Source organism: Leptodactylus fuscus, chromosome 3 (assembly GCF_031893055.1).
Source record: "Leptodactylus fuscus isolate aLepFus1 chromosome 3, aLepFus1.hap2, whole genome shotgun sequence".
Taxonomy (NCBI): domain Eukaryota; kingdom Metazoa; phylum Chordata; class Amphibia; order Anura; family Leptodactylidae; genus Leptodactylus; species Leptodactylus fuscus.
In genome coordinates, this window is record NC_134267.1 from 243,077,287 (window position 1) to 243,146,666 (window position 69,380).

At 48.8% G+C, this 69,380-nt stretch overlaps 4 protein-coding genes across 11 annotated transcripts; 2 read left to right on the forward strand and 2 right to left on the reverse strand.

The window, feature by feature from the left end:
• The first annotated feature begins 4,872 nt into the window (after positions 1–4,872).
• On the forward strand, positions 4,873–15,981 carry PREB (prolactin regulatory element binding). Of its 4 annotated transcripts, none has more exons than XM_075269390.1 (10): positions 4,873–4,960; positions 7,313–7,465; positions 7,543–7,729; positions 9,330–9,550; positions 9,995–10,075; positions 10,305–10,429; positions 10,521–10,694; positions 11,033–11,105; positions 14,045–14,204; positions 14,949–15,981. In XM_075269390.1, the coding sequence occupies exons 2-10, from the start codon at positions 7,331–7,333 to the stop codon at positions 15,041–15,043; spliced, it is 1,251 nt and encodes a 416-aa protein (XP_075125491.1). In that variant the 5' UTR covers positions 4,873–4,960; positions 7,313–7,330; the 3' UTR covers positions 15,044–15,981. The 4 variants fall into 4 exon arrangements, with proteins under 4 accessions (XP_075125491.1, XP_075125494.1, XP_075125492.1 ...); XM_075269393.1 differs by having other exon boundaries at positions 4,895–4,960; positions 7,316–7,465; XM_075269391.1 differs by having other exon boundaries at positions 4,904–4,976.
• Positions 15,982–17,208: 1,227 nt separating this feature from the next.
• Positions 17,209–25,174, reverse strand: ABHD1 (abhydrolase domain containing 1). The gene is made up of 10 exons (XM_075269397.1): positions 25,090–25,174; positions 24,714–24,832; positions 20,923–21,083; positions 20,598–20,780; positions 20,351–20,396; positions 20,159–20,271; positions 19,561–19,734; positions 19,415–19,463; positions 18,941–19,106; positions 17,209–18,209 (listed from the first exon to the last, which is right to left on the reverse strand). The coding sequence occupies exons 2-10, from the start codon at positions 24,816–24,818 to the stop codon at positions 18,010–18,012; spliced, it is 1,197 nt and encodes a 398-aa protein (XP_075125498.1). The 5' UTR covers positions 24,819–24,832; positions 25,090–25,174; the 3' UTR covers positions 17,209–18,009.
• Positions 24,904–39,986, forward strand: CGREF1 (cell growth regulator with EF-hand domain 1). Of its 2 annotated transcripts, none has more exons than XM_075269399.1 (6): positions 24,904–24,938; positions 35,533–35,619; positions 37,497–37,559; positions 38,019–38,089; positions 38,558–38,682; positions 39,030–39,986. In XM_075269399.1, the coding sequence occupies exons 2-6, from the start codon at positions 35,543–35,545 to the stop codon at positions 39,447–39,449; spliced, it is 756 nt and encodes a 251-aa protein (XP_075125500.1). In that variant the 5' UTR covers positions 24,904–24,938; positions 35,533–35,542; the 3' UTR covers positions 39,450–39,986. The 2 variants fall into 2 exon arrangements, with proteins under 2 accessions (XP_075125500.1, XP_075125499.1); XM_075269398.1 differs by lacking the exon at positions 24,904–24,938 and adding an exon at positions 33,884–34,057.
• A 6,877-nt stretch (positions 39,987–46,863) lies between these two features.
• KHK (ketohexokinase) lies at positions 46,864–68,952 on the reverse strand. 4 transcript variants are annotated; one of them, XM_075266860.1, is made up of 9 exons: positions 68,692–68,952; positions 67,972–68,088; positions 60,082–60,216; positions 57,585–57,719; positions 53,341–53,413; positions 52,863–53,009; positions 51,572–51,660; positions 51,072–51,229; positions 46,864–47,578 (listed from the first exon to the last, which is right to left on the reverse strand). In XM_075266860.1, exons 1-9 carry the CDS (start codon positions 68,781–68,783, stop codon positions 47,490–47,492), a joined length of 1,035 nt encoding a protein of 344 aa, XP_075122961.1. In that variant the 5' UTR covers positions 68,784–68,952; the 3' UTR covers positions 46,864–47,489. The 4 variants fall into 4 exon arrangements, with proteins under 4 accessions (XP_075122961.1, XP_075122962.1, XP_075122963.1 ...); XM_075266861.1 differs by lacking the exon at positions 60,082–60,216; XM_075266862.1 differs by lacking the exon at positions 57,585–57,719.
• Positions 68,953–69,380: the final 428 nt, after the last annotated feature.

The window sequence follows — 69,380 nt, forward strand, 5'->3', positions numbered from 1 at the left end:
AGGTCGCATGGTACACGACATATTTACTGATCTGATATGTCTTGTCACCGTTGGAATTTTGAAATTCACATTTTCTTGAGGCCTGTGGGCATGCGCAGTCGGCTCTGCCCAAGGCCTACAATTTTCACCACCTGCGCCGGAAGAAGACGTGTGAAGAGGACGTTCCTGAATAAGATGGAGGCGGCGCTGGAGAGTACTATCGCAGCATTGGGTACGCACCCTGTGCTGCGAGAGAACCCAATTGCATACCCACGAAAACCGAGATCTCTACGGAACGGTGGCGCGGAGAAGACATCTAAAGGTAGGAGACGAATAGCCTTTCTTAAGACTATTCCTACGTGTCAACCAGAAAAAAATGTGTTTTAATGATAGGATCCCTTTAATGGACACTGGACCTGAAGTAACCGCCATGTCCAGAGAGTTATATTACATCCACTTCTATGGAGAGCACGAGTGGGTGTCTTCATGGTGTCAGGTGACCGTGGCCAATCTATTGCCCCTTCCAGTAGTGTCCATGAGTTAGTGGACTACGGGCTGCGCTCCAAAGCTGTCACTGTACAGGGCTGTATAACATCTGTGGGTATTGGGATTCGGTTCCCACTCCAAAGGTCTGAGTGTCGTCCGGCTCAGAAGATCCTCTCTGGTATTCTGAGATCCTTTTATATGAAGAGCTCTCAAGTCCAGCAGGGCAGATTTTACCATTTGGAGAATCCTCTTGCATTCTGTCAGAGGTCACTTGCTTCGGTTTCCACCCTTGTTCAAATAATAAGCCACGATTAGGTGGTCTGTCTGAATCAGGACAGATTGGTGCTGGATCGATGGTTTGAAATGCAGAAGTGCCGGCCTGATAGCTTTCATCTCTCAAAAATTTGAAGAACGGAGCCCGGCCAATTTGCCCAATGGTACTTGCGCCCATGAAGTTTGAAGTTGAGCACTTCGACCTCTCATGGAGACATCTATGGTTACGATGACTGATTCCTGGAACTGGAAACTTTCTCCTGTGGCGTAGGCCGAGCCACCATTTCTGGTCTTCTCTCGTAGTTTGATCTTGACTTAATTTTGTTTGCTTCCTCTTCATATCTCCATTCCAATGACGGAGCGTATTGTGCTGGAGACCATGGCTGTGTGCCATAACCCAAGCTACTGCATCTATTGAGGCTCAGAAGAGTGATGACTACATTGATATGGTCTTGCAGGAAGCCGAGGGAGCGGCTATCAGCCAATCGTTGAGATATGGAAAGTCTTGACTTGCTTTCAACCATAGAGCTGCTGCCACTTTGGTGAAAACCCTTGGAGAAGTTAGGCCAAAAAGCAGTGCTGTGAATTGGTCAGTGACTATTCTCAAGAAATTTCTTGAAACTGGATTGATAGGAATGTGCAGCTACGGATCTTTCAAGTCCAAGGAGCTAGGACTTGGCCTTGGTGTAAGGCTGCTGTGACTGTTTCCATCCTGAAGTAAATTTTCTTCACCTATCAGTTCAGGGATCTGAGATCGCTGATCATTCTCCAGGAGCCACCGACCTCTGAACTGGAAACAATCCCATGACATTCTTCCTCTTCTGGGACTTCTTCTATGGCATTCGTTACCAAGAAGTCTTGTATAAGAGGAAAAACATGAAGTTGATGCCTTCTCCTCCTCTTATGCCTGCTTGTGTAAGAAAAAAATCCAAGATGGCGCACAGAGCATGCACGGTACACTCAGCCACTAAGGTGGGCAGAACGTACAGCACATGCTCCGTGCGCCATCTTGGTTTTCTATTTACATGAGCAGGCACAGTGCACCTACTTAATTAAGAAGGAAGTAAAGAAGAGGAGAAGGCGTCAACTAAAACCAAGAAGGGGGCGGGGATGCATGTCCAGGTGGATGACGCGGGCGTGCTCAGAGACGCCCCCTGTGCTCTGTGAAGACTAATTTGCATAAGAAGAAATCAGCTTTTTCGTGAAAACTTCGGCAACGTAACTGAAACAAAAGGCCTAACTACTAAACCTAATAATGGCGGCCTGTAGATCGGTTTAGTGAAAATTAAACAATACCGATGATAGTCGCCCGATATAGACCCTTCTGCATACTCCTCTTTACTACTATATACTCTTCTATGATACTTCTGTATACTCCTCTTTACTACTACAGTGTTGGCCAAAAATCTTGTCCCCCCTGCAGTTCTGTCAGATAATCCTCGTTGTCCCCCAGATAATGATTACACAGCACAAACTCTTTGGTAATATCTTCAGTTATTTTGCAATGAAAAAACACAAAAGAGAATGAAAAAAAAGTCACATCATTGATCATTTTACACAAAACTCCAAAACTGGTGCGGACAGAAGTATTGGCGCCCTCAGCCTAATACTTGGTAGCACAACCTTTAGACACAATAACTGCGCACAACCGCTTCCGCTAACCAGCAATGAGTTTCTTACAAGGCTCTGCTGGAATCTTAGACCCTTCTTCTTTGGCAAACTGCTCCAGGTCCCCCCTGAGATGTGAAGGGGGCCTTCTCCAAACTGCCACCAAGAGATCTCTCCTCCTCCCCCACAGGTGTTCTATGGGATTCAGGGCTGGACTCATTGCTGCCACTTTACAAGTCTCCAGGGCTTTCTCTCACCACCATTTTCTAGTGCTGACCTGAAGTGTGTTTTGGGTCCTTGTCCTGCTGGAAGAGCCCTGACCTCTGGGGGAGACCCCGCTTTCTCACACTGGGCCCTACATGATGCTGCACAATGTGTTGGTCGTCTTCAGACTTCATAATGCCATGTACACGGTCAAGCAGTCCAGTGCCAGAGGCAGCAAAGCAACCCCAAACCATCAGGGACCTCCGTCATGTCTGACTGTAGGGGGCGTCTTCTTCTCTTTGAAGGCCTCTTTCTTCCCTGTAATCTCTATGTTGAGGCCTTTTCCTACTTTTGTCTCCTCTGACCAGAGAACATTCTTCCAGAACAGTTTTGGCTTTCTCAGGTAAGTTTTGGCAAACTCCAGCCTGGCTTCTGTCTGTGGGTAAGAAGTGGGGTCTTCCTGGGTCTCCTACCATACAGTCCCTTCTCATTCAGACGCTGACGCTGGATAGTACGGGGTGACACTGTTGTGCCCTCGGACTGCAGGGCAGCTTGGACTTGTTTGGATGTTAGTCGCGGTTCTTTATCCGCCATCCGCACAATCTTGCGGTGAAATCTCAGGTCAATGTTTCTTCTCCGTCTACATCTAGGGAGGTTAGCCACAGTGCCATGGGCTTTACACTTCTGGATGACACTGCGCACGGTAGACACAGGAACATTCAGGGCTTTGGAGATGGACTTGTAGCCTTGAGATTGCTCAGGCTTCCTCACAATTTTGCTTCTCAAGTCCTCAGACAGTTCTTTGGTCTTCTTTCTTTTCTCCATGCACAATGTGGTCACACAAGGACACAGGACAGAGGTGGAGTCAACTGTAATCCATTTCAACTGGCTGCAAGTGTGATTTAGTTATTGCCACCACCTGTTAGGTGCCTCAGGTAAGTAACAGGTGCTTGTAATTACACAAATTACAGAAGCATCACATGATTTTTCAAACAGTGCCAATACTTCTGTCCACCCCCTTTTTTGTTTGGTGTGGAATTATATCCAATTTGGCTTTTTGACAATTCTTTTTGTGGTTTTCCATTGAAGACAAATTAAATGAAGAAAATACCAAAGAATTTGTGATTGCAATCATTATCTGGAAGAACACGAGGATTATCTGACAGAACTGCAGGGGGGCCAATACTTTAGGCCAACACTGTACACCTGTATAATACTCTTATATGACTATATACACCTGTATAATACTCTTATATACCTATATACACCTGTATAATACTCTTATATAACTATATACACCTGTATAATACTCCTATATCCTGTTATATACACCTGTATTATACTCCTATATACTGTGATATACACCTGTATTATACTCCTATATCCTGTTATATACACCTGTATTATACTCCTATATACTGTGATATACACCTGTATTATACTCCTATATACTGCTATATACACCTGTATTATACTCCTATATACTGTGATATACACCTGTATTATACTCCTATATACTGCTATATACACCTGTATTATACTCCTATATACTGTTATATACACCTGTATTATACTCCTATATACACCTGTATTATACTCCTATATACTGTTATATACACCTGTATTATACTCCTATATACTGCTATATACACCTGTATTATACTCCTATATACTGTTATATACACCTGTATTATACTCCTATATACTGTGATATACACCTGTATTATACTCCTATATACTGCTATATACACCTGTATTATACTCCTATATACACCTGTATTATACTCCTATATACTGTTATATACACCTGTATTATACTCCTATATACTGCTATATACACCTGTATTATACTCCTATATACTGTGATATACACCTGTATTATACTCCTATATACTGTTATATACACCTGTATTATACTCCTATATACTGCGATATACACCTGTATTATACTCCTATATACTGTGATATACACCTGTATTATACTCCTATACACTCACAGCTACCCTCCCCACCTCTCCTCCTCTTCTCTGGGGCTGCCCCTTCTGTTTTCCCCTTCAGTCCCTCTGTATATTAGAGATTACAGGGGTCTGTCACGATATGTTCTGTAATACCACTGCCGCCATGTTTCCGTAGTACATCCCCCATGATGTTGATGACGTGGACTCCGGTAACATGGCGCTACAGTGCAGACATCCTGCAGATCGCTGACGTGTCAGTGTAAACGTTTGGTGGGCGTGGCTAAGCAAATTGTTGCTGAGTAGTAGACTAACGAGAGGAGATTATTGCGCAGGCGCTTTGCTCATGTTTCGCTCCTACTGAGCATGCGTGTTGGTTCAGCCGTGCAGTTCCTGTGTCCGGTGTTAGAGTCTGCAGATCCGTGTACGATGGAGCGTGTGATGTAACCGGATCGGTGAGAGGAGGAGCTAGTGAGAGCACGGGGGCGAACCGGGGTAGGGGAGGGCAACGTATTGGCTGTATGTCACCGAGGGGAGGCTCCTACTGCAGGTGCTGGGGGTAGTGTCATGTTATAGGGGCTCATCGGCTGGTCTGTGGGGTGTATTGGGGGGGGGGAGGCTCCTTCTGCAGGTGTTGGGGGTAGTGATATATTAGGGGGGTCCTCTGTCACCTCTATGGGGTGTATTTGGGGGGGGGGGGAGGCTCCTTCTGCAGGTGTTGGGGGTAGTGATATATTAGGGGGGTCCTCTGTCACCTCTATGGGGTGTATTTGGGGGGGGGGGAGGCTCCTTCTGCAGGTGTTGGGGGTAGTGATATATTAGGGGGGTCCTCTGTCACCTCTATGGGGTGTATTTGGGGGGGAGGCTCCTTCTGTAGGTGTTGGGGGTAGTGATATATTAGGGGGTCCTCGGTCACCTCTATGGGGTGTATTTGGGGGTGGGAGGCTCCTTCTGCAGGTGTTGGGGGTAGTGATATATTAGGGGGTCCTCGGTCACCTCTATGGGGTGTATTTGCGGGGGGGGGAGGCTCCTTCTGCAGGTGTTGGGGTTAGTGATATATTAGGGGGGTCCTCAGTCACCTCTATGGGGTGTATTTGGGGGTGGAGGCTCCTTTAGCAGGTGTGGGGGGTTAGTGATATATTAGGGGGGTCCTCAGTCACCTCTGTGGGGTGTATTTGGGGGGGGAGGCTCCTTCAGCAGGTGTTGGGGGTTAGTGATATATTAGGGGGGTCCTCGGTCACTTCTATGGGGTGTATTTGGGGGGGAGACTCCTTCTGCAGGTGTGGGGGGTTAGTGATATATTAGGGGGGTCCTCGGTCACTTCTATGGGGTGTATTTGGGGGGGGAGGCTCCTTCTGCAGGTGTGGGGAGTTAGTGATATATTAGGGGGGTCCTCGGTCACCTCTGTGGGGTGTATTTGGGGGGGTGGGAGGCTCCTTCAGCAGGTGTTGGGGGTTAGTGATATATTAGGGGGGTCCTCGGTCACTTCTATGGGGTGTATTTGGGGGGGGAGGCTCCTTCTGCAGGTGTTGGGGGTTAGTGTTTTATTAGGGGGGTCCTCAGTCACCTCTATATTTGGGGGGGAGACTCCTTCTGCAGGTGTTGGGATTAGTTATATATTAGGGGGTCCTCGGTCACCTCTATGGGGTGTATTTGGGGGGGAGGCTCCTTCTGCAGGTGTGGGGAGTTAGTGATATATTAGGGGGGTCCTCAGTCACCTCTATGGGGTGTATTTGGGGGGGTGGGAGGCTCCTTCTGCAGGTGTTGGGGGTTAGTGTTTTATCAGGGGGGTCCTCAGTCACCTCTATATTTGGGGGTGGGAGGCTCCTTCTGCAGGTGTGGGGGGTTAGTGATATATTAGGGGGGTCCTCGGTCACTTCTATGGGGTGTATTTGGGGAGGTGGGAGACTCCTTCTGCTGGTGTTGGGATTAGTTATATATTAGGGGGTCCTCGGTCACCTCTATGGGGTGTATTTGGGGGGGAGGCTCCTTCTGCAGGTGTTGGGGGTTAATGATATATTAGGGGGTCCTCGGTCACCTCTATGGGGTGTATTTGGGGGGGTGGGAGGCTCCTTCTGCAGGTGTTGGGGGTTAGTGTTATATTAGGGGGGTCCTCGGTCACCTCTATATTTGGGGGTGGGAGGCTCCTTCTGCAGGTGTGAGGGGTTAGTGATATATTAGGGGGGTCCTCGGTCACCTCTGTGGGGTATATTTGGGGGGGAGGCTCCTTCTGCAGGTGTTGGGGGTAGTGATATATTAGGGGGGTCCTCAGTCACCTCTGTGGGGTGTATTTGGGGGGTGGGAGGCTCCTTCTGCAGGTGTGGGGGGTTAGTGATATATTAGGGGGGTCCTCGGTCACCTCTATGGGGTGTATTTGGAGGGGGGAGGCTCCTTCTGCAGGTGTTGGGGGTAGTGATATATTAGGGGGGTCCTCAGTCACCTCTGTGGGGTGTATTTGGGGGGGGAGGCTCCTTCTGCAGGTGTTGGGGGTAGTGATATATTAGGGGGGTCCTCTGTCACCTCTATGGGGTGTATTTGGGGGGGAGGCTCCTTCTGCAGGTGTTGGGGGTAGTGATATATTAGGGGGGTCCTCAGTCACCTCTATGGGGTGTATTTGGGGGGGGAGGCTCCTTCTGCAGGTGTTGGGGGTAGTGATATATTAGGGGGGTCCTCAGTCACCTCTGTGGGGTTTTGGGCTGATTTGTCTCCGCTCAGCCATTCTTGTATTTGTTTCGCTCTCAGGATCTGTACGTAATCGCCGCTGTCCGCCATCTTGCCGCCGTTTACCGTAGTGTTGTGTTTTACAGTAGAGAACCTCTGTGAGGATGGGAAGACGCCGGCACCCCGACCTCTACAGCGCCCCCTTCCCCCTCTACACTGTGCGCTTTCACCGGGACACAGGGACGGTAGTTACTGGTGGTGGGGGCGGAGCCTCTAAGACTGGCATCAAGAATGCGCTGGTAAGTGTGCACTGCCCCGCCCCTGGTACAGTAAAGCCCCGCCCCTATCTGTACTGACATCACTGTTCTCCTCCCAGCACTTCCTGCGACTGGAGCGGATCTCTGGTCAGATCGCCGCCTCACTACTCCACGCCCATGACACTGAGACCAGGGCCACCATGAGCCTGGCGGTCACCGGGGACACCCTCGCTGCCGGCCAGGATGCCTCCTGCCATATCATCCGCTACCAGCAACACCAGAAGGATGGGCACAATGACGAGACAGGTGACTAACCCCCTGCTAATGAGTGTTACCCCCGCACCACCTCCTGCCCTCCACGTCACCTGCCCCGGCCCATCCCCTGCCCTCCACGTCACCTGCCCCTGGCCACCTCCTGCCTTCCACGTCACCTGCCCCTGGCCATCCCTTGCCCTCCACGTCACCTGCCCCTGGCCATCCCCTGCCCTCCACGTCACCTGCCCCGGGCCATCCCCTGTTCTCCACTTCACTTGCTCCGGCCCATCCTCTGCCCTCCACGTCACCTACCACGGCCATCCCTGCCCTCCACGTCACTTGCCCCGGCCCATCTCCTGACCTCCACGTCACTTGCCCCGGGACATCCCCTGTTCTCCACATTACTTGCCCCGGCCCATCCCACTGCCCCGGCCCATTCCCTGCCCTCCACTTCACCTACCATGGCCCATCCCCTGCCCTCCACGTCACCTCTCCCTGGCCACCTCCTGCCTTCCACATCACCTGCCCCAGCCCATCCCCTGTCCCTGGCCACCTCCTCTCCTCCACGTCACCTGCCCCGGCCCATCCCCTGCCCTCCACGTCACCTCTCCCTGGCCACCTCCTGCCTTCCACGTCACCTGCCCCGGGCCATCCCCTGTTCTCCACTTCACTTGCTCTGGCCCATCCTCTGCCCTCCACGTCACCTACCACGGCCCATCCCTGCCCTCCACGTCACTTGCCCCAGTCCATCCCCTGTTCTCCACATTACTTGCCCCGGCCCATCCCACTGCCCCGGCCCATTCCCTGCCCTCCACTTCACCTACCATGGCCCATCCCCTGCCCTCCACGTCACCTCTCCCTGGCCACCTCCTGCCTTCCACATCACCTGCCCCAGCCCATCCCCTGTCCCTGGCCACCTCCTGCCCTCCACGTCACCTGCCCCGGCCCATCCCCTGCCCTCCACGTCACCTCTCCCTGGCCACCTCCTGCCTTCCACGTCACCTGCCCCGGGCCATCCCCTGTTCTCCACTTCACTTGCTCTGGCCCATCCTCTGCCCTCCACGTCACCTACCACGGCCCATCCCTGCCCTCCACGTCACTTGCCCCGGTCCATCCCCTGACCTCCACGTCACTTGCCCCGGGACATCCCCTGTTCTTTACGTTACTTGCCCCGGCCCATCCCACTGCCCCGGCCCATCCCCTGCCCTCCACGTCACCTGCCCTGTGCCACCTCCTGCCTTCCACATCACCTGCCCCGGCCAATCCCCTGTCCCTGGCCACTTCCTGCCTTCCACGTCACCTTCTCCGGGCCATCCCCTGCCCTCCACGTCACTTGCTCCGGCCCATCCTCTGCCCTCCACGTCACCTACCACGGCCCATCCCTGCCCTCCACATCACTTGCCCCGGCCCATCCCACTGCCCCGGCCCATCCCCTGCCCTCCACGTCACCTGCCCTGTGCCACCTCCTGCCTTCCACATCACCTGCCCCGGCCAATCCCCTGTCCCTGGCCACTTCCTGCCTTCCACGTCACCTACCACGGCCCATCACCTGCCCTGTGTCATCCCCTCCACGTTTGTTAGTTCCCTCAGTTGTTACTGGTGTAGTCCGGAGTAGGGGACTATTATTTTTTCCTCTATTTTCTGATCTTAGGTAACAATGATCGGGGATCAAGGAAGAGGAAACCGTCTAAGACGACCTCAGAAGGCTCAGAGGGAGGGACCAAGAATGAGACCCCAGAGATCTCCCTGCAGCCGGTGACCGTGGTACAGACCGACTTCAGTTCTGATAATCTACAGAAGGCTGTGTGCTTTAATGTGGACTCTACCAAGCTGCTGACAGGGGGAGCTGACGGGTGTGTGCGAGTGTGGGAGGTAGGTACTCCATCATATTGGGGGGCGGGGGATCTCCCCACTTGTCTGCTGAGTCCAAAGTGTAACAGAGTACCTGGACGGGGAGGAGAGAGGTGCCTGAAGGAGGCCAGGAGGTGTCTAGAGGGGGATCTTAGGACATAGGTGGTTTGGGAGAACAGAGGTGGGGGGTGGGGGCAGAGGTGCCTGGAAGAGACCAAAGGGTCTGGGGACTAAGGGGAGTGCTAGTTACTTACTCCCTTCTACATCTGCATACCTGGTCCACTTCTGCTTGCGTGTGTATGGGCAGGCTGGGTGGAATAGCTGTCTGCCAGTCAATGATGGTGGTGGGGCGGAGAAGGGGCCGGGCCGTGCCTTCATTCTTTTAATAAGTGGGGCCCCTGCAGGGTCCCCAGGGTAGGTGGAGTTCTCGCTTCTCGCTCCCATCTCTTCTTCCCTTTCTTGTAGTTTCCGGCTATGAAGAAGATTTACGATTTCAAAGGGCATGAAGGAGAAATCGAGGACATCACTGTCAGCCCTGACAATAAGGTAATGGGGCAGATGGGGGCGCTACTCATCTAGGAGTGGGGGCGGTATCTGTATGAAAGGGATTTGGGGCTGTGCTCATCATCTAAATAGGAAATTATGGGAGGGGGGTCATCATGTAGGAGTGAGATTAGGGCGAGCAGGTGGTGGAGGTCATGGGCGCTCATCAACTAGGAATGTTGGTGGTCACTGGTTTTAGGGATGGTCATTGATGGTCATGTGTCCGCTGCAGGTGGTCACGGTCGGGCAGGATTTCCGCTGCTGTGTCTGGGAGTCCGACCAACTTTTGTCTGAGCTGAGCTGGAATGAAAATCTGCCCAACATCCCGGACAAAATGTATAGATACCGCGCCTGCAGGTGAGATAGGAGGCGGCTGCTCGGTGGAGGGGGAGGGTAGATGTCTCTTGTCGGCGGAGTCACTATATGAGCCATGACTGTATATCTCCAGGTTCGGGAAGGTTCTGGATCAGAAGAAAAGTCTCCGTCTCTACACAGTGCAGATCCCTCATAAAAGAGAGCGCCGTCCCCCTCCGTGTTATGTCACCAAGTGGGACGGACTAAGCTTCCTGCCGCTCCTCACAGAGCCGTGTGGTAATGAGGTCATCTCCTGCCTGGCAGTAAGGTGAGGACCCCACATGTTGTACTGATGGCCCCTCCCCTGCACAACTTGTCATTTCCTGTTGATGGCCCCTCCCCTGCATAGCTTGTCATTTCCTCTTGATGGCCCCTCCCCTGCACAGCTTGTCACTTTCTGTTGATGGCCCCTCCCCTGCATAGCTTGTCATTTCCTCTTGATGGCCCCTCCCCTGCACAGCTTGTCACTTTCTGTTGATGGCTCCTCCCCTGCACAGCTTGTCATTTCCTGTTGATGCCCCTCCCCCACACATCCTGTCTCTTACTGTTACTGATGGCCCCTCCCCCATGTGATATTTCTCACTATTCCCCATTTTGTCGTTGCAGTGATTGCGGCACGTTCCTGGGTCTTGGCTCCGTCACTGGATCTGTCGCCATCTACATTTCTTTTTCTCTTCAGGTTTGTGCTGCCGTGCTGTAGTGGGACATTGGGGGCCCCTGGGGGGGGTCAGGTTTGATGTTCCTGTCTTTCCAGAGTTCCTCCACTGGGGGCATTATTGCACATAAAGCTACATAATTTCGACTTATAATTTACTAACTTGGTGGGATAACTTAAGGAGGACCCTTCACCAGCTCCTTTAATAGGTGCCGCTCCACTGATTCCTTCACAGTTAGATTTTTATCTCTAGCCCCCGCCATTCCTGAGTAATCCCTGTTAGTTTCAGTAAGTAGGGCTGTCTGTCAGGTGGGCGGTCTCTGTATTTCTGTTGTAGCTCAGAACCGCCCACCTGACAGTACAGAACATAGTTGTGCTGACGCTAGCAGAAAGGATTACTCAGTAATGGTGGGGACTAGAGAGAAAATGCCAGCTGGGCCAAAATCAGTGGAGAGGAGCCTATTAAGTAGTGGAGGTGAGAGCGCCTCTTTAATTTAATGTTGTGTTATCTGCCAGGCATAAGTGGATCATCTTCTTCCTCCTCACTTCTTCTTTCATCCTTTTTCTCTTACTTCTCCACGTTCTTTCTCCTTTTTCCTTCCATCTGCTCGTCTTCCTCTTCCGTCTGCTCATCCTCCTCTTCCGTCTGCTCATCCTCCTCTTCCGTCTGCTCATCCTCCTCTTCCGTCTGCTCATCCTCCTCTTCCGTCTGCTCATCCTCCTCTTCCGTCTGCTCATCCTCCTCTTCCGTCTGCTCATCCTCCTCTTCCGTATGCTCATCCTCCTCTTCCGTATCCTCCTCTTCCGTCTTCTCTTCCGTCTGCTCTTCCGTCTCCTCTCCCTCCTCTTCTGTCTGCTCCTCTCCCGTCTGCTCGTCCTCCTCTTCCGTCTGCTCGTCCTCCTCTTCCGTCTGCTCGTCCTCCCCTTCTTCCGTCTGCTCGTCCTCCCCTTCTTCCGTCTGCTCGTCCTCCCCTTCTTCCGTCTGCTCGTCCTCCCCTTCTTCCGTCTGCTCGTCCTCCCCTTCTTCCGTCTGCTCGTCCTCCCCTTCTTCCGTCTGCTCGTCCTCCCCTTCTTCCGTCTGCTCGTCCTCCCCTTCTTCCGTCTGCTCGTCCTCCCCTTCTTCCGTCTGCTCGTCCTCCCCTTCTTCCGTCTGCTCGTCCTCCCCTTCTTCCGTCTGCTCGTCCTCCCCTTCTTCCGTCTGCTCGTCCTCCCCTTCTTCCGTCTGCTCGTCCTCCCCTTCTTCCGTCTGCTCGTCCTCCCCTTCTTCCGTCTGCTCGTCCTCCCCTTCTTCCGTCTGCTCGTCCTCCCCTTCTTCCGTCTGCTCGTCCTCCCCTTCTTCCGTCTGCTCGTCCTCCCCTTCTTCCGTCTGCTCGTCCTCCCCTTCTTCCGTCTGCTCGTCCTCCCCTTCTTCCGTCTGCTCGTCCTCCCCTTCTTCCGTCTGCTCGTCCTCCCCTTCTTCCGTCTGCTCGTCCTCCCCTTCTTCCGTCTGCTCGTCCTCCCCTTCTTCCGTCTGCTCGTCCTCCCCTTCTTCCGTCTGCTCGTCCTCCCCTTCTTCCGTCTGCTCGTCCTCCCCTTCTTCCGTCTGCTCGTCCTCCCCTTCTTCCGTCTGCTCGTCCTCCCCTTCTTCCGTCTGCTCGTCCTCCCCTTCTTCCGTCTGCTCGTCCTCCCCTTCTTCCGTCTGCTCGTCCTCCCCTTCTTCCGTCTGCTCGTCCTCCTCTTCCGTCTCCTCTTCCGTCTGCTCGTCCTCCTCTTCCGTCTCCTCTTCCGTCTGCTCGTCCTCCTCTTCCGTCTCCTCTTCCGTCTGCTCGTCCTCCTCTTCCGTCTCCTCTTCCGTCTGCTCGTCCTCCTCTTCCGTCTCCTCTTCCGTCTGCTCGTCCTCCTCTTCCGTCTCCTCTTCCGTCTGCTCGTCCTCCTCTTCCGTCTCCTCTTCCGTCTGCTCGTCCTCCTCTTCCGTCTCCTCTTCCGTCTGCTCGTCCTCCTCTTCCGTCTCCTCTTCCGTCTGCTCGTCCTCCTCTTCCGTCTCCTCTTCCGTCTGCTCGTCCTCCTCTTCCGTCTCCTCTTCCGTCTGCTCGTCCTCCTCTTCCGTCTCCTCTTCCGTCTGCTCGTCCTCCTCTTCCGTCTCCTCTTCCGTCTGCTCGTCCTCCTCTTCCGTCTCCTCTTCCGTCTGCTCGTCCTCCTCTTCCGTCTCCTCTTCCGTCTGCTCGTCCTCCTCTTCCGTCTGCTCGTCCTCCTCTTCCGTCTGCTCGTCCTCCTCTTCCGTCTGCTCGTCCTCCTCTTCCGTCTGCTCGTCCTCCTCTTCCGTCTGCTCGTCCTCCTCTTCCGTCTGCTCGTCCTCCTCTTCCGTCTGCTCGTCCTCCTCTTCCGTCTGCTCTTCCGTCTCCTCTCCCTCCTCTTCTGTCTGCTCCTCTTCCGTCTGCTCCTCTTCCATCTGCTCATCCTCCTCTTCTGTCTGCTCCTCTTCCGTCTGCTCGTCCTCCTCTCCCTCCTCTTCCGTCTCCTCCTCTTCCGTCTCCTCCTCTTCCGTCTGCTCGTCCTCCCCTTCTTCCGTCTGCTCGTCCTCCCCTTCTTCCGTCTGCTCGTCCTCCCCTTCTTCCGTCTGCTCGTCCTCCCCTTCTTCCGTCTGCTCGTCCTCCCCTTCTTCCGTCTGCTCGTCCTCCCCTTCTTCCGTCTGCTCGTCCTCCCCTTCTTCCGTCTGCTCGTCCTCCCCTTCTTCCGTCTGCTCGTCCTCCCCTTCTTCCGTCTGCTCGTCCTCCCCTTCTTCCGTCTGCTCGTCCTCCTCTCCCCCTTCTTCCGTCTGCTCGTCCTCCTCTCCCTCCTCTTCCGTCTGCTCGTCCTCCTCTCCCTCCTCTTCCGTCTGCTCGTCCTCCTCTCCCTCCTCTTCCGTCTGCTCGTCCTCCTCTCCCTCCTCTTCCGTCTGCTCGTCCTCCTCCTCCTCATCCTCTCTTTGATCTTTCTCTCTACAGAAGTTGTACTACGTGCAGGAAGCTCACGGCATTGTGGTCACAGACTTGGCTTTCTTTCCGGATACGAAGCAAGGACTGGCTCTACGCGGTGATAACGAGGCGGCCATGCTGAGCGTGGCAGTGGACAGCCGCTGTAAACTACACGTGCTGCCCCACAGACGTAGGTGTCCTCTCACCAGCTGTATGAAGAGTCTTGGGGGATCTTGAGGGCTGTAGGAGGTCACCGGGCTATAATAACAATGATCCAGAATACGGGACTCAGTTTCGCTGTTACCGGGTCATTGTATGTGGCTCGTAGATTCAGCTCTGGGGTAGATACAATGTTATAGGCTCCTCGAGTCTTCTAGAAACTTCGTGGCCATTTTCCAGATCTCTGCTTGCTGTGAGTGAATGGAAACCTCCTTCTCTACATCTAGAGACAGAAAAGATTTCTAACCTCGTCCTGCGCACACAGATGAGGACTTGTTACCGTGTATCGCCACCACTCCCCTGTCCCTGACACCTGGTTTATTACAAAGAGGATACATTGTAGCAAACCCTCAGCTGTGTGAGCAGGACAGGAGGAGGTTTCTGTTTCGAGTGCGTTCACACCACCATTTAGTCTGTTCTGTTCCATCATGGAACAAGAAGAAGGGACAATAAAAATGGTTCATCTAATGTGGGACAGGAACAGATCCTGAGGGACCCCATTGACTATAATGAAGTCCTTCGAGTCACTGTTGTGTTTTTCCTGATTTTCTGAAATTTTGGACAAAATCCAGAGTCTGGCAGTCTCTGGGCCAAACGGACACCAGCGAAGTGAGAATATGGCCTTATATAACTGTGATGAAGCTTTATAAGCAGAAGTGTATGGTGATGTAGTCAGTGACTCCTCTTCTGACCTCCCCTTTGTTTTCCCTTTAAGGCACCTACCCCGTATGGCTGCTGTTCCTTCTGTGCGCGCTGATGGTGGTCGGAGCCATCCTTCTGCTCCAATACACATTTCCAGACTTCTTCTAGAGGCTTCGGTAGAGATCCTGTGACAGAACAAGACCTGGAACCCCGGTTGTGTTGAGGGCAGGGAGGTCTCCATGATGTGGTGACTCCTCGCTGGTCACACACTTATCTACGTGTGACTTGGATAAGATCCTTTCACGTTTTGCTCGTCGCCCTCCTCCACATTCCACGTCTTCTGCTCCCTGGAGATTTGTAGACATTGAACTGATGATGAAATGTGACGGTCGACTGTGAAGAGCCGACTTTTTATCTGGCCGGTGGTGGACTTGTCGGCAGTGATGTCACCTTCTGTAAACTCATGAGCTCTGGTCCATGGTGGTGGTTGTCCTATCTATGGACCATACAGGCCTATGTCAGCAACCTCTGTACGACGAGCCAACCCTGCACGTTATCTGGTCCATGGTGGTGGTTGCCCTGTCTATGGACCACACTGAGAGCGAGATTGTCTACTATGACTTGTAGAAGCCGCACAGGCCCTGCCATAATGGAGAAGACTCTGCAAGTGTGGCAATCACTTACGCTGCTAAATCCTGAGCCCGAGATCCACCAATAAAGGGGGATTTTATACCTAATGTTTTGTCAGTTCTTGGGAGTCTCCTGTTATCTGGTCACACCATGGGCCGTATCGATGAAGGCGCCTCGCCTGAAGGCTACAACACAGATATACTGGTGGTGCCTCGACTGACTTCTAGCCGTGCCCCATTGACTGAAGCATGGTGGTCTGTATAGGAATCTGGACTATAGAGATTTTATCAAATTTTATGAAGTTTATTATTAATATTCTCCACAATCCACATTCTCCCCGAGCAGCAGGAAGAAACAACCATCTCAACGTGACCAAAGATCCACCACAACCCAATAACCCGACAGCCGCCTTTACGCAGTGACTTCTTCCCTCCAGAGCGGCTCCCGGCCTATGAATAAACCTCTGGACACGGCGACTTCTTTCTTGTATTTTATCTTATTTGCAATCTCTGAGTGTCCCGATAAGCCGAGACCTTGGACTGATAGAAGTGACCGATGCGAAGCTCTCAGACCTCAATGTGCAGTGATAGAGAGGGGTCCGTGCACAGATGCGATAAAGTGGTTATTGTAGGTACATAGCTGGAGATGTCAGACTGGTGGTGACATGATGGTGCCAGGCACGGGCTCAGGGCTGTGACACCCGACACCCCCACCGATCAGCTGTTGGGTGAAGAACAAGTGCTGTGACCTCTTCACTGCTGATGAAGAACAGCTCTGCCCCATTGTCCTTGAAATGTATTGAGCTGCTGCGGGCCATGTGACAAATATAAGTGACATCACTGGCTGGTGAAGCGGAAGCAACACACGCTGCTGAGAGGTGGGGGTGCCAGTGGTGGGCAACCATCTCATATTGATGACCTACCCTACGTAGAAGTCATATATATTGTGCCATTTATGCCCCATTTCCTCCTTTGTCACATGGTCGACTGATTGTCTCACTTTGACATCAGGAAATATGAAACTTTTTTTTTAATATTGCCCACTCTATTCCTCTGCATATCTGGGTACTTAAGGAACTTTGATGGAGTCTTTACAGGTCCTTATAGGGATCCTATCATTAAAACTCAATTTTTTGTCCCTAATACTTAGGTATAACCTTAAGAAAGGTTATTCTTCTACTAGCTTTAGATGTCTTCTCTGAGCTGCCGTTCGGTATAAATCCCGGTTTTCATCAGTAGGCAAATGAGTTCTCTCGCAGCACTAGGGGCGTCCCCACTGCTGCAAGAGAACTCTCCAGCGCCGCCTGCATCTTCTTCAGGAACGGGTCTTCTTCCGGCGCTGGCTTCAAACTTCTAGGCCTCGGGTAGCTGACTGTGTATGCCTACCGGCCACAAGAAAATGGGCGCTTACAATACTGTGTAAGCGGCCATTTTCTTGTGGCCGGTGGGCATGCGTGGTCGGCTTTGCCCGAGGCCTAGAAGTTTGGAGCCAGCGCCGAAAGAAGACCCTAAAGAAGATGGAGGCGGTGCTGGAGAGTTCTCTCCCAGCATTGGGAACGCCCCCAGTGTTGCGAGAGAACTCATTTGCCTACTGATGAAAACCGGGATTTATACCGAATGGCAGCTTGGAGAAGAGATCTAAAGGTAGGAGAAGGATAACCTTTCTTAAGGTTATTCTAAAATTGAGTTTTATTGATCGTATCCCTTTAAGCAGCAGCAGTTACACATACACCTCTGCACTACTACACGTGACGCTTATAAGGAGCCTTTAAGATGTACTCCTCACATACTTGACATTCACGCAATTCACGTACATGGATCATACCCCTTCTCTAAGTGATTTTATAATTGTAATATTTCCTGATGCGAGAAAGACAAAACTGTCCTAAAATGTTCTTTATTGTATGGCCGTACAGTCTAAGGATATAAATAGTCCTGAGTTAATGGAGTAGTCTAGGGATAGAAAACGATATGTCTTCTTCCAGAAACAGCATCACACCTGCCTAAAGGTTGGTTGTGGTATTGCAGTTCCGCCTCAGTCGAGTGGCAATACCGTACACCACCTATGGACAGGTAGGGTGCAGTGTTGGAAGAAGACAGCCATCTTTTTCTATTTTTATTCCAAGTGATTTGTCGCTGGTCATGGAAACTTGAAGGCCTCCTGCTCATGGAGGAACATCCACCAGAATTTCTGGCCTGCCATTACACCACCGCAGACCGGCTTTCATGAGGTAGTCCCGGATATTCAGATAGATTTATTACGTAAGGCCTCTGTAGGTTTTAGTCCATGTTCTCTTCTGATTCAGAAGACTGGTTGGCTCAGGGTACAAGAAGACTGTAGACCCATGGCCAAGGCATTGTTTTCATTTTGAGTTGTTCCCAAGAAGGAGGAGATGCAGAGTGTAGATGAAACCTGGAGTCCCTGGGTCCCGCCATTGTAGGGTATGATGAAGGGTCTAGTGGTCAGTGCCTTTCAGAATAATCTCTACGTATTCGCTGAGTTGTTTAGTTTTTTAGTCCTTTCGTTGTAATGTTCTCGAGCTCATCACTGTTCTGTAGTGCGGCGCCCACAAAATGTGAAAAAACACGATTCATGTACCGCTGGTGAATGGGAAAGAGACCGTCTAAGAAGCCAATGTGTCCACCATGGGCCGTGACCAGCAGAGCAACGTATGGATGTGAGGAGGCTTCATCCAGGGGAAGTGCTGTGACAGGAGACATTAGTATATATTTATTACGTGTATATACCTGTCTATAACAAACCCCCACTAGATAGCCAGGATCCGATGCAGATAGGAGGTCCGTTTCCAATGACAATGGTCAGCCCAAGTCTAAGAAACTTGGTCCACATGATGCGGCTTGACTTAAACCTATGATGGTGTTAGCCTTAGAATGAATACTAGTCTGCTATCCCATACTAACATGGTGGTGTAAGTATGGGCCATGATTGTACTGAAGACCTTGGCATCATAAATCACAATAATGCTGTGTCCAGGTCGGCCAAGCCGTGGCCAGTCTAGAAAATGGTCCCGTCACACAGACCATAGTGCTCTGAACAGCCATCTAAATTGTCCCTCACAATGATATGAAGGACTCAAGTGTTGGCATGAAGGGTTACCCATGATATGAAGGACCTCCCCATAAATGGCTGTGTATGTTCTATTCTGCAGTGATCACGAGCATCGGATCAGACCAGTCTTCACTTTGTTGCCCACCATTAGATCAGATGGTTATGGCCAACTTTGATTGATGAAATAATCGATATATAGGTGTCCGACCACATGAGGTAAGTGGATCAGAGTCGGTGGTGTCATCCTATCTCGAATTGCCAACTAATGACTGATCTTAAGCTATGTATAAGGTAGGGGGATTAGATATAAGGATGATGGAAGTGATACTACGGTGTATAGTCATCTCAGTCCACCTTATGGCTCACCTTCACCTGGAGAGAAAGGGTCATCTGCGGCGTTGAGGCACAACAAGGGTGTCTTGATCTTCTCCAGCTTGTTGTGCGGGCTGGCATGGTGGTAATAGTCATCACAAGAGTCGTAACCAAACACGATGGACGTGTAACGCTCGTCAAACTCTCGGATGGAACGAGACTGGAACAAAAGACCAAAAACGTCAAAAGACTGATGAAGAAGTAAAGTGCGTCGGATATGCTCGTACTTCAGGATTTTTGCATCTAGAAGCAGGCACTTGTTTTCCTCCTACCTGAACCTGATTTGTCCAGCCCTGACTATCCTGTCCTGAGATCCTCTTCAGCAAGACTGGCCCAGCTATAGCATATTAGTGGTTGGAAATGTCTAGCTATAAGGATTGCCTAGCTCTTGCTGAAGACCTTTACGTCCAATTGGTGATATGTTTGAGTATATATCCCGGACCTCCCGATACATGTGAACCTTCTCACCTGTAAGATATGGTCCACGTCTAGAACTTTACCAATAACTTCACGAAACCTACAAAACAAGAGGCACAGAGTTGTGGGGATGAGAAGAAGAGCGGATTGATGGTAGAAGGACATGATGGAGAAGCTTCTATTCAAGTTCTTCTTACTTATGTACTGTTTGGCGGAGTGTAGTGGTCAACAAGTGATTGAATAATCGGTAATTTAGCGGCTGCTCCAGGGATTCAGTAGACACAAAGACATTCCATGGGGTGGAGTAGACGAGCGCCGCACACAGCTGAGATCTGTGACCAGTGACAGCCAAATAATTTATCAGCAACATCCTACAAAGTGAGGGGAAAAGAAAAATCACTAGGAGGTATGAGATGAGTAGGAGCCATGGTCGTACTGGTGATAGTTGGCATTGTTGAGGAGCAGAGTTAGCATTGGTGAGGAATGGGGACAGCGATGACGGTGAGGAGCGCGGTTATTATCAGAGATTAAGATGAGGAGCTCGGTTTGTATTGGTGATGGTGAGGAGCGCGGTTATCATCAGAGATTAAGGTGAGGAGCTCGGTTTGTATTGGTGATGACGGTGAGGAGCGCGGTTATTATCAGAGATTAAGGTGAGAAGCTCGGTTCGTATTGGTGATGACGGTGAGGAGCGTGGTTCATATTGGTGATGACTGGGAGGAGTGTGGTTAGTATCTCTGAAAGACAAGTTTCAAATGTTCCCAGAGCCAGAAGATATGTGACAAAAATACTTACCCTCCTATTGACACCCCCACTGCCACAAGAGGAGCAGCTGGATGGCGACTATGGACATGGCTGACCACCCTGGCCAGGTCATCTGTGTTGGCAGCACAGAAAGTGCGGTGAGTCTGTGGAGAGACAGAGGACGTCAACCCCTGACCACCCAACCCATAGGTGACCGTGGGGCCATAGATGACCGGTACTTACCAGCAATTTCTCTCCTCCAAAGCCGCGGTTATTAAACACAACACACCTGCCAAGAGCAGAGACACCATCATGTATGGACCAAAATGCACTAAATATGACCCCCAAACATAACCTATATAACCCTAAGCGTATATTCACATGGCTACAAATCTTTTCTGTACATCTGAATGGTTTTGTATCTGCAGCAAGTGTGTGGATTTGTGGAAGCCCCATATTATAGAGACTACTTACATCTCGTGGTCCTTACCTGTAGCCGTCCCTCTTGGCCTGTCTCACCAGGTGCAGCATGTAGGATTGCTGACTATTTCCTGTAAGGCCCGGCAATAGGATAATAGTGGGGCGCGAGTCAGAATCCGGGAATTGGCGACTCTCATCGTTGTCCATCCAGTCTAGAGATATCTGGCCGCCATCTTCAGTGCTAATAACCTCACTGCATGGAGAAACCACAATGTGACACCAGTATGACATGACATGGAGGAGATGGCACAGAGTAAACTCCTCATACTCCTCATAGTAAACTTACTGATCAGATCTCAAACCTGTTACAAGGAATACTGTAGGGGGTCACTTACTTTTTGTATGAGACTTTAGGTCTAGAGGCCAACATGACTCTGAAAATGGTCTGTAATCTACCTCCAGAACACCAGAAGGTTGGGCAGAACTTTTCCAACACTACCGGGCAGTGAGACTCCAGGAACCAGCGCAGGGGCCCCGAAGACACGAGGCGAGGTCTCTGCACAAAAAAAGTTACAGAAATCCACTAATATGGTCCAGATCCAGGAACCGTAAGAGGCGTTACAAACAACTGTATATCATCATGTATAGGATATCTACAGAGAGGACAAGAGTAGGACTGAGGAGACTAGACAAAATGGAGAAGTCTGGAAGGAGACAGAAATCTGAAATGGACAGAGGGGTCTTAAGGAGAATGGAGGCGTTAGGAGGGACCTGCATAGACACAGAAAAGTCTGAAGGGAACAGGGTCTGGATGGGAAACATGGATTTGAAAGAGTATAGACCAGTCTGGAGGGAACCTGGAGAAGGGATGCAGGAGGACGGAGAAGCCTGGATGGGACATAGGAGCCTGGAAGGGAACATAGGAACCTACAGGAGGAGAACAGAGGAGCATGGAGGGGAACATAGGAACCTACAGGAGGAGAAGAGAGGAGACTGGAGGGGAACATAGGAACCTACAGGAGGAGAACAGAGGAGCCTAGAAGGGAACATAGGAACCTACAGGAGGAGAACAGAGGAGCCTGGAAGGGAACATAGGAACCTACAGGAGGAGAACAGAGGAGCCTGGAGGGGAACATAGGAACCTACAGGAGGAGAACAGAGGAGCCTGGAAGGGAACATAGGAACCTACGGGAGGAGAACAGAGGAGCCTGGAGGGGAACATAGGAACCTACAGGAGGAGAACAGAGGAGCCTGGAGGGGAACATAGGAACCTAGGGGAGGAGAACAGAGGAGCTCTGGAGGGGAACATAGGAACCTACAGGAGGAGAACAGAGGAGCCTGGAAGGGAACATAGGAACCTAGGGGAGGAGAACAGAGAAGCCTGGGGGAGGAACATAGGAATCTACAGGAGGAGAAGAGAGGAGACTGGAGGGGAACATAGGAACCTACAGGAGGAGAACAGAGGAAACTGGAAGGGAACATAGGAACCTACAGGAGGAGAACAGTGGAGCATGGAGATGAACATAGGAACCTACAGGAGGAGAACAGAGAAGCCTGGAAGGGAACATAGGAACCTACAGGAGGAGAACAGGAGCATGGAGGGAAACATAGGAACCTACAGGAGGAGAAGAGAGGAGACTGGAGGGGATCATAGGAACCTACAGGAGGAGAAGAGAGGAGACTGGAGGGGAACATAGGAACCTACAGGAGAACAGAGAAGCCTGGAGGGGAACATAGGAACCTACAGGAGGAGAACAGAGAAGCCTGGAGGGCAACATAGGAACCTACAGGAGGAGAAGAGAGGAGACTGGAGGGGATCATAGGAACCTACAGGAGGAGAAGAGAGGAGACTGGAGGGGAACATAGGAACCTACAGGAGAACAGAGAAGCCTGGAGGGGAACATAGGAACCTACAGGAGGAGAACAGAGAAGCCTGGAGGGCAACATAGGAACCTACAGGAGGAGAACAGAGAAGCCTGGAGGGAAACATAGGAACCTACAGGAGGAGAACAGAGGAGCATGGAGGGGAACATAGGAACCTACAGGAGGAGAACAGAGAAGCCTGGAGGGGAACATAGGAACCTACAGGAGGAGAACAGAGGAGCATGGAGGGGAACATAGAGGAGAAGAACAGAGGACCCTGGGGAGGAACATAGGAACCTACAGGAGGAGAACAGAGGAGCCTAGAGGGGAACATAGGAACCTACAGGAGGAGAACAGAGGAGCCCGGAAGGGAACATAGGAACCTAGGGGAGGAGAACAGAGGAGCCTGGAGGGGAACATAGGAACCTAGGGGAGGAGAACAGAGGAGCCCGGAAGGGAACATAGGAACCTACAGGAGGAGAACAGATGCTCCTGGATAGGAACCTAGGGGAGGAGAACAGAGGAGCCTGGAGGGGAACATAAGAACCTAGGGGAGGAGAACAGAGGAGCCTGGGGGAGTCTATGGGGAAACAAAGACGTTTTGAGATATTTGTGACAATGATGATGGAACCCTAAATTATGGTTGTATACATGAGTTACAGGTCATTTGAAGTAATAGATGATTGTGTTGCATTTGTTTTCTTGTGTAGAGATTAGGTGAGTCTTTCATGGACGGCAGTCCTAGCTGTCTGACCTCTCCCCTATATACTCCTCCTGAACCTGTAGGTTTTGTTCTTCTAAACACTGAATAAACCTTAGTGAGAGTGAGAGCAGAGGTCAGGAGGGAGGGGGGCTAATATAGGGTATTATCAGAGTCAAGGTCAGGAGCGAGGGAGACTATTGCTAGAGTCTTATCTGCTCATGTTTTATGTTTCTTTTGTTTGGGAATGTCCTCGGGGTTGGAACATTAAAGTCTCTATTTATTGACCCATTGAGGAGTTTATTCACCTTTCTTGGCACCAGACACCTCCGGGTCTATTGTGTAATGACAGTAACCTCTATTACAATATTGTCTGACCATTGTCTAAGCAATGCTGCCTATATCACTCCCTGCTACCTCCTATATCACTCCCTGCTACCTCCTATATCACTCCCTGCTACCTCCTATATCCCCCCTGCTACTTCCTATATCACCCCCTGCTCCCTCCTATATCACTCCCTGCTACCTCCTATATCACCCCCTGCTACCTCCTATATCCCCCCTGCTACTTCCTATATCACCCCCTGCTACCTCCTATATCCCCCCCGCTACCTCCTATATCACCCCCTGCTCCCTCCTATATCACTCCCTGCTACCTCCTATATCCCCCCCGCTACCTCCTATATCACCCCCTGCTACCTCCTATATCACCCCCTGCTACCTCCTATATCACTCCCTGCTACCTCCTATATCACTCCCTGCTACCTCCTATATCACTCCCTGCTACCTCCTATATCACTCCCTGCTACCTCCTATATCACTCCCTGCTACCTCCTATATCCCCCCTGCTACTTCCTATATCACCCCCTGCTCCCTCCTATATCACTCCCTGCTACCTCCTATATCACCCCCTGCTACCTCCTATATCCCCCCTGCTACTTCCTATATCACCCCCTGCTACCTCCTATATCACCCCCTGCTACCTCCTATATCCCCCCTGCTACTTCCTATATCACCCCCTGCTACCTCCTATATCACCCCCTGCTACCTCCTATATCACCCCCTGCTACCTCCTATATCCCCCCTGCTACTTCCTATATCACCCCCTGCTACCTCCTATATCCCCCCCGCTACCTCCTATATCACCCCCTGCTCCCTCCTATATCACTCCCTGCTACCTCCTATATCCCCCCCGCTACCTCCTATATCACCCCCTGCTACCTCCTATATCACCCCCTGCTACCTCCTATGTCACCCCCTGCTACCTCCTATATCACCCCCTGCTACCTCCTATATCACTCCTGCTACCTCCTATATCACCCCCTGCTACCTCCTATATCACCCCCTGCTACCTCCTATATCCCCCCCGCTACCTCCTATATCACCCCCTGCTACCTCCTATATCACCCCCTGCTACCTCCTATATCCCCCCCCCGCTACCTCCTATATCACCCCCTGCTACCTCCTATATCACCCCCTGACTGATTTAGGGTACTATCAAGGTCATGAGGGAGGGGGGACTGATTCAGGGTATCAGAGTGCAGGGCAGGAGGGAGCGGTGCAGAGACTTTGTACTTAGTAACAGAGCAGAGAGGAATTTGTCACTGTAACTATGAGACTGACCCGACATATCTGTGTCCAGTAGTAAAGGAGCCAGCTGACCCCAACACCCAGGAACAGGGGCGTCCAACCAAACTGTGAGGACTGATGGCGAGATCCTTCCTGCATGTCGTCTGCTGCACCTGGAGAAAGACAAGACAGACTTCACTGCACGGAGTAATGTACAAAGGAGCAGAAACAGCGTAACAAACAGCGCAAGACAAGTCAGAGAACGGAACACCGAACAATGTAATAAGTAATAGAATACACCAGGGTTACATGTGACATAGAATACCAAAGACTGTATCTCACCCTGTATCTCACCCTGTATCTCACACTGTATCTCACACTGTATCTCACCCTGTATCTCACCATATCTACACCCACACAACACTATTACCCTGCAGTCGGACACAATACCTTGAACTTCTTGTCTCTGAATGTGACAGTAGACACAGGAGAAGCCGACACAGGCCCCTCCCACACTGAGGCCTCTGCCGCCATCTTTGTAATGGGAAGACTTCTTTAACCCCTCAGTGTCCAGACAGGGAAGATGATCAGAAAGAAAGTAAATCTATAGGCGCCCTCCACTCTGCACTCTGCCGCCTGTAGCTGGGGATTATATAATACTGACCCCAGCCCGTATATACTAGGATAATAAATAGGAAGAAGAATAACAGTAGTGATATAATAATCCATGTAATATATAACAGTAACAATACAATACTATAATATCACTAGATGTGTCTATATAAGAATACTATAAGTAATAAATGTATGACAGACATAATATAATACTGCTCTACTACCACTAACCCTGAGTCACATGACCAGTACACACCGGAGTGCGGCTGTATCAGTCTGCTTAAAATTTCCTCGAGGTCGCTATAAATATGGGAAGTGTTCTTTACTGTAAGAGCTGTATATCTGTGGAATAGTCACCTCAGGAGGTGGATCTTACTGTAACAGCTGTATATCTGTAGAATAGTCACCTCAGGAGCCGGTTCTTACTGTAAGAGCTGTATATCTGTAGAATAGTCACCTCAGGAGCCGATTCTTGCTGTAAGAGCTGTATATCTGTAGAAAAGTCACCTCAGGAGCTGGTTCTTTACTGTAAGAGTAGTATATCTGTAGAATAGTCACCGTAGGAGCTGGTTCTTTACTGTAAGAGCTGTATATCTGTAGAATAGTCACCTCAGGAGCTGGTTCTTTACTGTAACAGCTGTATATCTGTAGAATAGTCACCTCAGGAGCTGGTTCTTTACTGTAAGAGCTGTATATCTGTACAATAGTCACCTCAGGAGCTGGTTCTTTACTGTAAGAGCTGTATATCTGTAGAATAGTCACCTCAGGAGCTGGATCTTACTCTAAGAGCTGTGAATCTATAGAATAGTCACCTCAGGAGCTGTTTCTTTATTGTAAGAGCTGTATATCCGTAGAAAAGTCTCCTCAAGATCTGGTTCTTGCTGTAAGAGCTGTATATCTGCAGAATAGTCACCTCAGGAGCCGGTTCTTACAGTAAGAGCTGTATATCTGTAGAATAGTCACCTCAGGAGCCGGTTCTTACTGTAAGAGCTGTATATCTGTGGAATAGTCACCTCAGGAGCTGGTTCTTTACTGTAAGAGCTGTATATCTGTAGAATAGTCACCTCAGGAGCCGATTCTTGCTGTAAGAGCTGTATATCTGTAGAATAGTCACCTCAGGAGCTGGTTCTTTACTGTAAGAGCAGTATATCTGTAGAATAGTCACCTCAGGAGCCGGTTCTTACTGTAAGAGCTGTATCTCTGTAGAATAGTCTCCTCAGGAGCCGGTTCTTTACTGTGAGAGCTGTATATCTGTAGAATAGTCACCTCAGGAGCTGGTTCTTTACTGTAAGAGCAGTATATCTGTAGAATAGTCACCGTAGGAGCTGGTTCTTTACTGTAAGAGCTGTATATCTGTAGAATAGTCACCTCAGGAGCTGGTTCTTTACTGTAAGAGCTGTATATCTGTAGAATAGTCACCTCAGGAGCCGGTTCTTACTGTAAGAGCTGTATATCTGTAGAAATGTCACCTCAGGAGCCGGTTCTTACGGTAAGAGCTGTATATCTGTAGTATAGTCACCTCAGGAGCTGGTTCATTATTGTAAGAGCTGTATATCTGTAGAATAGTCACCTCAGGAGCTGATTCTTACTGTAAGAGCTGTATATCTGTAGAATAGTCACTTCATGAGCCGGATCTTACTGTAAGAGCTGTATATCCGTAGTATAGTCACCTCATGAGCCGAATCTTACTGTAAGAGCTGTATATCTGTAGTATAGTCACCTCATGAGCCGAGTCTTACTGTAAGAGCTGTATATCTGTATAATAGTCATTTAAGTAGCTGGTTCTTTACTGTAAGAGCTGTGAGTCTGTAGAATAGTCACCTCAGGAGCCGATTCTTACTGTAAGAGCTGTATATCTGTAGAATAGTCACCTCAGGAGCTGTTTCTTTATTGTAAGAGCTGTATATCCGTAGAAAAGTCTCCTCAAGATCTGGTTCTTGCTGTAAGAGCTGTATATCTGCAGAATAGTCACCTCAGGAGCCGGTTCTTAGAGTAAGAGCTGTATATCTGTAGAATAGTCACCTCAGGAGCCGGTTCTTACTGTGAGAGCTGTATATCGGTAGAATAGTCACCTCAGCAGCCGGTTCTTACTGTAAGAGCTGTGAATCTGTAGAATAGTCACCTCAGGAGCCGGATCTTACTGTAAGAGCTGTATATCTGTAGAATAGTCACCTCAGGAGCCGGATCTTACTGTAAGTGCTGTATATCTGTATAATAGTCACCTCAGGAGCTGGTTCTTACTGTAAGAGCTGTGAATCTGTAGAATAGTCACCTCAGGAGCCGGTGCTTACTGTAAGTGCTGTATATCTGTAGAATAGTCACCTCAGGAGCTGGTTCTTTACTGTACGAGCAATATATCTGTAGAATAGTCACCTCAGGAGCTGGTTCTTTATTGGAAGAGCTGTGTATCTGTAGAATAGTCAACTCATGAGCCGGATCTTACTGTAGGAACTATATATCTGTAGAATAGTCACCTCATTAGCCGGATCTTACTGTAAGAGCTGTATATCTGTAGAATAGTCACATCGTGAGCCGGATCATACTGTAAGAGCTGTATATCTGTATAATAGTCATTTCAGGAGCTGGTTATTTACTGTAACAGCTGTATATCTGTAGAAAAGCCACCCCAGGAGCTGGTTCTTACTGTAAGAGCTGTGAATCTGTAGAATAGTCCCCTTAGGAGTTGGTTCTTTACTGTAAGAGCTTTATATCTGTAGAATAGTCACCTCAGGAGCCGGTTCTTACTGCAAGAGGTGTATATCTGTAGAATAGTCACCTCAGGAGTCGGTTGTTTACTGTAGGAGCTGTGAATCTGTAGAATAGTCCCCTTGGGAGCTGGTTCTTACTGTAAGAGGTGTATATCTTTAGAATAGTCTCCTCAAGAGATGGTTCTTTACTGTAAGTGCTGTATATCTGTAGAATAGTCACCTCAGGAGCTGGTTTTTTACCAGAAGAGTTGTGAGTCTGTAGAATAGTCACCTCAGGAGCCAGATCTTACTGTAAGAGCTGTATATCTGTAGAATAGTCACCTCAGGAGCCAGTTCTTTACTGTAAGAGTTGTATATATGTAGAATAGTCACCTCAGGAGCCGGATCTTACTGTAAGAGCTGTATATCTGTAGAATAGCCACCCCAGATGGCCGATTCTTACAGTAAGAGCTGTGAATCTGTAAAATAGTCCTCTCAGGAGCTGGTTCTTTACTGTAAGAGCTTTATATCTGTAGAATAGTCACCTCAGGAGCCGGTTCTTACTGCAAGAGCTGTATATCTGTAGAATAGTCACCCCAAGAGCTGGTTCTTTACTGTAAGACCTGTATATCTGTAGAATAGTCACCTCAGGAACTGGATCTTATTGTAAGAGCTGTATATCTGTATAATAGTCATTTCAGGAGCTGGTTCTTTACTGTAAGAGCTGTATATATGTAGAATGGTTATCTCAGGAGCCGGTTATTACTGTAAGAGCTGTGAATCTTTAGAATAGTCCCCTCAGGAGCTGGTTCTTTACTGTAAGAGCTTTATATCTGTAGAATACTCACCTCAGGAGCCGGTTCTTTACTTTAAGAGGTGTATATCTGTAGAATAGTCACCTCAGGAGCTGGTTCTTACTGTAAGAGGTGTAAATCTGTAGAATAGTCTCCTCAAGTGCTGGTTCTTTACTGTAAGTGCTGTATATCTGTACAATAGGCAACTCAGGAGCCGGTTCTTACTGTAAGAGCTGTATATCTGTAGAATAGTCTCCTCAAGAGCTGGTTCTTTACTGTAAGTGCTGTTATTCTTTAGAATAGTCACCTCAGGATCCGGTTCTTACTGAAAGAGCTGTATATCTGTACAATAGACAACTCAGGAGCCGGTTCTTACTGTAAGAGCTGTATATCTGTAGAATAGTCACCTCAGGAGCTGGTTCTTACTGTAAGAGCTGTATATCTGTAGAATAGTCACCTCAGGAGCCGGATCTTACTGTAAGAGCTGTATATCTGTAGAATGGCCACCCCAGATGGCCGATTCTTACAGTAAGAGCTGTGAATCTGTAAAATAGTCCTCTCAGGAGCTGGTTCTTTACTGTAAGAGCTTTATATCTGTAGAATAGTCACCTCAGGAGCCGGTTCTTACTGCAAGAGCTGTATATCTGTAGAATAGTCACCTCAGGAACTGGATCTTATTGTAAGAGCTGTATATCTGTATAATAGTCATTTCAGGAGCTGGTTCTTTACTGTAAGAGCTGTATATACGTAGAATGGTTATCTCAGGAGCCGGTTATTACTGTAAGAGCTGTGAATCTTTAGAATAGTCCCCTCAGGAGCTGGTTCTTTACTGTAAGAGCTTTATATCTGTAGAATAGTCACCTCAGGAGCCGGTTCTTTACTTTAAGAGGTGTATATCTGTAGAATAGTCACCTCAGGAGCTGGTTCTTACTGTAAGAGGTGTAAATCTGTAGAATAGTCTCCTCAAGTGCTGGTTCTTTACTGTAAGTGCTGTATATCTGTACAATAGACAACTCAGGAGCCGGTTCTTACTGTAAGAGCTGTATATCTGTAGAATAGTCTCCTCAAGAGCTTGTTCTTTACTGTAAGTGCTGTTATTCTTTAGAATAGTCACCTCAGGATCCGGTTCTTACTGAAAGAGCTGTATATCTGTACAATAGACAACTCAGGAGCCGGTTCTTACTGTAAGAGCTGTATATCTGTAGAATAGTCACCTCAGGAGCTGGTTCTTACTGTAAGAGCTGTATATCTGTAGAATAGTCACCTCAGGAGCTGGTTCTTTACTGTAAGAACTGTATATTTGTAGAATAGTCACCTCAGGAGCCGGTTCTTTACTGTAACAGCTGTATATCTGTAGAATAGTCTCCTCAGGAGCTGGTTCTTTACTGTAAGAGCTGTATCTCTGTACGATAGTCACCTCAGGAGCTGGTTCTTTACTGTAAGAGGTGTATATCTGTAGAATAGTCACCTCAGGAGCTGGTTCTTACTGTAAGAGCTGTATATCTGTAGAATAGTCACCTCAGGAGCTGGTTCTTACTGTAAGAGTTGTATCTCTGTACGATAGTCACCTCAGGAGCTGGTTCTTTACTGTAAGAGGTGTATATCTGTAGAATAGTCACCTCAGGAGCTGGTTTTTGCTGTAAGAGCTGTATATCTGTAGAATGGTCACCTCAGGAGCTGGTTCTTTACTGTAAGAGCTGTATAATTGTAGAATAGTCACCTCAGGAGCTGGTTCTTTACTGTAAGAGCTGTATAATTGTAGAATAGTCACCTCAGGAGCCGGTTCTTACTGTAAGAGTTGCATCTCTGTACGATAGTCACCTCAGGAGCGGGTTCTTTACTGTAACAGCTGTATATCTGTAGAATAGTTACCTCAGGAGCTGGTTCTTTACTGTAAGAGCTGTGAGTCTGTAGAATAGTCACCTCAAGAGCTGATTCTTACTGTAAGAGCTGTATATCTGTACAATAGTCACCTCAGGAGCTGGTTCTTACTGTAACAGCTGTATAATTGTAGAATAGTCACCTCAGGAGCTGATTCTTACTGTAAGAGCTGTATATCTGTAGAATAGTCACCTCAGGAGCTGGTTCTTACTGTAACAGCTGTATATCTGTAGAATAGTCACCTCAGGAGCCGGTTCTTTACTGTAACAGCTGTATATCTGTAGAATAGTCACCTCAGGAGCGGGTTCTTTACTGTAAGAGCTGGATATCTGTAGAATAGTTACCTCAGGAGCCGGTTCTTTACTGTAACAGCTGTATATCTGTAGAATAGTCACCTCAGGAGCTGGTTCTTTACTGTAAGAGCTGTATATATGTAGAATAGTCACCTCAGGAGCTGGTTCTTACTGTAAGAGCTGTATATCTGTAGAATAGTCACCTCAGGAGCTGGTTCTTTACTGTAAGAGCTGTATATCTGTAGAATAGTCACCTCAGGAGCTGGTTCTTTACTGTAAGAACTGTATATTTGTAGAATAGTCACCTCAGGAGCCGGTTCTTTACTGTAACAGCTGTATATCTGTAGAATAGTCTCCTCAGGAGCTGGTTCTTTACTGTAAGAGCTGTATATCTGTAGAATAGTCACCTCAGGAGCTGGTTCTTACTGTAAGAGTTGTATCTCTGTACGATAGTCACCTCAGGAGCTGGTTCTTTACTGTAACAGCTGTATATCTGTAGAATAGTCACCTCAGGAGCTGGTTCTTTACTGTAAGAGCTGTATCTCTGTACGATAGTCACCTCAGGAGCTGGTTCTTTACTGTAAGAGCTGTATATCTGTAGAATAGTCACCTCAGGAGCTGGTTTTTACTGTAAGAGCTGTATATCTGTAGAATGGTCACCTCAGGAGCTGGTTCTTTACTGTAAGAGCTGTATAATTGTATAATAGTCACCTCAGGAGCCGGTTCTTACTGTAAGAGTTGCATCTCTGTACGATAGTCACCTCAGGAGCGGGTTCTTTACTGTAACAGCTGTATATCTGTAGAATAGTTACCTCAGGAGCTGGTTCTTTACTGTAAGAGCTGTGAGTCTGTAGAATAGTCACCTCAAGAGCTGATTCTTACTGTAAGAGCTGTATATCTGTACAATAGTCACCTCAGGAGCTGGTTCTTACTGTAACAGCTGTATAATTGTAGAATAGTCACCTCAGGAGCTGATTCTTACTGTAAGAGCTGTATATCTGTAGAATAGTCACCTCAGGAGCTGGTTCTTACTGTAACAGCTGTATATCTGTAGAATAGTCACCTCAGGAGCCGGTTCTTTACTGTAACAGCTGTATATCTGTAGAATAGTCACCTCAGGAGCTGATTCTTACTGTAAGAGCTGTATATCTGTAGAATAGTCACCTCTGGAGCCGGTTCTTTACTGTAACAGCTGTATATCTGTAGAATAGTCAGCTCAGGAGCTGGTTCTTTACTGTAAGAGCTGGATATCTGTAGAATAGTCACCTCAGGAGCCGGTTCTTTACTGTAACAGCTGTATATCTGTAGAATAGTCACCTCAGGAGCTGGTTCTTTACTGTAAGAGCTGTATATCTGTAGAATAGTCACCTCAGGAGCTGGTTCTTACTGTAAGAGCTGTATATCTGTAGAATAGTCACCTCAGGAGCCAGTACTTACTGTAAGAGCTGTATATCTGTAGAATAGCGTCCTCAAGAGTTGGTTATTTACTGTAAGAGCTCTATATGCTAAATCCGATGGTGACTTCTCTCTTCTTATTCTTCTGGACCTCTCTGCAGCTTTTGACACTGTTGACCATCATCTCCTCCTCACTATGCTCCGCTCAGTTGGCCTCAATGACACTGCGCTCTCCTGGTTCTCCTCTTATCTCTCAGACCGCACTTTCAGTCTATCATTTGCGGGCTCTGTTTCCTCCCCTCTTTCCCTTGCTGTTGGGGTTCCTCAGGGCTCGGTCCTCGGCCCCCTGCTCTTTTCTCTCTACACAGCCCCCATTGGACAAACCATTGCCAGATTTGGCTTCAGGTACCATCTTTATGCTGACGACACCCAATTATACACATCTTCCCGTGACATCACCCCTGCACTCATACAGAACACCAGTGACTGTCTCTCTGCTGTCTCTAATATCATGTCCTCGCTCTGACACTAAATCTCTCCAAGACTGAACTACTACTGTTTCCACCATCTAACAGATCTGTCCCTGATATATCCATTGCAGTCTCAGGCCTTACTATAACTCCTAGGCAGTAGGCCCGCTGCCTCGGGGTCATGTTTGACGCAGACCTTTCCTTCACCCCTCATATTGAATCACTCGCACGTTCATATCACCTCCACCTCAAAAACATCTCCAGAATACACCCTTTCCTTACCAGAGATACACTAAAGACACTTATTGTCTCTCTGATTCATTCTCGCCTTGACTACTGTAACTCCTTACTAATCCGTCTTCTCCTCACTAAACTCTCCCCTCTACAATCTATTCTGATCTGCAGGTTTTACAGATGATGCAGTGAAGGAGCTGTATAGTCTAGGCAGTGCAGGGTTATGGATTATGCAGCGAGGGCGCAGTGCTGGTCTGGCAGTGCAGGGGTTACAGATGATGCAGCGAGGGCGCAGTGCTGGTCTGGCAGTGCAGGGGTTACAGATGATGCAGCGAGGGCGCAGTGCTGGCCTGCAGTGTAGGGGTTACAGATGATGCAGCGAGGGCACAGTGCTGGTCTGGCAGTGCAGGGGTTACAGATGATGCAGTGAGGGCGCAGTGCTGGTCTGGCAGTGCAGGGGTTACAGATGATGCAGTGAGGGCGCAGTGCTGGTCTGGCAGTGCAGGGGTTACAGATGATACAGTGCAGGAGCAGTATTGTCCAGGCAGTGCCGGGTTACAGATGATACAGTACAGGAGCAGTATTGTTCAGGCAGTGCAGGGGTTACAGATGATACAGTGCAGGAGCAGTATTTTCCAGGCAGTCCAGGGGTTACAGATGATGCAGTGAGGGCGCAGTGCTGGTCTGGCAGTGCAGGGGTTACAGATAATGCAGCGAGGGTACAGTGCTGGTCTGGCAGTGCAGGGGTTACAGATGATACAGTGCAGGAGCAGTATTGTCCAGGCAGTGCCGGGTTACAGATGATACAGTACAGGAGCAGTATTTTCCAGGCAGTCCAGGGGTTACAGATGATGCAGTGAGGGCGCAGTGCTGGTCTGGCAGTGCAGGGGTTACAGATAATGCAGCGAGGGTACAGTGCTGGTCTGGCAGTGCAGGGGTTACAGATGATGCAGTGAGGCAGGGCAGTGTGGCTTGCAGGGAGGAGTTGAGGCTGCACTGAGCAGATGACAGAGGTTTTGCACAGAGAAGGTAAGTGCCACGAATACAATTATTCTATTCTTCTAATGCTGCAGATATGGAAATGTATAATATAATGTCTATCCTCTGTAATATACCAGCGGTCACATGACCAACAGACCACACAATACACTGACAATCTACTACAACCCCCTGTAGGACTGGATCCCTGCACAGCATCATAATACAGATCTATTACTGTATACATAGAGGACTACAACCCCCAACATGACCGACCACTGGATATACTCATAATACAACTCTGTTATAATGTATATATAGAGGACTACAACCCCCAGCATGACCCACCACTGGTATACTCATAATACCACTCTGTTATACTGTATATATAGAGGACTACAACCCCCAACATGACCGACCACTGGATATACTCATAATACATAGTGGACTACTGAGTTTTCACATCTGTCACACAGTCAGCTCTGCTCGATAGTCCTGGTGGAGTAGTGTATTTGCAGAGGGAAGACCCTGCTCCTGAGCACATCTCTGTATTCTCCAGTCACAGCGCCCCCGCTGTCCATGGTTGTGTCTGGTATTACAGATCTTCCCCTCTGCTCCTGAGCACATCTCTGTATTCTCCAGTCACAGCGCCCCCGCTGTCCATGGTAGTTTCTGGTATTACAGCTCTTCCTCTCTGCTCCTGAGCACATCTCTGTATTCTCCAGTCACAGCGCCCCCGCTGTCCATGGTTGTGTCTGGTATTACAGATCTTCCCCTCTGCTCCTGAGCACATCTCTGTATTCTCCAGTCACAGCGCCCCCGCTGTCCATGGTAGTTTCTGGTATTACAGCTCTTCCTCTCTGCTCCTGAGCACATCTCTGTATTCTCCAGTCACAGCGCCCCCGCTGTCCATGGTAGTTTCTGGTATTACAGCTCTTCCTCTCTGCTCCTGAGCACATCTCTGTATTCTCCAGTCACAGCGCCCCTGCTGTCCATGGTTGTGTCTGGTATTACTGCTCCGCTCCTTTATTCAGTGCTATAGCTGTGAGGTTTGGTTATTGCTGTGTCCACCATATAGCAGGTGATCCCTGTTATTTTGCACGGGGAAGGGGTGTGTGTTTATGCGTGTGTGTGTGTGTGGGAGGGGGGGGGGTAATATATATAATATATAGGAGGACCTGTCACTTTCTGCCCCGGGGCCTCCTTGGTTTGCTCACTAACCCTTGAAGGTGCAGGAGGAGACTTTACACGTCTCTTATCTGGGGCTAAGAAGCTCAGTAAACAGTTGTTGGCGCCTTCTCCGGGCCCAGCGCCGGGTCACCTCCTGCACGTCCTGGAATGTTCCCACGTATGAATGATGGGAGTTGTACGCCTGTTTACTCTGCAAGAAACAACTGGATCTGATTGGAGTCAGGAAAAGATTTGATGGTGATTTTTCCAGAGGCCGATGCTGGCGGGGTGGTCAGTGGTGGACACGACCTCAGGACACGGCTCTACCGGACACTAATATTTCTCTTCCTCTGCAGAGATTCCACCATGAGGGGTTGGCTTCTGCTCCGGCTGCTGCCGCTGCTCTTCGGCCATGGCCTGGCGGCTCCCAGGACAGACAGCAGGTAAGCGGGACAGGACATTGCATGACATACACACAAGGACAAAAAACCACGGGAAAGAGAAACCCCACAATGGTCCCAGAAATAACCGGAATCTGACACAAGTAACAACAAATAAAAACTCTATGAAAATGAACAAATGAAAGTCAGACTTTGAGTTTTGCTCCTGACACGGCCTCGACAGAGGTGACGGTTCCCTTAATATTTTGTTGCACCTTTTTGGACAATTGCTGTGATCAGACGATTCCTGTAACTGTCAGTGAGACTTCTGCCCCTCTCCGCAGGGATTTTGGGCCCCTCCTCTGCTCCGGTTGTCTCAGGTGTGAAGGGGCCTTCTCCAGACGACATGTTTCAGCTCCTTCCAATAGGATTTAGGTGCGGGCCCATAGAAGCCACTTCAGAATAGTCCAATGTTCTCCTCTTAGCCATTCTTGGGGGGTTTAGCTGTGTGTTTGGGGTCATTATCCTGTTGACCTGCGACTGAGACCAAGCTTTCTGACACTGGGCAGCACATGTCTCCCTTGATAGTCTTGAGATTTCATTGTACCCTGAACAGATTCAAGACCCCTTGTGCCAGATGCAGCAAAGCAGCCCCAGAACATGTGTCACAGTAGGGACAGTCTTCTTTTCAGGATAGGTTTCATTTTTCCATCTGATGTGCCTGGCCAAAAAGTTTGATTTTTGTCTCATCCGCCCATGGGACATTCTCCCAGAAGCTTTGTGGCTTGTCATCTTGTAGTATGGCAAATTACTTGTGTCAGATTCTGGTTATTTCTGTGACCATTGTGGGGTTTTCTTTCATTAAACGAGGGGGACAGTTTTGTCCACCTGTGTAGAGGTTGCCATTTCTTATCACCATCTTCCTGCCATGGGTCTCCACTAGCCTCGGACAATATGGGGTCAAACTACCACATACTATAATGACTAAGTCCTTATGCTATAGCCGGTGGCCTCTATGTTGGCCCATCTAGATACTGGGCAGGGAACTGCAGTGTGGCCCCACAAAGGTGAATGGCGCCAGTTTCAGTTCCTGCACCTCAGGATTGGTGAATCCCAGAATCCCATTACGTGAGTTCCAGAATCACATTAAAGAGCGACATGTGGACCATGGGTGACGTGTGAACCTGAAGAACCATCATGTCAGCCACTGGTGTCCATACTGAGCTCTCATCTGTAGATATAAAAAGCACAACAAAATTCCTGTCCTCCTCCTTCACAATATCCATGACCTCTTACTCCAAGATAATCCTGTTTTCTTCCACCAGGATATTCCTGCCCTCCCTCTCAAAGGTAATCCTGTTCTCCTCTGCCCTTCTTAACCATAATACACCTGCCCTCCTCCTCCAAGATAATCCTGTTCTCCTTCTCCGAGGACATACTTCTGTCCTCCTCCTCCAACATACTCCTACCGTCCTCCTCCATGGTACCCCTGTCTTCCTCATCCAAGATATTCCAGTCATCCTCCAAGATATTCCAGTACTCCTAATCTAAGATACTCATGCCCTTTGACCTTCTTCCCTAATCCTCCAAGATACTCATCTCTTTCTCCTCCAAGATATCTATCCCCCTGCCCTACTCCTCAAAGATGTACCGGCCCTCCTCCTACTAGATACTCATGTTCTCCTGCTACAAGACACTTCTGTCCTCCTCCAAGATATTGGTGCACTTCACTTGAAGACTTCTTGTTCCTGTTGGGGTGGGATGAGGGTTTCTAGCTCCTGTAGTCTTAGGGCTTTCACTAGAAGGGGTCCATGTTTATTTGACTATAGGACCTTCAATCCACACTGGTTGGTTTGATGGACATCTTCTTATATCTACTGATAATATCCCCATATACTCATCCATTCCTCCATGTAGTAATCTCAGATGTCTCCTCACAGGTCCGGGCAACCAGACGCCATCAACATAACAAACCCATTTACCCCAGGAGAAGAACATCTCAGGTGAGAGTCTTTGGAGAGCTCAAGCAAAATGCACCAGAATTCTGGCATGATTTGCTCCAAAATTCATGGTACACCATATTTATAAAGATCTTTAGATACTTTTAATACTTGTACCAAAGGGAAGGGCTTAGCAGAAAGGGGCAAGGCATCATGGGAAGTGGGCACAGCCTATGATGGCTTCCTTCAAGCAGATGTCTCCGCAGGTCTTGATGTCCTCAGTAGTGGCTCCTGTCTAGAAAGAAACCAATGTAGGAACGAGGGCCTGCTCCTCAGGATCAGGGCTGGACTGTAGGTGAGGGAGTCGATAGTTGTCTTCAGTCCATAATATATGGAGGGGATCTGCTGGTCTGGTTCCTGCAGGAAGTAACTTATGAGAGGTTCTTGGTGTTCCTGCAGGTTCCTGAGGTCAGGATATATCTAGTGTGGTGTCATATCTGATCCTATCTGCTCTCTTCACAGTATCCTACATGGATATCTACAAGAAAAAGATCCACTGGGAAAAAACGACACAAACATGACCCGAGAGACAGGTGAGCGCGACAATCAGAGCTCTCCTCCCTACTCCACAACACCTGATGCTATGGATCGGTGTCTGATAACACTGGTCTCCTAAATTCCCCTCATTCTCTGATGTACCCAATTGTCTGTAGATCTGGCCCGTAATGGCTATACACATTAGATAAATGTCAGCTGTAGATTTCAGCAGGGCTGGTTATCTCATGAGTATTTGGGAGGGCCAAGCCTTCCCAGACAGATGATGTTTGTAGAACATGGAATTTCAACATGCCCAATCCATAGTTCTCGCAGGAGATAGACAAGAAGCTGCCCACTCTCCTCACCCCAGTGAGAACCCTTGGCCAACCTGAGCATTCATGTGTATGAGGTGGGTCAGGGGGACAATCTGTCATTAGAAGCTATAATAGTGATGTGGGTGTCTTCAAAATGAGACCTTTGTGTATTAGAAGTAATCGAACATTTCACTTTTCTTCTGCTTTCAGCCATCTTACACCTCTTTTTACTCCATGACTATGACAAGAGTGGACTTCTGGATGGTCTGGAGCTCATGCAACTGCTTTACGGCATCCTGACAAAGGATCTGCAGGAGAAACCCACCGAAGACGCGGTAAATGTCCCACCATTGTATTTTCTTCCCATCACAGAAGTGTGACAATCAAGTGACACATAACTTCAGCCCATAAGTTCCTAGATTGTGGTCGTTGGAGGATCTAGTTTATCGGTGGACTTCCTCTCTTCTTGTTGTATGTTATATAACATGATTATATAGGTGGCACCTAGAGAGTCCTCCCAGCATCCTCCGAGGTCCATCGCTACTACAGTCCATCATAACAATGCCAAAAACACTTAGCCAATCAAGCTGCCTTTTGTATCTAGTTTTCCAAGTCATCTCCATAAACCAATACCACCAGTTCTCGATGGACTGACTAACACAAGTTCTCGTTGTCTCATTAGGTTATTTCCATAGTCGATGAAGTCCTGGAGACACAAGATATTAACCTGGACGGACTCCTCTGTGCCCAAGAACTAGTGAATTCTGTAAGCTATAAAGACAAGGAGTCAATGGCTCCTGCTCACATTGTAATTCCACCTCCTATGGGGGTCCCAGTCGAAGAACCTCCCGCTCCTGTGGACAATGACCTCTCTGATAAAGAAAACACTGACCAGCCAGAGATGCACCATCAACAAGCACAGGACAATGTACCTTCAGATCACATCGATGAGCCGGCCATTCCACTTGCGGAGACCGTGAGCAGTCAGGAAGAACCTGATGAGGACCACAATGAGGACGTAGTGGAGGAGGTCATCAGTGATGTAGAAGCAGTGGAGATGCCAGGAGAAGAGGAAGAGGATAAACCGGATGATGAGATGTAAACGTTGTGTCCCTCACATGATCAAATACTTGAAATCAAAGAGTGTCCCCCCCTAAAGTCCAGAGACACCAAGTAAACCCCGCAGTCTCCTCTTCTTGCAGGTTCTCCGCTTCCTTCAGCTGTTTTTTCGTCACATATCAGGGTATGTGGTAACAATTATCATCACATCTTCTACCACTAACCCAACCCTATCTCAGCACATCCAGGCGGAGGACCCTGTGGAGATGGATGTGAAGCCACCCAGTATGATATGACCAAGGAATGGCAGAATAAAAGTTGTAAGACGACGATTTGGGGGTTAATATTCGTTGGGGATTCTGGTATTTTAGGGGGAAATGGCCTTACTTGATGGTTGCATTTGCACGTTGTCTCTTGGCCCCATGTCCACAAGGAGATGCCTTATGGTGCTGGAGACATCATGTGACTGTCATGGCTGATTGATCTTCCAGGATGAACTCCGCCATTACCTTAACTTATTGTCTGATACAAGATGTAAAGATCCCGCCATCGGCCTTTGACCCATCATTGTGGGGATAAATATAAACATTCTGTACACTTTTTGCATTCTATGTTGTCTATGTAGTGTCACATTGCATCTTCTGGGTTGTGGTCAGTCTTGGGACACATATCTTCAGTGGCATTCTGTATATGGGTTTGTCTCATCTCTCTCTAGTGGTAGTTGGGGCAAAAAGAATTGGTCATAGCGGGTAATGGCTGATCCTGTGCCCATGTGGGAGACAAGCCGCTGCCAGAGGACAATGGAGGACAGAAGGTTATGGAGAAGGAATAAGGGGTCTGGAGGAGAGACAGGAATAGAGGCCTGAGATTATACTGAGGGACTAGAGGAGGGTTATGTGGAGGAATAAAGGTTCTGGAGAAAGGAAAGAGGATCTTCAGGAGGGACAAAGGTTTGGTGGACAGTCTAAAGGAAGGATAGAGGATCTGGAGTAGCGTCAATTGATCTGGAGAAGCCAAAGTGGGTCTAGAGTCGGGACAGACAGTTTGGAGGAGGGATAAAAGGTGTAGATTAGGCACAAACGGGCCTTAAGTATTGAAAAAAAAAGGTCTGGAGGAGGAACAAACGGTCTGGAGTATTGAAATAGGGTCTAGAGTATGGATGGAGGGTCTGTATGTAGGGACATGATCTGGAGAAAGGGACTGGGGATCTGGTGGTGGGATAAAAAGTTTGGAAGATGGGACAGAGGGCCTGGAGGTGGAATGGAGTGTCCGGAGGAGGGATGGAGTGTCTGACCAAGGAATAGAGGGTTCGAAAGGGGGGATAGAGAGTCTGGGAGATGGGGAGATGGTCTGGAGGAGGGAGAGAGGTACTGGAGGATGTACATAGGGAACAGAGGTTTGAGGTGTGTCTGGGGAGGAACAGACGTTCTAGAGGAGGGCTAAATGGTTTAGGGGAGGGACAAAGGATCTGGGGGAGTGAAGGGTGTGATGGATAGAAGGTCTGGAGGCGGAGGAGACAGAGAGTCTGAAAGAGGGGACATAGGATCTGGTGGAGGGACAGAAGAGTAGAAACAGAGGGTTTAGAGGAAGCATAAAGGTTCTGGAAGAAGGTCTGGAGAAGTAATAGGGGGTCTGGAAGATGGATATAAGGAATATCGTTTTAAGGTGGGACAGGGAATCTGTAGTAGGAACAGAAGGTCTGAAGAAAGGCTAGAAGATCTAGAAGAGGGATGAAGGGTGTGGAGAAAAAGGAACACTTCAGAAAGTCTAGTACATGTCCCCCATACTATGATCTGTATGAACCAGGGCCCTGAGGCTGCACACATTACTAGTCAGGCCAATCTGCAAAATGGCGACTAATCAGAGAAGTGGCGAATCTCATCACAACGCAACGATAAAATAAACGCAGATATTATTTCATTATTTACTACAGGTAAGGAGATTGTAAATGTGAAAAAGGGGCTCAGTAAGTAAGGGCTCAGTAATGGCTCAGTAAGTAAGGGCTAAGTAATGGCTCAGTAAGGGCTAAGTAATGGCTCAGTAAGTAAGGGCTCAGTAAGTAAGTGCTCAGTAATGGCTCAGTAACTAAGGGATAAGTAATGGCTCAGTAAGTAAGTGCTCAGTAATGGCTCAGTAAGTAAGGGCTCAGTAATGGCTCAGTAAGGGCTAAGTAATGGCTCAGTAAGGGCTAAGTAATGGCTCAGTAAGTAAGTGCTCAGTAAGTAATGACTCAGTAGGTAAGTGTTCAGTAATGGCTCAGTAAGTAAGGGATAAGTAATGGCTCAGTAAGTAAGTGCTAAGTATTGGCTCAGTAAGTGCTCAGTAATGGCTCAGTAAGTAAGGGCTAAGTAATGGCTCAGTACGTAAGTGCTCAGTAATGGCTCAGTAAGTAAGGGATAAGTAATGGCTCAGTAAGGGCTACGTAATGGCTCAGTAAGTAAGGGCTAAGTAATAGCTCAGTAATGGTTTAGTAAGTAGGGGCTAAGTAATGACTCAGTAGGTAAATGCTCAGTAATGGCTCAGTAGGTAAGTGTTCAGTAATGGCTCAGTAGGTAAGTGTTCACTAAGGGCTCTGTAGGTAGTGGCAGGGTATGTAAGCACGTATAGAAAGCTGATATCAGGCAGTCGGTGTCCCGTCTCCTCTCTTCTGGTCACCTTGGTCATGTCATTAGCGGCAGAACACCCCTGAGGCCTGGTGAGACCTATCAACATCACGATTCTTGTGTGAGCACCAGAGGGGTGAGAGAAGTTCGGTACCAAGGAGATTTCATGTGGACCTTCCCTGGACGTTCAGTTATTATACCCCGAGGGCTGAAGAGACTGGAGAATATTAGCACTTCTGGTTCAAGAAACAAAACTTATGGACGAACCTCATGGTTATTTACATAAGAATTTTCAGAAGGTTCACCCCTCACTAGTCTCCACCTACAGGGGTGTCAGTGTACCCCTGGAGGGCGTCTTTAAATTACCTTATTCCAGTATGCATACAAGTACACACCACTTGGTAGACAAAGGCTCAGGATATCGGTGCACGGTGAAGCAGTCAGTGCCAGGAGGCTGCTGCCAAGGCAAATAAGATCGTGGGGTGGATTACAGGAGATGTTTACTCTGGAATCAGAACCTCAGAGGTGACCTGTGTACTACAGGAGTAGAAGGGAAACCTCATCTTATAGACTATCCTATACTGTAGAATCTGAAGTCAGAAAAATCAGGTTTTTTATTATCTTTATGTTCAGCATGCCCACAACGCTCTCCTATAGACATCAACAGGTAGTGGTTACCACTCACCTCCTCCCCCTCCCTGCACAGTGACCTCTATATAGGTCACACAGCATGCCCACAACACTCTCTTATAGATGTCCATAGGTGATTATTACTGTCCACCTCCTCCCTGCACACTGACCTCTGTAAAGGTCACAGAGCACGCCCACTACACTCTCCCATAGAATAAGTATACTGAATGGAGTTTCTACTGTAAGAGCAGTGGCATGGTTGATCCCCAACTGAAGAGGCGGATGTGAATGTCAGGTGGCAGTAAAAGGTGTTTCCCTGTCGTCCTACCAGCAGCACAAAGTGGGGTATTTCTGCCCCTGTGTGCTGGTAGGACAGATGGAATTTTTAATCAACAATTAATTAATTACAGCTAGGCCCTATAAAAGGGCACAAGGACCTCCCACCTGCCTGTTTTTTTTCTGTCCTGTGGATGGTAGGACAGGTGGGAGGACCTTGTGTTCTCTCTGGCAGGGTTGGTTACTTACAGTCCTATGAAAAAGTTTGGGCACCCCTATTAATCTTAATCATTTTTAGTTCTAAATATTTTGGTGTTTGCAGCAGCCATTTCAGTTTGATATATCTAATAACTGATGGACACAGTAATATTTCAGGATTGAAATGAGGTTTATTGTACTAACAGAAAATGTGCAATATGCATTAAACCAAAATTTGACCGGTGCAAAAATATGGGCACCTCAACAGAAAAGTGACATTAATATTTAGTACATCCTCCTTTTGCAAAGATAACAGCCTCTAGTCGCTTCCTGTAGCTTTTAATCAGTTCCTGGATCCTGGATGAAGGGATTTTGGACCATTTCTTTCTACAAAACAATTCAAGTTCAGTTAAGTTTGATGGTCACCGAGCATGGACAGCCCGCTCTCAAATGATCTGAAAACAAAGATTGTTCAACATAGTTATTCAGGGGAAGGATACAAAACGTTGTCTCAGAGATTTAACCTGTCAGTTTCCACTGTGAGGAACATAGTAAGGAAATGGAAGAGCACAGGGACAGTTCTTGTTAAGCCCAGAAGTGGCAGGCCAAGAAAATTATCAGAAAGGCAGAGAAGAAGAATGGTGAGAACAGTCAAGGACAATCCACAGACCACCTCCAAAGAGCTGCAGCATCATCTTGCTGCAGATGGTGTCACTGTGCATCGGTAACTATACAGCGCACTTTGCACAAGGAGAAGCTGTATGGGAGAGTGATGAGAAAGAAGCCGTTTCTGCACGTACGCCACAAATAGAGTCGCCTGAGGTATGATAAAGCACATTTGGACAAGGCAGCTTCATTTTGGAAACAAAAATTGAGTTGTTTGGTTATAAAAAAAGGCGTTATGCATGGCGTCCAAAAAGAAACAGCATTCCAAGAAAAACACATGCTACCCACTGTAAAATTTGGTGGAGGTTCCATCATGCTTTGGGGCTGTGTGGCCAATGCCGGCATCGGGAATCTTGTTAAAGTTGAGGGTCGCATGGATTCCACTCAGTATCAGCAGATTCTTGAGAATAATGTTCAAGAATCAGTGACGAAGTTGAAGTTACGCCGGGGATGGATATTTCAGCAAGACAATGATCCAAAACACCGCTCCAAATCCTCAGGCATTCATGCAGAGGAACAATTACAATGTTCTGGAATGGCCATCCCAGTCCCCAGACCTGAATATCATTGAACATCTGTGGGATGATTTGAAGCGGGCTGTCCATGCTCGGCCACCATCTAACTTAACTGAACTTGAATTGTTTGTCCAAAATACCTTTATCCAGGATCCAGGAACTGATTAAAAGCTACAGGAAGCGACTAGAGGCTGTTATCTTTGCAAAAGGAGGATCTACTAAATATTAATGTCACTTTTTTGTTGAGGTGCCCATACTTTTGCACCGGTCAAATTTTGGTTTAATGCATATTGCACATTTTCTGTTAGTACAATAAACCTCATTTCAATCCTGAAATATTACTGTGTCCATCAGTTATTAGATATATCAAACTGAAATGGCTGTTGCAAATACCAAAATATTTAGAACTAAAAATGATTAAGATTAATAGGGGTGCCCAAACTTTTTCATAGGACTGTACCTCCTGCCCTTTTTTTTTTCTTTCTTCTTTTCGGCCTGCACTGGGTCTTGCATCAGCTGCAGGCTTCTCTTCTTGCGGTCCGGGTGCCTGGCCTGCCAGCTTCTGTGTTTCTCCAGGCTGCGGGTCCATCGTGCCGGATATCGCATTGGAGGTGAGTCCTGTTGGCGCACTGGTTGGCCGGCGCGCTCCTGCCACGGACTTCCGCTCGATGGCCGCGACTTCTGGCGTGACCTCCGTCAGTATCACGGAGGCCGCGCATCGATTTGAATGGGCTTCTCCCCCTCTTGTTTTTCGTTTGGTTGGGAACTTGGAGGGGGATCCTTGTTCTCCCTCGACTGGGGACTCAATTTTCAGTGGTCCTGGGCCAATTTCGGTCCTGCGCCAATTTCGGTCCTGCCCGCCGGCAGTTTTTTCTGAACATAGTAGCGGATCGGTTGAGTCAGGGTATTACCGTATCAGGAGACTGGTCACTCAATCCAGAAGTGTTCCAGCAGATTTTCCAGATGTGGAGTCTACAGACATCGACCTCATGGCAACCCGATTCAACGCCAAGGTAGAGAAGTTCTGCTCTCTGTACCAGGAGGACGATCCCTTGGCAGTGGATGCCCTGTCCATCCCTGTGGAGGTTCAGGCTAGTTTACATCTTCCCTCCAATACCCAGGGTACTGATGAAAAGAAGACAGGACCAAGTCCAGGCGATTGCCATAATACCATTCTGGCCGAAAAAGGACTTAGTACTTGGTTTGCCCAGCTCATAGGCATGAGTCATGGAGTATACTGGAGGCTTTCCCCTCTCCCAGACCTGGTCACTCAAGGAGGCCAGAGATGCGAGGATCTGAGGAGATTCAACCTGACAGCCTGGAGGTTGACCAGTCCCTATTAAGCCATAGTGGACTGTCAAAGGCCGTCCTGAGAACCATTTCCTGTGCCAGGGCTGATTCCACTAACAGGAACTACCACAGAATTTGGAATATCTTTAAAACCACGGAATAGGAGTATCCAACCCCCCTGTGGAATTGATTTTGGAGTTCCTTCAGGACAGCCTAGACAAAGGGCTATCTCCTGCAACCTTGAAGGTACAGGCAGCCGCTTTGTCCGCCTATCTGAGGAGGCGTTTATCTCAACACCCTTTAATAAGTGGATTTCTTAAGGATGCTACGAGAATTAGACCTTCAGTGTCAGCCCCAGTCCCACAATGGGATCTCGGGGTTGTTCTGGCGACCCTCTGCGACTCTCCGTTTCAGTCATTAGAGGAGGTGGATCTGAAATTCGTAACCTTTAAAGTAACTTTTTTGTGGGCCATCACCTTGGCCAAGAGGGTTGGTGAACTTCAAGCCCTGTCATCTGAAGAGCCTTATATCTCTTTTTTTTTAGTGACAGGGTTCAGCTGCGTTTTCTTCTAGGGTTCACTCCCAAGGTGCCTTCCCTGGCAAATTTGAACCAGCTGATCTCTTTACCAGTTTTTGTGTCTGTTCCTTTCTCCCCGGAGGAAGTAAGGCTACATTCTTTGGATTTAGGCAAATCTCTTAGAATTTACCTGGATCGAACTTTGTCTTTTAGGAGGTTGGAGCACCTTCTTATTAACCTAGCTGGGAGGTTTAGAGGTCAGAAGGCATCAAAGGCCTCCATATCTCGCTGGGTAAAAGAGGCCATCAGAACGGCTTTTTCATCCCAGGGGCCTTTCCCCTCCAGCTTGCCTGACTGCTCATTCCACCAAAGCGGTTTCGGCTTCCTGGGCAGAAAGGTCTGCGGTCATACAAAAGCAGATTTGTGTGGCCGCCTCTTGGTCTTCACCCCTTACCTTTGTGAAGAACTATCATTTGAACTCTTGTGCTTCCAACGCGACGGCCTTCGGGTGGTCGGTCCTGTGCTCCTTAAGTCGAGGAAACCCTCCCTAGGGGGATTACTTGACATCTCCCCACATTGTGCTGCTGGTATGATGACAGGGAAGCGTTGATTATTCAATTTTTGATGATATTTGATAATCTTCCTCAGTCTCACCAGGAAACTTTTACTTTCCTTTTTTCTTCCCAAGTGTCCTAGGTAGGTAGACATTGACATGAATGAGACATTCCTGAAACGCAACAGATTCCTGGTGGTTCAAGGCTGGATCAGTTCGGGACAGGTTGGATTGGTTTGGGACAGGTTGGATCGGTTTGGGACAGGTTGCGTTGGTTTGGGACAGGTTGGATCGGTTTGGGACAGGTTGGATCGGTTTGACCGTTCTTGGTCTTCTTGGCTTATAACAAATATCTAGTCACCAATATTTGCATGACTTTGTTGGAGGTGAGCGTTGGTAGAGTTGGCCAACACGCTATGGAGATGCTCATATATAGAAGGTGCTCATGCGATTTCAGTGGACCTGAGTGGCCAATGGCCGCCAAGTATATTGATGGGCATATTAGCTAGCTGGCTCCTCTGAGCTTTGAATGTGGTAGGGGTGACAGGCCCAGGCCAAATTCAGGATAGTAACATGATGTGACCACCCAACAGCAGGTCAACAGCAGACAGGGAAGTTGTTAGAAGGCATCTTAATGTAGGACCTAGAGATTCTTGGTGAACATGGAGAACATGACATGTACAACTACCACAGAGGACTCCATGAGGATGCCATCATCCTACGATGAGAATTTATTATACATAAATCAGTTCTGTACATGATTATTTGGCTGTGGATGTGCTCATGCTCCAGGTTTGGTCCAGTCATCTTCTTCAGGTGGAAGTGAGTGAAGGTCTCAGGAGATGATGCCATCATAGCCTTGTACCCCACATTTCTTCCCTGCTATTCGGCAACCAAACGTTATGGCCTCCTCCATAGTCTGACCTATTAAGAAGAACCAAGTAATATTCATATACACATTGGCATTCATTCAGAGTAGATACAAAATACATGAACGTGAAGGACCTCTGTCCTACAAGTTCTAGATAATGTTCTTCAACCCGGATAGGAAAAGGGCGAAGTACTACGACACAGAAGTCACCTAACTCCTATACTGTGCAAATATCACTATTATGTAGTATACAATGCTCTGTGGTCACACCCATACTATTAGATCAGGCGGCCGGCCAACCTCTCCTCGGTATGCCACACAAATTATTGACACTGCCAACAGTCAACCTGGTCCATTTCAGCAGTAACTTACCAGTGACTGGTGAATATACGTCCAACATGGGTAGCTAGGAAGATGTCACGGAGCAAAGGTATACGTCTTCCTCCGGATGGTCTTTTGAATCAACACGGACGCAAGAGGTCGGGAGACAGCAGCAATTTATTGTAATCCACAAAGTTAGTAGCCGGCGGCAGTCACATCAACCGTAATAACAATAAGTCCACAGAAGTCACAATCCAATGATAGCTTTGGTTCCTTGGTCCTGTAACTAAATCCTGGCTCTCTGCAGAGCTGTGCACAGGCCGGCTAACCCATACTAACTGCTAGCTATATACTATATACTAAGACTGTTACACCTATATCTGTGGGTGGGAAGGGCTGAGTCGCAGATCCTTCCCCCCTCACCTATACCAAGGAGAGCAGACTCCCTGTCTCCTGTGGACAATGCACCATCCAACATCTTCTTGGAGACACCGATCAGATTATCTCCACCCATTGTCCTCACTGGTCCTCACTAGTTAGAGGTATTTGCATACAATGTGCTAACACACTAGACCCTAATCAGCCAACTACACATTGATGTATATAACAGGTTAGAGAATACATTCCACATGAAATATATATTACACATTGCCTATAGTATAGACTCTAACCATCCCGTGACAACCCCTCCCCCTCTCAAAACATGTGCATGACACAATTGGCCTACACAGGTAAATTGGGGAATGCACATCAGTCTCTATAGCTCATATGTCCTCCTGTCGGGATAACCCATCTGCGTTCTGGTGTTGGTTCCCTCGGCGGTACTGAATGGTAAAGTTGTAGAGTTGAAGGGCTGGCATCTGGCAGAAAATCCGGTTAATCCATGTTGGCGTCTCTCTGAGCTTGGCTTCGGGTCACTGCTCCCACAAAGTGGCACTGTAGATTTCCAACATCGTTGCCTAACAGAACATTGGCCGGCAGCCCGCTCATCACACCAATTGTGCATCGTTTTGGTCCATAACCATAGTCGAGTTCCACGGTAGCTTTAGGAATACGTTTCCGAGTACCTCCTGCCAACTCGATAGAAAGGCCAGGGCCCTCCTCTAGGGCCTCGGATCGAACCACTCGGGGGTCCGCTACCGTTAGGAAAGCTCCCGGAATCCAACAACTGTTCGGCCATCCAGTAGGACCTCCTGCAAGTGCTTCCGCTGAAGGTTTGCGGGATGTGTGGAGGCTGAATCCCATAGACCCCTAGAGGTGGAACAGATGGGTCATTCATGGAGTCATCTGGAAATGGGGCCAAACTTTCAGTCCTAGGGGTGGTTCCCAGGTAGTGAATAGGCCGGGATGCCACGGTGGCCCGTGCCCCCATGTTAACAGGGCAACTAGCTTGCAAATGTCCAGGCCGCCCGCACCCAAAACATCTGCGCTCTAGCATTCTTCCAGTAGGTCGTTGTCTAGGGACAGGGTTGTTCATAGCTGGAGGCCGATGGGCTGGGGCAGGGGTAGAGGGGGAATTGTAATCCTGAGGCCGGGCACGAAAGGTGGGTGGCTGGATGAAGGGTGTCTGGCGGACTGTGGTAGTTTTCCGCTCCTCTGCAAACAACCTCTTCCACTGCGGCTTGATGGTCAGGCCCTCATCTGCAAGGGAAGCAGCTTGCTCCACTGTGGCTGGGTTCCGTTCCAGCACCCACTCACGGATCTCAGCGGGGCACTGGGAAAAGAACTGTTCCTTAAGTATGACTTGGAGGATCTTATCGACTGTGACAGCCTCCTCACCTTCTAGCCAGCGCTTGCATGCTTGCTTCAACTTGTGGGCGAACATGTGGAAGGAGCTTCCCCCATTGTAAGACAAAGAGCGGAACTGAACTCGGTAGGTCTCTGGAGTGACTGCATAATACTTCTGCACCGCTCTTTTAATGGCCTCATAGTCCCGCTGATCACTAGGGTCCATGGCTCTGAGAGCTTCCGCAGCCCCATCTCATAGGTGCCCCACCAGATACCAGACCCAATCCTTCTCTGGGACTTCCATCAGGTGGCACTGGTGTTCGAAGTCCTGAAAATATCCATCAACATCCCCAGCCGCTTCATCAAAGGTCTTGAAGTGTTTATGGGAGACATATGGTGGTTCTCTCACTGTTGGGCTGGGGGTCGACGTTTGATTATAATTCCACGCAGTTATCTCAGCCATTCGCATTTCATGCGCCATTCTTTCCTTTTCATACGCCATTCTCTGTTCCTCCTTCTCCGTTTCCTGAGCCCTCTGTAATGCTCTACTCCTTTGCTCTGCAGTTGCTCCTAGCCCCAGCACTGCCAATTCCTCCTCATACAAAACAACCCATCTGCTCTTTTGGGTCTGTACCTGCCACTCCCGTATCTCTCCAGTCTCCTGGGGGCAGCCCTCCTCATGGTCGCTTTGCAGGGTCATGTCCTCCAGTGCCTCGATCAGTTGATCTTTCGTTCTTCCCTGGTAACTCAGGTTTAGTTCCCGGGCCCTTACTTGTAGACTTGCCATAGTCCAGTTCCTGTATTCTGAGGTTGTGGCTCCATTAATCGCTGAGCTGCTGTAGTCCATCTCGCTGTCCGCTGTTGATCCCACCGCTGCCAACCAGTTGTCACGGAGCAAAGGTATACGTCTTCCTCCGGATGGTCTTTTGAATCAACACGGACGCAAGAGGTCGGGAGACAGCAGCAATTTATTGTAATCCACAAAGTTAGTAGCCGGCGGCGGTCACATCAACCGTAATAACAATAAGTCCACAGAAGTCACAATCCAATGATAGCTTTGGTTCCTTGGTCCTGTAACTAAATCCTGGCTCTCTGCAGAGCTGTGCACAGGCCGGCTAACACATACTAACTCCTAGCTACAACTATATACTAAGACTGTTACACCTATATCTGTGGATGGGAAGGGCTGAGTCACAGATCCTTCCCCCCTCACCTATACCAAGGAGAGCAGACTCCCTGTCTCCTGTGGACAATGCACCATCCAACATCTTCTTGGAGACACGGATCAGATTATCTCCACCCATTGTCCTCACTGGTCCTCACTAGTTAGAGGTATTTGCATACAATGGGCTAACACACTAGACCCTAATCAGCCAACTACACATTGATGTATACAACAGGTTAGAGAATACATTCCACATGAAATATATATTACACATTGCCTATAGTATAGACTCTAACCATCCCGTGACAGAAGACATGGTGGTGGAGACTCACCTTTAGACAGTGCATAGATTACAGAAGCGTTGAAGGTGTCTCCAGCACCAAGCGTATCCACAATTTTCTCTGGGGGAAAGGAAGGAGAATGGAGGACACGTCCATCTGGTCCCAGAGCGTCAGCTCCATGTTCAGCCCAGGCACAGACTAGATAAGCCCTAAAGAGACAAAACCAAGATGACATCCTGACAATCGGCACAGTGAAGGCCCATGGGAAAGTGTCTCATGTCCAGTCATGGTTCCTCAGGGCAGTAAGCAACTAGAGATCAGTGACTTTTATATGTCTAATACAGTATACCCATAGAAAGGTGATATCAGGCAGTGTAGTCCATGAGGCAACGCATGAGGACGATCTAAGATGTAAAACCCCCATCTACACTTGGTGGACATCAACAAAACCACTAGACCAACCCAAACTCTACATTCATGTTCACAATAGGCATGTGCGCTTCTTACATTACATACATGTAGAAGTCTCTAAGATTATTAAAGGAGCTCACCCTTTCTTTACACGTGGATACAGTCCAGTAAGGGCCTCGGCAGAGGAGGTAAACCCAAAATGTCTGGCAACATCTTTACTTACGAAGACCTGAGAAGCAGAAAATAGCAATAATCAGGTATAAAGAACACAAAGTCATGTGCTGAGCAACATTCACTAGGATGACTTATAAACCTCCTGCCTCTATATGACTAGGGGTCTTCTTACTCTGTATGATGGTATAGGGAGCATCACCCTCACACGACAGACTTTCTGGATGATTCTATACTATTGGCCTCTTGGACGGTAACCTCCCTCCTTACCAGTCCTATTGGCTGTAGACAGTAACCTCCCTCCTTACCAGTTTTTACTTCTCTATAGACAGTAACCTCCCTCCTTACCAGTTCTTCTCTATAGACAGTAACCTCCCTCCTTACCAGTTCTTCTTCTGTATAGACAGTAACCTCCATCCTTACCAGTTCTTCTTCTGTATAGACAGTAACTTCCCTCCTTACTAGTTATTCTTCTGTATAGACAGTAACCTTCCCTCTTACCAGTTCTTCTTCTGTGTAGACAGTAACCTCCCTCCTTACCAGTTCTTCTTCTTTATAGACAGAAAACTCCCTCCTTACCAGTTCTTCTTCTTTATAGACAGTAACCTCCTTCCTTACAGTTTTTCTCTATAGACAGTAACCTTCCCCCTTACCAGTTCTTCTTCTGTGTAGACAGTAACCTCCATCCTTACCAGTTCTTCTTCTGTATAGACAGTAACCTCCCTCCTTACTAGTTATTCTTCTCTATAGACAGTAACCTCCCTCCTTACCAGTTCTTCTTTATAGACAGTAACCTTCCCCCTTACCAGTTCTTCTTCTGTGTAGACAGTAACCTCCCTCCCTGCCAGTTCTTCTCTATAGACAGTAACCTTCCCCCTTACCAGTTCTTCTTCTGTGTAGACAGTAACCTCCCTCCCTGCCAGTTCTTCTCTATAGACAGTAACCTTCCCCCTTACCAGTTCTTCTTCTGTGTAGACAGTAACCTCCCTCCCTGCCAGTTCTTCTCTATGGACAGTAACCTTCCCCCTTACCAGTTCTTCTTCTGTGTAGACAGTAACCTCCCTCCTTACCAGTACTTCTTTATAGACAGTAACCTCCCTCCTTACCAGTTCTTCTTTATAGACAGTAATCTTCCTCCTTACCAGTTCTTCTCTATAGACAGTAACCTCCCTCCTTAGCAGTTCTTCCTTCTTTATAGACAGTAACCTCCCTCCTTAGATTGACTTATTATTGATGACGATATCGGATCCTCTTACTTACCACTTCACCATACTGGAATAATTGGTACAACTCTTCGCGCTCCTTTTCGATCTCCACAGAGATAGTGATCCGCTGGTCCTCAGGGCAGCTCTTATTATAATCTTCTACTCTTTGGATCATCTTTATCTGCTCATCTGCATTTCTTCCCTGAAAAGGTCATAGACAACACATTGCAGCCACCGGCGTAACCTCATGCGATCATATCTAATAAGCCACAACCATAGTCCACATAATATCCGTCTACATTACCCAATGCAGTTATTGATAAATAGCAGATATCGGCACTATAACTGCATGCACCCCTAGTAGTGATACAAGGACACAGACATCTCAGTGACATGTGCAGAACCTCTCGTGTCTCTATACGGTACACCGTGATGACTAGCCGTCTCTACACTATATATCACGATGACCCAGCACCCTTTATATACGTAGACATCTTCTACAGGAACCTTCATCATCTTTCTTTGCGTCTTACCTCCCAGTGAATCCACTTATATTGTGTGAGGTCTACTTTCTTGAAGTCATCTGCCGTTACGTCAGGAAGATTTCTGACAAGGAAATAACACAAGTCAACAAACACTGAGCACAATGTGTGAAATAATACAAGATGGAATCAGAAGGATGTGTAATAATACATAAGAAATAATACGAGGACTGAGGTATGGGGCTTATTGACAAATTATTGTTGTTTAGATGCCACCTGTTCCTTGGTGGCCCAGTCCAACTAGGTCTAATTTGGGTTTTGGAAGAGCCTGAGAAGCTCTGATCTCCTTGTCGCACGTTGTCATCCTCCATGATACCCACTGATGGTCACTACCCATACTTTATTGATCAGAACAATGTCTCATACAAAGTTCCTCAATTGTCCACATCACTGAGAAGCAGCCTTGAACCTTCACAATCCTCCTGTGCTTCCTGTTGTATGGTCACCATGTCGTCTTAAACTCAAGGATCCTGGCTCATTCCAGGTCTATCAGATGTTACCTCAGCTTCAGAGACGTCTCCACTTTTCGCTAAGTTCCACTTTCTGGCAGGGAACATCCACTGGTTCACTTCTAGCCTGGAAGCTTCCAGAAGACTGTGGGTTACGTTCTAAGATATATTGCCCATGGTGACTTTGTTGGGAAATGAGGCTACATGTGGTGACTTGTATATGGCAGACATTTCTAGATGCCGCTGTCTCATCATATGCATGCAGATATTTTTGAATTGTTTTCTTCAGGAGTTCGGTCATCGCTCTGTATTCAGAGTAAGGAAAATCTCCAGGTCACTACCCCGGAACTGTCTATGTTAACAATAGCTGGTGCATGGAAAGAGGAAGGACACCAATGGGCACAGAATGACGTGCTGGAATTCAATCTCCAACTGTTCCTATCCACCTTCCACCATGTTGGGCCTCTTCTGCAGCTTCTTCATCATTTAGGATTTGTGATGGACCACTATTATGAATGCTGAACCCTGCCTTGTGGGTTACATTGGAATGAGGCTCTAGTAGTCACATTTCAGAAAGACCTGCTTTGCTAAGAGAATCTACTAGTTGTCACATTCCTGTAAGGTAACCCTTGCCAATAGAATCTACTAGTAGTCACATTCAGGGAAGGTCTAACTTGCCAAATGAATCAACCACTGGTCAAAATTTGAGAAGGTTTAACTTGCAAAGAGAATCTAAAGTGGTCACATTTCGAGAAGGTCTAACGTGCCAAGAGAGTGTTCCAGTGGTCACATTCCAAGGAAGGTCTAATTTGTGAAGAGATTCTACTAGTGGTCACATTTTGAGAAGGTCTAACTTGCAAAGAGAATCTACCAGTGGTCACATTTCGAGAAGGTCTAACTTGCCAAGAGAGTCTACCAGTGGTCACATTCCAAGGAAGGTCTAATTTGTGAAGAGATTCTACTAGTGGTCAAATTTTTGGAAGGTCTAACTTGCCAAGAGAGTCTACTAGCAAACAAATTCCAGGAGAATCTACTAGTGGTCACATTCTGGGAAGGTTGACCTTCCAAAGAGAATCTACTATTGCCTGGTCTGACCAGGACCTACAAATGGATTCTAACACTTGCAATCTAGAAGTAGCCAAGTGTATAGATCCTTCATAAATGGTCTTAAGGCAATTTATTCCTCACTATAATTTGGATACACTCCCTACAGTTTTCACCAAATAATGGCTTTATCGACCTTTCAGAAGTTATAGTTTGTCACCTCTGCCAACTCCTCCATTGGCCAAATCCCACCAAGCCCTTCTTTGTTGTGGTTGACTCATCCCCTGTATGTATTGGAGCTGTTCGCTCTCGAAAAAGAAGCGAGGAGAATTTCTTCTTCTGTGTTAGTGGTTGCAGTATTGCCAACAAAACTTTTTGCTCTCGAGTAGTGGAGACATCTGCTGGAGGAAGTCTGTTGACAATTTTGGCTGCACATTGGTCAACTTTCTGTAATGAGCGCTGGGCCTGGTTATCACTACTGCCGGCAGATAACATTGTAAATGCAGGCGCCTTGTCTCCATCCTTTGATCTTGGAGAATGAAGCTCTTGTGCTGCCGCTCATGATCATATCCAGATGAATCTTCCCAGCAGCCTCAAGTTCTTGGTGGACATTCCTTCAAGGAAAATCTTTGGTTCTCCAGAGATCTCTCTACTCAGTGTCCCCAGGATGCCATTAATTGTCTCCAGAATGCTGCTAATTGTACTCGGTATCTTCAGATTTCCACTGTTTGCACCCAGGGAACCGTATATAATATATAGTGATGGTGATTAGGGGGTCAGTAGTATATAGTGATGGTGATTAGGGGGTCAGCAGTATATAGTGATGGTGATTAGGGGGTCAGCAGTATATAGTGATGGTGATTAGGGGGTCAGCAGTATATAGTGATGGTGATTAGGGGGTCAGCAGTATATAGTGATGGTGATTAGGGGGTCAGCAGTATATAGTGATGGTGATTAGGGGGTCAGCAGTATATAGTGATGGTGATTAGGGGGTCAGTAGTATATAGTGATGGTGATTAGAGGGTCAGTAGTATATAGTGATGGTGATTAGGGGGTCAGCAGTATATAGTGATGGTGATTAGGGGGTCAGTAGTATATAGTGATGGTGATTAGGGGGTCAGCAGTATATAGTGATGGTGATTAGGGGTCAGCAGTATATAGTGATGGTGATTAGGGGTCAGCAGTATATAGTGATGGTGATTAGGGGGTCAGCAGTATATAGTGATGGTGATTAGGGGGTCAGTAGTATATAGTGATGGTGATTAGGGGGTCAGCAGTATATAGTGATGGTGATTAGGGGTCAGCAGTATATAGTGATGGTGATTAGGGGTCAGCAGTATATAGTGATGGTGATTAGGGGGTCAGCAGTATATAGTGATGGTGATTAGGGGGTCAGCAGTATATAGTGATGGTGATTAGGGGGTCAGCAGTATATAGTGATGGTGATTAGGGGGTCAGCAGTATATAGTGATGGTGATTAGGGGGTCAGCAGTATATAGTGATGGTGATTAGGGGGTCAGCAGTATATAATGATGGTGATTAGGGGGTCAGTAGTATATAGTGATGGTGATTAGAGGGTCAGTAGTATATAGTGATGGTGATTAGGGGGTCAGCAGTATATAGTGATGGTGATTAGGGGGTCAGTAGTATATAGTGATGGTGATTAGGGGGTCAGCAGTATATAGTGATGGTGATTAGGGGGTCAGCAGTATATAGTGATGGTGATTAGGGGGTCAGCAGTATATAGTGATGGTGATTAGGGGGTCAGCAGTATATAGTGATGGTGATTAGGGGGTCAGCAGTATATAGTGATGGTGATTAGGGGGTCAGCAGTATATAGTGATGGTGATTAGGGGGTCAGTAGTATATAGTGATGGTGATTAGAGGGTCAGTAGTATATAGTGATGGTGATTAGGGGGTCAGCAGTATATAGTGATGGTGATTAGGGGGTCAGCAGTATATAGTGATGGTGATTCGGGGGTCAGCAGTATATAGTGATGGTGATTAGGGGGTCAGTAGTATATAGTGATGGTGATTAGGGGGTCAGCAGTATATAGTGATGGTGATTAGGGGGTCAGCAGTATATAGTGATGGTGATTAGGGGGTCAGCAGTATATAGTGATGGTGATTAGGGGGTCAGCAGTATATAGTGATGGTGATTAGGGGGTCAGCAGTATATAGTGATGGTGATTAGGGGGTCAGTAGTATATAGTGATGGTGATTAGGGGGTCAGTAGTATATAGTGATGGTGATTAGAGGGTCAGTAGTATATAGTGATGGTGATTAGGGGGTCAGCAGTATATAGTGATGGTGATTAGGGGGTCAGCAGTATATAGTGATGGTGATTAGGGGGTCAGCAGTATATAGTGATGGTGATTAGAGGGTCAGTAGTATATAGTGATGGTGATTAGAGGGTCAGCAGTATATAGTGATGGTGATTAGGGGGTCAGCAGTATATAGTGATGGTGATTAGGGGGTCAGCAGTATATAGTGATGGTGATTAGGGGTCAGCAGTATATAGTGATGGTGATTAGAGGGTCAGTAGTATATAGTGATGGTGATTAGGGGGTCAGTAGTATATAGTGATGGTGATTAGGGGGTCAGCAGTATATAGTATATACTAATGAGGACGGATCTGCTGACAATTACATAAATTAACTTAAAAGAATCAGGGATTTTGTACCAGAGATTTCATGGCCCCCTGATTTGGGGGAGGGTCAGTATATCCCCCCTGTTCCTTACGTGTCATACAATGTGACGGTCCGGGAGCCATTGTTGATGTTTACCAGGCAGCAGGCGCAGGGAGTGTCGCCCCAGGACTGCCAGCTCACGCCCGATGCAGCAATATTCCTCCGGGAGAAATCTGACATGATGAAGCTACAGAGAAGACAGAGAAGTGGTACTGTGCGGAGGACAGAGAAGTGGTACTGTGCGGAGGACAGAGAAGTGGTACTGTGCGGAGGACAGAGAAGTGGTACTGTGCGGAGGACAGAGGAGTAGTACTGTGCGGAGGACAGAGGAGTAGTACTGTGCGGAGGACAGAGAAGTGGTACTGTGCGGAGGACAGAGGAGTAGTACTGTGCGGAGGACAGAGGAGTAGTACTGTGCGGAGGACAGAGAAGTGGTACTGTGCGGAGGACAGAGAAGTGGTACTGTGCGGAGGACAGAGGAGTAGTACTGTGCGGAGGACAGAGAAGTGGTACTGTGCGGAGGACAGAGGAGTAGTACTGTGCGGAGGACAGAGGAGTAGTACTGTGCGGAGGACAGAGAAGTGGTACTGTGCGGAGGACAGAGGAGTGGTACTGTGCGGAGGACAGAGGAGTGGTACTGTGCGGAGGACAGAGAAGTGGTACTGTGCGGAGGACAGAGGAGTAGTACTGTGCGGAGGACAGAGAAGTGGTACTGTGCGGAGGACAGAGGAGTAGTACTGTGCAGAGGACAGAGAAGTGGTACTGTGCGGAGGACAGAGGAGTAGTACTGTGCAGAGGACAGAGAAGTGGTACTGTGCAGAGGACAGAGAAGTGGTACTGTGCAGAGGACAGAGAAGTGGTACTGTGCGGAGGACAGAGAAGTGGTACTGTGCGGAGGACAGAGAAGTGGTACTGTGCGGAGGACAGAGAAGTGGTACTGTGCGGAGGACAGAGAAGTGGTACTGTGCGGAGGACAGAGAAGTGGTACTGTGCGGAGGACAGAGAAGTGGTACTGTGCGGAGGACAGAGGAGTGGTACTGTGCGGAGGACAGAGAAGTGGTACTGTGCGGAGGACAGAGGAGTAGTACTGTGCGGAGGACAGAGAAGTGGTACTGTGCGGAGGACAGAGGAGTAGTACTGTGCAGAGGACAGAGAAGTGGTACTGTGCGGAGGACAGAGGAGTAGTACTGTGCAGAGGACAGAGAAGTGGTACTGTGCAGAGGACAGAGAAGTGGTACTGTGCAGAGGACAGAGAAGTGGTACTGTGCGGAGGACAGAGAAGTGGTACTGTGCGGAGGACAGAGAAGTGGTACTGTGCGGAGGACAGAGGAGTAGTACTGTGCGGAGGACAGAGGAGTAGTACTGTGTGGAGGACAGAGAAGTGGTACTGTGCGGAGGACAGAGAAGTGGTACTGTGCGGAGGACAGAGGAGTAGTACTGTGCGGAGGACAGAGAAGTGGTACTGTGCGGAGGACAGAGGAGTAGTACTGTGCAGAGGACAGAGAAGTGGTACTGTGCGGAGGACAGAGGAGTAGTACTGTGCAGAGGACAGAGAAGTGGTACTGTGCGGAGGACAGAGAAGTGGTACTGTGCGGAGGACAGATAAGTGGTACTGTGCGGAGGACAGAGGAGTAGTACTGTGCGGAGGACAGAGAAGTAGTACTGTGCGGAGGACAGAGGAGTAGTACTGTGCAGAGGACAGAGAAGCGGTACTGTGCAGAGAATAGAGAAGTGGTACTGTGCGGAGGACAGAGAAGTGGTACTGTGCGGAGGACAGAGAAGTGGTACTGTGCGGAGGACAGAGGAGTAGTACTGTGCGGAGGACAGAGGAGTAGTACTGTGTGGAGGACAGAGAAGTGGTACTGTGCGGAGGACAGAGAAGTGGTACTGTGCGGAGGACAGAGGAGTAGTACTGTGCGGAGGACAGAGAAGTGGTACTGTGCGGAGGACAGAGGAGTAGTACTGTGCAGAGGACAGAGAAGTGGTACTGTGCGGAGGACAGAGGAGTAGTACTGTGCAGAGGACAGAGAAGTGGTACTGTGCGGAGGACAGAGAAGTGGTACTGTGCGGAGGACAGATAAGTGGTACTGTGCGGAGGACAGAGGAGTAGTACTGTGCGGAGGACAGAGAAGTAGTACTGTGCGGAGGACAGAGGAGTAGTACTGTGCAGAGGACAGAGAAGCGGTACTGTGCAGAGAATAGAGAAGTGGTACTGTGCGGAGGACAGAGAAGTGGTACTGTGCGGAGGACACAGAAGTAGTACTGTGCGGAGAATGGTGGGGATTCCTGAAGTCCAGGTATGGAGGAGAGTCTGACATGTACCGCAGTATTATAAGACCACATCATGGAGCCCCCACTCACTGACACATCTGCTGGCGGAGCTGTCACTGGCAGCTCTGTATTGTTACTCCATTGCATAGATTTGGGGGGGTCATTGTCCAATATAGTAACAGAATGAAGGCCCCACTCGCAGCCTGGCATCACCACATATAGCACAACATGGAGGACCTCATGCCCATACCTACCCCACCGTCCACCCTGACACCAACCTGTTCATGTGAAGGATGGTTCGACTCCCATTGCTAATGTTGCTGATGACAATGGAAGCCGGGAAGGAAGAACCAGGATGAGAGACAACATGTCCTACATCTATGCCGTAACGCGTCAGACTGTCCAACGTAAAACTGTGAGGGGAGGGACAGGGGGACAGAGCGGGGCAATTAATGACCAATCAGAGAGGAGAGATAACACAGAACATTAGTCTAGATCACAAGAGACCTCGATCATACTTTATTGGATAGTAGAATGAAGGTGTAGGTGTTCTAGATCATAGATTCTGTAAAGTACAAGGAAAGTGTGAATGTTCTAGATCATGATATTGTAGATGATGTACAGCAGAGCATAGGTATTGGAAAGGACGGTGAAACTGTAAATGTTCTAGATGATATATAGTAGAATAGTGTGTGGGATAGTACAACGAGGAGACAGATGAGATGTTCTAGATCATTGGTGCTGTATAGTATGAGCGGAAGAGTAGAAACCAAAGATTAAAAAAATACTAAACTGGAGTATCAAAGAGATCGAAGACAGAGGAGAGAGAAGACGTTATACTAGAACTGGAAACGAGGAGAAATATTCTAGACTGGACATGAGTGGAGAAGTACTGCGCTAGACAGGAGGGGAGCAGGTCTGTACAGGACAGGTACGGAGATGGTCTCCACTGAACAGCTGTGGAGAGACCTGGAACCGGACAGGAATGGAGACGTTCCAGACTATACACCAGACAGGAAAGGAGAAGTTCTAGACTAGACAGTAGACAAGTGTGGAGAATTTAGAGAAAAAATGAGACGTTCCAGACTAGACTCAATAAAGATGAAATTGAGAACACGAAGAGAGGAGGATGGGGAGGAACCAACAGAGCAGGGCAGCGGATGATGGGAGTTCAGTCATCAGTCTCACTCAGCTGGACATCTCTGGATATCGTATCTGTTTTACCGGAGCCATTGATCCTCTCCAGCATTAATATTTCTAGAATGGGGTTTTAATAATAATTCTAATGGACGTGTTTCCTGCACCAGATTTTATAGCCTTGGCCCAATGTGTTACTAAACCTCACTGACAAGGAGATGGACTGTCGAGACTGCTACCTGTGGCCTTGTATGGTGGACAGCCGAGACTGTTACCTGTGGCCTTGTATGGTGGACAGCCGAGACTGCTACCTGTGGCCTTGTATGGTGGACAGCCGAGACTGTTACCTGTGGCCTTGTATGGTGGACAGCAGAGACTGCTACCTGTGGCCTTGTATGGTGGACAGCAGATACTGTTACCTGTGGCCTTGTATGGTGGACAGCAGAGACTGCTACCTGTGGCCTTGTATGGTGGACAGCAGAGACTGTTACCTGTGGCCTTGTATGGTGGACAGCAGAGACTGCTACCTGTGGCCTTGTATGGTGGACAGCCGAGACTGCTACCTGTGGCCTTGTATGGTGGACAGCAGAGACTGTTACCTGTGGCCTTGTATGGTGGACAGCCGAGACTGCTACCTGTGGCCTTGTATGGTGGACAGCAGAGACTGTTACCTGTGGCCTTGTATGGTGGACAGCAGAGACTGCTACCTGTGGCCTTGTATGGTGAACAGCCGAGACTGCTACCTGTGGCCTTGTATGGTGGACAGCAGAGACTGTTACCTGTGGCCTTGTATGGTGGACAGCCGAGACTGCTACCTGTGGCCTTGTATGGTGGACAGCAGAGACTGTTACCTGTGGCCTTGTATGGTGGACAGCAGAGACTGCTACCTGTGGCCTTGTATGGTGGACAGCCGAGACTGCTACCTGTGGCCTTGTATGGTGGACAGCAGAGACTGTTACCTGTGGCCTTGTATGGTGGACAGCCGAGACTGCTACCTGTGGCCTTGTATGGTGGACAGCAGAGACTGTTACCTGTGGCCTTGTATGGTGGACAGCAGAGACTGTTACCTGTGGCCTTGTATGGTGGACAGCAGAGACTGCTACCTGTGGCCTTGTATGGTGAACAGCCGAGACTGCTACCTGTGGCCTTGTATGGTGGACAGCAGAGACTGTTACCTGTGGCCTTGTATGGTGGACAGCCGAGACTGCTACCTGTGGCCTTGTATGGTGGACAGCAGAGACTGTTACCTGTGGCCTTGTATGGTGGACAGCAGAGACTGTTACCTGTGGCCTTGTATGGTGGACAGCAGAGACTGCTACCTGTGGCCTTGTATGGTGGACAGCCGAGATTGCTACCTGTGGCCTTGTATGGTGGACAGCAGAGACTGTTACCTGTGGCCTTGTATGGTGGACAGCAGATACTGTTACCTGTGGCCTTGTATGGTGTACAGCAGAGACTGCTACCTGTGGCCTTGTAAGGTGGACAGCAGAGACTGTTACCTGTGGCCTTGTATGGTGGACAGCAGATACTGTTACCTGTGGCCTTGTATGGTGGACAGCAGATACTGTTACCTGTGGCCTTGTATGGTGGACAGCAGATACTGTTACCTGTGGCCTTGTATGGTGGACAGCAGAGACTGCTACCTGTGGCCTTGTATGGTGGACAGCAGAGACTGCTACCTGTGGCCTTGTAAGGTGGACAGCAGAGACTGCTACCTGTGGCCTTGTATGGTGGACAGCAGAGACTGTTACCTGTGGCCTTGTTATGGTGGACAGCCGAGACTGCTACCTGTGGCCTTGTTATGGTGGACAGCAGAGACTGCTACCTTTGGCCTTGTATGGTGGACAGCATAGACTGCTACCTGTGGCCTTGTATGGTGGACAGCAGAGACTGCTACCTGTGGCCTTGTATGGTGGACAGCATAGACTGCTACCTTTGGCCTTGTATGGTGGACAGCAGAGACTGCTACCTGTGGCCTTGTTATGGTGGACAGCCAAGACTGCTACCTGTGGCCTTGTATGGTGGACAGCATAGACTGCTACCTGTGGCCTTGTATGGTGGACAGCCGAGACTGCTACCTGTGGCCTTGTTATGGCGGACAGCAGAGACTGCTACCTGTGGCCTTGTATGGTGGACAGCTGAGACTGCTACCTGTGGCGTTGTTATGGTGGACAGCTGAGACTGCTACCTGTGGCGTTGTTATGGTGGACAGCAGAGACTGCAACCTGTGGCCTTGTTATGGTGGACAGCCGAGACTGCTACCTGTGGCCTTTGTTATGGTGGACAGCAGAGACTGCTACCTGTGGCCTTGTATGGTGGACAGCCGAGACTGTTACCTGTGGCCTTGTTATGGTGGACAGCAGAGACTGCAACCTGTGGCCTTGTTATGGTGGACAGCCGAGACTGCTACCTGTGGCCTTTGTTATGGTGGACAGCAGAGACTGCTACCTGTGGCCTTGTATGGTGGACAGCCGAGACTGTTACCTGTGGCCTTGTTATGGTGGACAGCAGAGACTGTTACCTGTGGCCTTGTATGGTGGACAGCCGAGACTGCTACCTGTGGCCTTGTATGGTGGATAGCAGAGACTGCTACCTGTGGCCTTGTATGGTGGACAGCAGAGACTGCTACCTGTGGCCTTGTATGGTGGACAGCAGAGACTGCTACCTGTGGCCTTGTATGGTGGACAGCAGAGACTGCTACCTGTGGCCTTGTATGGTGGACAGCAGAGACTGCTACCTGTGGCCTTGTATGGTGGACAGCCGAGACTGCTACCTGTGGCCTTGTATGGTGGACAGCAGAGACTGCTACCTGCGGCCTTGTTATGGTGGACAGCCGAGACTGCTACCTGTGGCCTTGTATGGTGGACAGAAGAGACTGCTACCTGTGGCCTTGTATGGTGGACAGCAGAGACTGCTACCTGTGGCCTTGTATGGTGGACAGCCGAGACTGTTACCTGTGGCCTTGTTATGGTGGACAGCAGAGACTGCTACCTGTGGCCTTGTATGGTGGACAGCAGAGACTGCTACCTGTGGCCTTGTTATGGTGGACAGCAGATACTGTTACCTGTGGCCTTGTATGGTGGACAGCAGAGACTGCTACCTGTGGCCTTGTATGGTGGACAGCAGAGACTGCTACCTGTGGCCTTGTATGGTGGACAGCCGAGACTGTTACCTGTGGCCTTGTTATGGTGGACAGCAGAGACTGCTACCTGTGGCCTTGTTATGGTGGACAGCCGAGACTGCTACCTGTGGCCTTGTATGGTGGACAGCAGAGACTGCTACCTGTGGCCTTGTTATGGTGGACAGCCGAGACTGCTACCTGTGGCCTTGTATGGTGGACAGCAGAGACTGCTACCTGTGGCCTTGTTATGGTGGACAGCCGAGACTGCTACCTGTGGCCTTGTTATGGTGGACAACTGAGACTGTCATGAGCCTGTTGGATTTTCTCCCATCCAGTGGTATGAGACTGATGAGGACGTATTAGACATGCAACGTGGTGGGTGAGAGTCAGAGTAATGGCAGATATCAAAGGACAGAAGAGTGATAGAGTCATCAGGTATAAAGACAACACTTCATGTAAGAAAGATCCAAAGTGACCGTACCCCAACCCTGTGGCCTTGTATGGTGTACAGCAGAGACTGCTACCTGTGGCCTTGTAAGGTGGACAGCAGAGACTGTTACCTGTGGCCTTGTATGGTGGACAGCAGATACTGTTATCTGTGGCCTTGTATGGTGGACAGCAGATACTGTTACCTGTGGCCTTGTATGGTGGACAGCAGATACTGTTACCTGTGGCCTTGTATGGTGGACAGCAGAGACTGCTACCTGTGGCCTTGTATGGTGGACAGCAGAGACTGCTACCTGTGGCCTTGTAAGGTGGACAGCAGAGACTGCTACCTGTGGCCTTGTATGGTGGACAGCAGAGACTGTTACCTGTGGCCTTGTTATGGTGGACAGCCAAGACTGCTACCTGTGGCCTTGTTATGGTGGACAGCCGAGACTGCTACCTTTGGCCTTGTATGGTGGACAGCATAGACTGCTACCTGTGGCCTTGTATGGTGGACAGCAGAGACTGCTACCTGTGGCCTTGTATGGTGGACAGCATAGACTGCTACCTTTGGCCTTGTATGGTGGACAGCAGAGACTGCTACCTGTGGCCTTGTTATGGTGGACAGCCAAGACTGCTACCTGTGGCCTTGTATGGTGGACAGCATAGACTGCTACCTGTGGCCTTGTATGGTGGACAGCCGAGACTGCTACCTGTGGCCTTGTTATGGCGGACAGCAGAGACTGCTACCTGTGGCCTTGTATGGTGGACAGCCGAGACTGCTACCTGTGGCCTTGTTATGATGGACAGCTGAGACTGCTACCTGTGGCGTTGTTATGGTGGACAGCAGAGACTGCAACCTGTGGCCTTGTTATGGTGGACAGCCGAGACTGCTACCTGTGGCCTTTGTTATGGTGGACAGCAGAGACTGCTACCTGTGGCCTTGTTATGGTGGACAGCCGAGACTGCTACCTGTGGCCTTGTACGGTGGACAGCAGAGACTGCTACCTGTGGCCTTGTATGGTGGACAGCAGAGACTGCTACCTGTGGCCTTGTATGGTGGACAGCCGAGACTGCTACCTGTGGCCTTGTATGGTGGACAGCAGAGACTGCTACCTGTGGCCTTGTTATGGTGGACAGCCGAGACTGCTACCTGTGGCCTTGTATGGTGGACAGCAGAGACTGCTACCTGTGGCCTTGTATGGTGGACAGCCGAGACTGCTACCTGTGGCCTTGTATGGTGGACAGCAGAGACTGCTACCTGCGGCCTTGTTATGGTGGACAGCCGAGACTGCTACCTGTGGCCTTGTATGGTGGACAGAAGAGACTGCTACCTGTGGCCTTGTATGGTGGACAGCAGAGACTGCTACCTGTGGCCTTGTATGGTGGACAGCCGAGACTGTTACCTGTGGCCTTGTTATGGTGGACAGCAGAGACTGTTACCTGTGGCCTTGTATGGTGGACAGCCGAGACTGCTACCTGTGGCCTTGTATGGTGGATAGCAGAGACTGCTACCTGTGGCCTTGTATGGTGGACAGCAGAGACTGCTACCTGTGGCCTTGTATGGTGGACAGCAGAGACTGCTACCTGTGGCCTTGTATGGTGGACAGCAGAGACTGCTACCTGTGGCCTTGTATGGTGGACAGCAGAGACTGCTACCTGTGGCCTTGTATGGTGGACAGCCGAGACTGCTACCTGTGGCCTTGTATGGTGGACAGCAGAGACTGCTACCTGCGGCCTTGTTATGGTGGACAGCCGAGACTGCTACCTGTGGCCTTGTATGGTGGACAGAAGAGACTGCTACCTGTGGCCTTGTATGGTGGACAGCAGAGACTGCTACCTGTGGCCTTGTATGGTGGACAGCCGAGACTGTTACCTGTGGCCTTGTTATGGTGGACAGCAGAGACTGCTACCTGTGGCCTTGTATGGTGGACAGCAGAGACTGCTACCTGTGGCCTTGTTATGGTGGACAGCAGATACTGTTACCTGTGGCCTTGTATGGTGGACAGCAGAGACTGCTACCTGTGGCCTTGTATGGTGGACAGCAGAGACTGCTACCTGTGGCCTTGTATGGTGGACAGCCGAGACTGTTACCTGTGGCCTTGTTATGGTGGACAGCAGAGACTGCTACCTGTGGCCTTGTTATGGTGGACAGCCGAGACTGCTACCTGTGGCCTTGTATGGTGGACAGCAGAGACTGCTACCTGTGGCCTTGTTATGGTGGACAGCCGAGACTGCTACCTGTGGCCTTGTATGGTGGACAGCAGAGACTGCTACCTGTGGCCTTGTTATGGTGGACAGCCGAGACTGCTACCTGTGGCCTTGTTATGGTGGACAACTGAGACTGTCATGAGCCTGTTGGATTTTCTCCCATCCAGTGGTATGAGACTGATGAGGACGTATTAGACATGCAACGTGGTGGGTGAGAGTCAGAGTAATGGCAGATATCAAAGGACAGAAGAGTGATAGAGTCATCAGGTATAAAGACAACACTTCATGTAAGAAAGATCCAAAGTGACCGTACCCCAACCCGCTCATAGAATGAGGGCACTCTAACCCAAACTCTTCATTAAATGGCCCCTACTTTGACTCCTCCCCTGGATTCATCCATTGCACCTGCCCATCCTCCACACTGCTATCCCCATGTGGGTGCAGCCTCTCACCCATATCATGCACCAGCAGAGGTCGTGTGTAAAATGGGATTATGTACCAAAATAATTGCAGTTATTATTCCCTTATGGTGCGTGACGGGGAGAACATGAGACACAGCGGAGAGCACTGGGCACAGGGGAGAGATTCTGGAAACTATAAAGAATTTTTTTTTAACCGGACAGAAAGTCCTGCATGTCCGACTTTGTGTCCAGCTAAAAAAAATGTTTTCGCCACGGAGAGTCACAAGACGCTCACGGGTGGTCACCCATTTAAGTGAATGGGTCTGAAAACTGACTGCCGGGTTTCCGTCTCCTGTCTAGTGTCTTGGGTAGATTATGGAAACCTGCAAAGCGGAGAGCGGGCACAGGGGTGAACCCTAAAATAGACGGTGATGTCCGTCACTTCTTCAATCTACATCGACTACAACATATCAGAGACCTTCTAATGACCCCACCCAAAGACACTGCTCAACATGGCGGACCATCCATTGTCCAAGGTGTTGCCAGACAATTCTCTCCCTTCTGGAAGCTTACGCCTTGGACAACAAAAGGATCGGGCAGTTAAAATCCAACTTTCTGATCCTTATCTATCCGCCATCTTCTATTGGGGGCACAATTGGGACACCTCCTTGGGCATTAGATGGTCGGCTGGTCAAGGCAAACTGGTCATGGTATGTAAAATGTATGGCCAGGTAAGTTGCCCATTCCCTCTGGTGTGTTTCAGGTGCAGGGTGGAGTGTGAGTAGGAGATGATGTCTCGCTGACCCTGTATACGGGGCCCTACTCACCCCTCAACTGTGCTACGCCCCCCCCAAAACACCCCAGGTACTTACTCAGCAATGTAGCCAGGAGCCAAGGAGCCCATGAATGCACAGGGGGCCCCCAGCAGAGACAGCACAGTGCAAGAATTGGAGGCATTACCACCCCGCTGCCACCGCTGCGACAGACACCTGCAATAGAGACGTGACATGAGCTGAGGGTATACAGCACACGGGGCATATACAGAAAGACTCTGTCAGTGACCAGGCTGTACATGTGTCACCAGTCTGGAGATGAACATGAAGCAAGATGGTGGCTGGGAGTGCCCACGGAGGTCTCAAGCCCTACCGAAGTATATAGGTTATGTGATCTGGAGAGAAAAAACCTGAACGTTGCAGAATACGAGGGAAGAGTAAGGAGCTCGCACCGCACCAACATGGCACAGTGTCTCCTGTAACCACCGCAACTATGACCAAACCATGGAGCACCAACACTAGAAATGACCAATCCAGAGAAGACATGTGGTCACGTGACCCTCACCTGTATACACATGTAATGCAGTGACACCTCTCCAGTAGACCGCACCATCTGTGACAGAGACTAGTTATCTTCTTCGAGAAGGCCGCCACTCTAGAGGAACACGTTTAATGCCATCTTGGTTGGTCCTCTCAAAGAGCTGCCACCGTAGGTGATCACGTGTCTCACATGTATGTACATGTAGTATGTACTGACACATCTGTCTCAGTGTATGTTATCACGGCCGCTGGTCCTTGCAGTGGTGAGCTGTCTCTTACCTGGTGTCCGTGTCCTCTTCTGGATAGCGATCCACCACATTGATGATATCCAGACACACCAGTCCTATACACAGGATCCTCTTCTCCCCCATTCTGATAGGTGTGATGAGACAGCCTGGTGGATGAGACACCTGAACAGTTTCTGTAAGAAAAAAACAACAATGTGACCTTTGATCTGTGCTGTGTCAGCAGAATGTATTGCAGCAGGGTCATGGCTGTCTCCAATCCTACTGCAGTCTAAATGGATTCTGACAGCTCTCACTCATGTGTTCTTTCTCTCTCTGTCTCCTGATCCCATCTTTCTCTCTGGATCCTGTGCTCTCTCTCTGAATCATGTGCACACTCTTTCCCTGGATCCTGTGCTCTCTCTCTCTCTGGATCCTGTGCTCTCTCTCTCTCTGGATCCTGTGCTCTCTCTCTGAATCATGTGCACACTCTTTCCCTGGATCCTGTGCTCTCTCTCTCTCTGGATCCTGTGCTCTCTCTCTCTCTCTGGATCCTGTGCTCTCTCTCTCTCCTGTGCTCTCTTTCAGGATTTTATTATAAATGTCTTCTGTGTCTGTGTTCTCTCTTCCTCTCTCTCTCAGTTCTGGTATATCTGTCACTCTCTCTCTCTCTCTGGATCCTTTGGTGCATTTCTGTCCCTCTCCTTGTATTATGTTGCTTCCATCTTGTGACCATGTAGTCTC

Excerpts from the sequence above, each read along its gene's own strand:
- CGREF1 (XM_075269399.1), top strand. The coding sequence starts at position 35,543 with ATGAGGGGTTGGCTTCTGCTCCGGCTGCTGCCGCTGCTCTTCGGCCAT. Across the intron at positions 37,560-38,018 it reads CCAGGAGAAGAACATCTCAG|TATCCTACATGGATATCTAC; the intron begins GTGAGAGTCTTT and ends CTCTCTTCACAG. Across the intron at positions 38,090-38,557 it reads AAACATGACCCGAGAGACAG|CCATCTTACACCTCTTTTTA; the intron begins GTGAGCGCGACA and ends TTCTGCTTTCAG.
- PREB (XM_075269390.1), top strand. The coding sequence starts at position 7,331 with ATGGGAAGACGCCGGCACCCCGACCTCTACAGCGCCCCCTTCCCCCTC. Across the intron at positions 7,466-7,542 it reads CTGGCATCAAGAATGCGCTG|CACTTCCTGCGACTGGAGCG; the intron begins GTAAGTGTGCAC and ends TTCTCCTCCCAG. Across the intron at positions 11,106-14,044 it reads ACATTTCTTTTTCTCTTCAG|AAGTTGTACTACGTGCAGGA; the intron begins GTTTGTGCTGCC and ends TTCTCTCTACAG.
- ABHD1 (XM_075269397.1), bottom strand. The coding sequence starts at position 24,818 with ATGCAGGAAGGATCTCGCCATCAGTCCTCACAGTTTGGTTGGACGCCC. Across the intron at positions 19,735-20,158 it reads GTGGGGGTGTCAATAGGAGG|GATGTTGCTGATAAATTATT; the intron begins GTAAGTATTTTT and ends CTCACTTTGTAG. Across the intron at positions 19,464-19,560 it reads CTCCGCCAAACAGTACATAA|GTTTCGTGAAGTTATTGGTA; the intron begins GTAAGAAGAACT and ends CTTGTTTTGTAG.
- KHK (XM_075266860.1), bottom strand. The coding sequence starts at position 68,783 with ATGGGGGAGAAGAGGATCCTGTGTATAGGACTGGTGTGTCTGGATATC. Across the intron at positions 60,217-67,971 it reads GCTCCTGGCTACATTGCTGA|TTTTACGTTGGACAGTCTGA; the intron begins GTAAGTACCTGG and ends CTCCCCTCACAG. Across the intron at positions 53,414-57,584 it reads ACCGTCACATTGTATGACAC|AAATCTTCCTGACGTAACGG; the intron begins GTAAGGAACAGG and ends TTTCCTTGTCAG.